This window comes from Cryptomeria japonica, chromosome 6, assembly GCF_030272615.1.
Source record: "Cryptomeria japonica chromosome 6, Sugi_1.0, whole genome shotgun sequence".
NCBI lineage: Eukaryota > Viridiplantae > Streptophyta > Pinopsida > Cupressales > Cupressaceae > Cryptomeria > Cryptomeria japonica.
Window position 1 is genome coordinate 507,279,685 of NC_081410.1, and position 72,089 is coordinate 507,351,773.

Sequence of the window (72,089 nt, forward strand, 5' to 3'; positions counted from 1 at the left end):
TTTGGTCAAAGAATATTTAAGTTTCAGATCTATTGCATTATATCACTGAAGTATTAGGTCAACCGGTAAGGTTTAACATAGCAGCTGCAGATTTGATAAAGTGACTAAACTGGTAAACTTTGAGAGTTGATTCTTAGTTGAAAATAAGTTTGGTGAAAATTTAGTTTATTCTTCAACTACTAATTCACCCCCCCTCTCAGTGGTTGACCGGATCTTTACAGTTTCATCATATTATCACATGTATCAAGTGTATCTTGAGAATGTTTAATAATGAGGATATTTGATATTGTATCTATGGATGTGTACTTAGTTCTATGCTTGTAATGATGTAATTAGTCCATATTGCTATGGTTAATAATGTGGTAATTGGTAATGAAATGTTTATTGGATGTTAAAAGAAATGAATGGTTGAGATTAGGAACATTTGGTATTGGTTCTTTAAAATGAACCTAATGGGGTTAATTGGTAGTTGCATTATTGAAGATTGCTTTTAGGGTAGATAGATTAGAAAAGATCTTACATATGTGCATGGAAGGAATAGTTGATAATATAAGCAGTGTGTATTGGATTGCTTGTAAATTATAAAGTTGTTGCTTATGATTAGTGGTATAAGTAATGACGTTGATTTACCCTAGGGAAGTTAGATGTTATTGATGTAGTTTTGTTTAATTTTGCTTGCGTATCTCATTGGTGCTCATGTTCATATTGGTTTGTTACTACTGATATAATGAATGCTATTGCATATAAGAAGTTATTGTATTGGATGTATTTGTCTAGGTTGTTTTGGTGGGCATTACATTATTCAAAATTATGTGAATGACTAACTTCCACACATATAAGGTCAATTTTAGATACTCTAGGTTTAGTTTCACAAGTGTGACATTGAACCTAAAGTAGGATGAATAATTTATTCATCATGATATGTCTAATTAAAATATGCTAGTTCTAATTAAGTGAATTGTGTTATAAATCTCAAACCCTTTAAATAAAATCCATTAGGCAAAGAAGAGAGGTCTCATAAGTAGTGAAACAGACAAGAACTAAAGACCACTGAACACAACAAAAATACTAAAAACCATACAAAAAATGAGGAATAAAGACCAACCAAAAAGAACCATAGGAAACAACTACTGATTTTCTAAAAGACTAGGGTCCTTCATACCCTACCACTCTAGATTGAGAATATTCAACTTCTCTAGAAAATACAACCACCTAAAAGAAGAAATCTCCTTGGAGGGGGTATCTGAGGAGACCACGACTAAGATTGAGTAGAATGAATCCAAACAGTGAAATTCCTGTTGATTCCATGTCCAAAATGATTCAACATAGGAAAGAGTTGTGAATGGAAACTTTTAAATATATCACTTGGGGTGAAATACGACATCAGAACCACTATCACCACCTTCAATTCCTTGAGCAAATGTAGCCTATAGAAGCCATTCTACAAATTAGTAATTTCTTTCCTTTCAATAAGAAACTCTTAATGTCCCTTGTATAATTTCTTTTGAGTTTCTTAGAAAAAGAACCCCTTCCAAAAAGGAGACAAGTAGCTACAATAATAAGATTAGTAGAAACATTAAAGGATAACCATATGATTTCAACGCTCCCATTTTTCCAAGAAATAGTATACTTGGTGGAAAGACAAGGATTATAGCCAATCATCACTTCTAAATAGGATAAGAAGTTCCCCTTTTCAAAAGTTATCCATAAAACACCATCATTCATTGGGGACTCATAATTGTTGGGCTCCACTTGAATCAAATCACCACCCCTGGTAGGCCAAATCTTAATAGTAAAAGAAACTTTACTCATAACAGACAAATTAGGAAAGTTAGATACAAAAAGTAGAAAAAAATAGACTATACTAATATTTAAAAAAAAACCTATCCAAAAAAAGGAAACGACTTTCCCGAATTAGGATAATGGTTGTAGTGATAGATGAAACAAAATAAAGATACTTGTAAAAAAATGGTAGAGCACATATCAAATATCAACATTAAATCTTTGACCTTTTAGGATCATGATACACACATCAGTAGTGAGGTCATGCATAGAGGTCCACACCTTCAAATTATGCATGAAGGGAGCCAAATTTTCCATCCTATCTACTAATATGTTCCCTTATCAAAGGGTGTGAATTAATTTGTACTAAATGATATTTTGAACATTATAGTGATAATTAGAGATGATATCTCTCATGGGCTAGCATGGAATCCTTACTATTAAGCATCATGATGATGTTACTCAAATTACCTTCAAAAATGATTTTATCAAATTATTTTTCATTCACAAACAAAATATCATGGTATGTAGAACCTACATCAATAAATTTGGAGGACTATACCCCAATATTGATCACATAGGCTAAAATCAACCCGCCTTTATCATCCCTTAGGATACATTTCCTCTCACTCTGAAACCTAGATTCCATTTAAATGAGCCCTCAAAAATTTATTTTATTCAACCAATGTTGCGAGGACCAATGAATAATATTTTTAATAATAGAGGTCAGGGAGAGAAATTTAAGAGGGGTCTCAAAAATATCCCAATTCTTCACAATGTGCATCTTAAGAGGTCAGGCTTCTTGTGTTTAGAAGAAGAAAAGAACTTTATATTATGAATGATGGACAACATTAAGGTATCCAACAAAAAAATATTATCTCTAAAAACTATGTTGTTAGACTCATTCCAAATACTCCAACCCATGTGAATAAAATATTGCCACCAAAGCTCAACAAGAAGAGCTAGAAGAACAAGGGGGTCAATAAATCTATTTATTTATCACTTTAGTACTATCTTATTAGAAAATAATCTTAAAGAATGTTGTTTTAGATTCAACCAAAGTACAAATAATATGAACAAATCATTCATGTACCATGTCAATTGAGAATTCCATACATTTTCTTAACATACCTTTATAGCTTAATTATTAGAGAATATTTCTAGGGGTTTGTTGACAAGGTACCAAACATGGTACTTATATCTTGACACACACCAAATAATTGCACTAGTGTTAGTTCTTTAATAAGACCATGTATCCCATAAAAATCCTAATGATGGGGTCTTTTCAATAACCATCATTATTATATGGAAAAAATCACATTGATAATTCAAATAGCTCAATTATAATATCTTTTGGCAACATTACAATCCACTCGTTGGTCCTCGTAGCTTCTTCCTTTGGTGATATTTTCTCTTCTCACTAGTTTTGGTTGATGTACTTCTGATAGTTTAGGTTCAAGTAGCCCCTCTGTGTCCTTATTTATTCTCCCACTAAATTCCTTTAATTCTTTTTCTTTTCTCCTTGTTCTACCTCTTCTATATTTTCTTATATTATTTTGGGGTTTTTGTGTGCCAGACTAAGGTTCTTTCAATTCTTGGATTTGAATCAATTTTATCCCTTTGGATTTGGTTGCCCTTTTTGTTGTTGGCCTCTTCTCCTTTCTTGTTTCTCTTGGGTATTATCTTCTTTGGTGAATGCTAATACTTGTATGAGGGGGCTTTATTTGCCCTCTTCCTAGTGTCTTCTAGTGCAGATTTTACTAAGTTTTCCTCTTGGGTCCTTTCGTATTGGTTGAAGGATCATGTGTAGTTTTCTTCTGATCTTGGCCTAAGTTTGAGGGATTCTATAAGAATATATAAGGGGCCTTCTAGGTTAATGAAAGGTGCTTCGGATTCTCAATATTTTTCTATTTCTCTTGCTCATGTTGAGTTCATTCTATTTAAGTTAATTGTTGGGGTTTTGCATTTTATTTGCATCATTAAGGAGATCATCATCTCAATCTTTGTTAGTGATGGTTTCTTCTTCTTATCTAATTTTGTTGAGGGGACACCTACTACCCTTTTCCCTATTCTTTTACTATAGATCCTATGGAGGTGGTTCCTATGGTAGGGTTCAATATGTAGGTCCTTTAGAGGTCGGCTTTTCATTTTTCTCAGCTAGTAGTCCGATTGGGGTGAATTGTATGGATTTTATGCTCCTAGTCCTATCAAGGTGAAATTTTTGGAAGGATGATGCTCTTGATTGAATTGAGTTTTTTTTAGAATTAGAGGCTATAGGGTTCCCCACTTTGTTGTGTTGGTGTTTCGTTAGAAGCATATTTATAGTAATAAGTTAGTGTGCAAGGACATTTTGGCTCTGGTTCATTTCCACCGTCCTTCTCTCAATGGGGTAAACCTCAATTTGATTATTTTTCTATCTTAGAATCTATTTATTTTTTAAACTAGTCTACACCTTTCCCTACACTAGCTAGCTTGTTCCAACCTTTCTTTCTAAGTGGTTAGGTTTCTATGGTCTTGATCTACTTCTGTGTGTCTCAAATTTTTCAAAAAACTTGTAATTATTCCTTTTTCTCATGGGATTTCTTGTTATCCCCTTTAGTAGTTATTTTAGTTTTAGCTCAAGGGTTTCACCCTAGAAATTGGTTAAGGGTTCCTTCCTAAACCTGTCTAGTATGAAAATATAAAGTTCTATTTTTTAGATTGGGACCCTATTCCCGTTTGTTGTGTTCTTTTATCAAAAGCCCCTCTTTCAATAAAGAATCTAGACATTTTTTTAGTTTTAGTACTCACTACTTGTGAGATCCCTTTGTGTTGCCTAGTTGGCTATTATGTCCAAGGGTTCAAGCCCTCTCCCTATTTACTTAATCAAAAATTACTAGCAACAACGAGGATGTGAGCTACACATAACTATTTTTATTTTGTACCATTAAAAAAAAGGAAATTTATGTCTACAAAGGTAGTTTATCACTACATGCTAGTTTAAAGTTTTAGATACATTAAAGGGAGTTCAATAGGTGACCTTACAAATTTTGTGATGTAAAGACTCTCCATTAAGCTCCATAAGCTTATAAGTGTTTCCTCTCCAATAATAAAATAAAATCATCAACCAAACAAAACCAATTTATACTAAGATCTCTTATATCTAGATCTTCCCAGTCCTCTTTAGTCATATTTGTAGGTTCCTTTGAGTTGCATACCAATACTGTATATATTCCTTTTTACACTAAAATATCATGCATCTTGAGCTTCCACACCTCAAAGTTTTTTTTCTCAATGAACTTATCCACCTTGAACTTTGCATTCAAAACCTTCACCATTTCATGTTGCAAAAACAAACAACAAACCTAATATAGTTGCTACAAAAATAAATGCTTTAATATCACTTGTTGAGAAAATGTGACCCTAGACAAAACCATATAAATTTGTACCACACATTAATTGAAAATAAAATAAAAATGATAAAATATAATAGTGGAATTGTTGGAAATTGGAGGAATTGATTATGTGTTGCATTAATGTTTTGTTATTGATGGCAACACCAGCTATTTTGGTTGTTTATCGGCTTCTGGTAGGTTCTGGTAGAGTGGTTGGTTTATAATATTGATCCAGTATGCTCCAATATGATTTTGCTTGTGGATTTTGCTTAGATCTGTCATTCATGCTATTCAGATGGGTATCATGATTAGTTGGTTCAAGATTTGATGACTTAGGAGTTATCATCTATTCTAGTAAGCCTTTTGGTCACCGATAAGGGTTCTGCCGACAGATTTTTGCTGAAGATCTTTTGATGCACGTGATAAGTGGTGTTGGTGTGGCTTCTAGATGGCTTTCAAGATGTTGTTGGTTGTCTTGTTCATGTTCATGTTGATCGATGGTGTTAGATTTGGGTCTGTACCTAATTCTATCTTATTCGGATAGGATATGGACTTACTTATGTAACGTGTTGGTGGATGATCCCAATGCGTTACTGGTTGGGTTTGTTGATTTGATTATGTTGTTTCAATCTCAAGCCGACTTGGTTGATCATTAGATTATGGGTTTAAGTTATTAATTTATTATATTATCATTTAGGTGGCCGACCTAATTGTTTAGGTCTCGAGTTGATATAAATATGATGTATGATCTCTTTGTAGATCATTGGGATTCATTGGATTAATGTGGTCATAGGTTATGAGATTATCTATGTGTAAATAAAGTTGTAATCATATGTAGAGGATTTGGTCAATCATAGGTGATTGAATTGGGTTGGTGAAAGAGGTTTAAGACCTCTGATACTGAGCTTAACTGGAATTGTACTTAGGCATAGGAGATGCTATTCTTATGGTTCATTCTTCTTTTGGATTATAGAATGGATTTATTTTGTAGTCAGTGAGGCTCATTTTGTGATGAGAAGTGCGCTCTAGGCTATTGGCCTTCTTGCATGTACAAGCCCCTCTTATTCTAATCACATACTTACTGCAGAAGTATTATCTGACTGTGGGTAGGCTTCCCGTTGTGGTTTTTCCCTTTACTGGGTTTTCCACGTACAAATCTTTGTGTTATCTTTTGTGGATGGTTGGTAAATTTTTTGTGGTTTATATTTGTGCTTAACTGTTATACATATTGTTCCGGTATTTGGTTTATGTATTCCGGTAATAAGGTTTTAATGCTTAAAGTTCTATAATTTGTTGATAACTGATTCATCCCTCCACCCCTCTTAGTTGTTCTCTAGTTATCTGAGATGTCTAACAAGAATAACATCCAATGAGATATAGATTTATGTCGTAAAAGCCTAACAATATGGCCACGAAACAATCATGGGGAAAAGATATAAATGTTCTTATTGTAAAGAAAAATTTGAAATCTTTACACTTCTAGTACTATTACAGAACCAATTTCATTTCAACAACCATCATACACTTGTAGCTTGAGTAGCTCAACTATGTAAATCTTGATGGTTCTTGGTTGGGGGCTAGTTTTAGGCTGGTTGTTGGATGTTATTTTTGTAGGTTTTGTTTTAGGTTGTGGGAGCCTATTTTTAAAACCCATGTTTTTGGCTATGGGTGCCATATTTACCCATGGTTGTCTGGTGCTTTCATGTTCCTTTTGTTAGGACAAATTTTTGGTTGAGAGTCTAGATCCATTCCAAATTTGAGTGTAAATGGTTTTGGGTCCTTTCAAAACTTGTTTTTGCCTTAATAAAAAAAAACCATCAATCACTAAAAAATACTAAATTTATATGTTAATAAAATTACATATTCTCTTAAGGAAATAGTAGTTTCTTAAGATAAGATGAGATAATATTTTTCCTTACATTGTTGTCATATTCCAATGGTTTCAAAAGATCTAATTTAATAGTATTAATGGTCAACACATAAAAAAAAATTACCTTAAAAATAACTCATGATCAAATTCAAATGCATAATATATACACATGTGTATTCATCTTAGTGTGTATATGAAGACATTGACCCATCAACATGAGAAATTTCAAGGTTTACATTATTAAAAATAGAATCATAAATTGGTAAGGAATTCAATAGTTTCCCTATTATTTAAGATAATAAGAAAAAGAGTTAGGATTCTTCTAGTCCAAATTAATGGTGACATGATAAACTCTTGGGAAAAATCCACAAAAGAGACTAGAAATTAAACATGGCCTCAAATATTGCATCTTCAAAATCATTTCCCTTTCTTAGTATGCCTGCTTTTTTTAGTACTCCCATACATAATTTTCATCTAGCCAACATTATTAAATTTTTTACATCAATACTAGGAAAAAGGGGTAATTAAAAGAGGAATGTATGTTGATAGATAGGAAGGAGCTAAGAGTTGAGCAAAAAATGTGTTTTTCTAGAAGTTTTTGGGTGAGAAATCCCTTTGTTAATTGGTGAGACTTGAACTAAGGGTTTAATCATCACTTTTTTCAAAAGAAAACCCTACACAAATATGACAATGCAAATTAGAAATTTAACTTATTCAAGAAGGAAAATATCAAAAATTGAACTTCATAATGGAATATTCATCAAAACATATTCTATGTCAAATGATCCTAGCATGGCCTAAATTAGCAAGCTCTTAAGAATGAACCCATATGTTATAAAAATATGTGTTTTCTACCAATAAGCAAAGCCTTAGTTCATTATTAAAATTCAAATATCATGCCAAGTTTGTAACCATTATACCTTTATTTGAGAGTTATCTTAATGAATGAGAGTTTTGAATATTTAAATTATTCATATGAAACTCAATCAAATTTAATAGCCTATGTTATTTCAATATTTATAAAGAAATATTTTATCTTTATAAAACTACTTCATTTTGTGGATCTAGGTGAAATTCCTTTGATTCCTCCTTTATATCTAGGTTTTATTTTAATAGGTGTTTAAAATGGTTTCGACTATTTATTTTCCCAATGTGTGCATTTAATATTATTTTTTGATTAATTCTCATTTTCCATGGTTGTCGTGGTTAATATGGCTATGGGGTCAAACACCTTTGATATTTTTAAGAATAGGTAAAAAGAGATTATATAACTTACCTTTGACCTAGGTGAACATTCTTTTGCTTCCTCCTTGTTTTTCTATTCGTTTTTTTTTTTATAATTTTCTTTTTGTTTAATATTTTCATTATATCTAGTCTATAGAATGCAATGTTGGTTATTCGGTACTTTTTGGTATGGCTCTTGGCACTCAATCTGTATAGGATGTTTGTTTCTCATGTTATCATCCACAACCAACACATGCATCTTGGGGAGAGAGTGTACAATTTGAAAGGTCCTTATAACTTGTGTTTATTTCTTTTGTGAACTAAATATTTTAATTTATTGTCATACTCCATTTGCACATAAATTTTACTTCTAGTGAGAAAAATAAAAGGTCATAGTTCCTAGAGGGTTCTCTCAAAGTAGAAAATTTGATTTTGAGTCCTCATAAGATTTGACCACCCTTTGTAGTCGTTTGATTTTCCACATTTACACAGCTCCTACAACAATCTCCTTTCACCAGTTGGATCCTACGCTTGTGCTCAAATATGGAGGATGAGAAACTTACTAGCCAAAAAGAATATATAGTTAATAGAAAAAAGGTCCCCCTTTATCCCCTTGTGACTTGTAACAAAATAGTGATTATTTGGTATATTTTGGTATGGTTCTTGGCACTCTATCTATACAAGATGTTTATGTGTTGTGTTTTAATCCTTGACATGTGCATAAGTCCTAGATAGAGAGTCTATGAATTTATTTGGAAGGTCCTCATAACTTGTTTTTTTTTCTTTTGTGAGCTAAATATTTTTATTCTTTTATCATACTCTAGTTGCACACACATTTTCCTTCCAGTGACAAAACACAAAGGTTGTAGTGCCCCGAAGGTTTTCTAAGAGTGGGTAGTTGGAGTCCTCATAGGTTTTGAACACCCTTTGTATTTGGAGTCCTATTTTTAAGGTATTGACATGGACAAAATATAGTTATGTAGAAAATATGGGACACTTGCATTATAGATCTAAATTTACTATTAGGGTGAACCCACAATAGTGTGTTACACTTTTTTGGACAAAGAAATTGCACTAATTTTTCCAAAACATATTTTTTTACCACTTTCAATCAATTCCATGTTTGATTGGACCAAAAAAATCATTTGGTCAAACATATTATTTTAAATAAATTCAAATCAAATATAAAATTATTAAAAAAGGGGTTCGATCGAACCTAGGTTTGATCAAACCCCCTTTTTTAAGGGATTTTTTTAAAATGAACATGGTTGTTAAAAATTTTTATGCTGACCATGTTCGATAGAACATGGGTTCAATTGAACCCCTTTCGATAGAACATATGTTATATCAAACACCCTAACTAGAGGTCTCCCGCCAAGCTCTCCTAGTTTCTGCAGATTTCTGGTCTTCAAATCTCTATTTGAGGGCTCAAATGGAACGATCTTGAAAAACCCAAATGCATGATAGTATTACTCAAAGGTATATTTCCAATGATTATAATTTTAATATATATTGAGTCTATTATGATTTTCTTTTAGATTAAATAAACATAGGTTTCTCACCAAACATCAACTGATATGTTCAATGCTTATGAAAAAAGAGTAAACTAGTGATTTTAAAATTAAAAAAAATCCATGTAATAGGTATTGAAGTCCTCTTTCCAACAACAAAAAAATTAAATTAAGTTTTGATACATACACAACAAGTTACAAACTACCAAATGAACATATGTCCAAATTATAGTTAGCTCAACTTCAAAACTTAATAAAATATGAAATACTATAATGTTATGAAACCAATTGAAAACATTAGATATTGATGTTTCAAAACTAAATTAAAAAGAATCGCATTCATATCTATTTTAGAAAAAAAGTTGTGACTTACCAAATAAGTATCACTCTTTAAAAATGTTGTTTACTCTTAAAAACTAGTTTTCGAAGGAGATAGAAAAATGGATATAAAATGATTCCAAAATTTTTAAAAATATATATATTTATAATCTTCATACAAAATGTCACAAATCACTAGTTCACATCATCTACAAATTCCTTACAGTTTAGCAATAATAGGTGTCTGAATGTGAAGTTTTTTATCAAAATATTTATTTCAGTGTCAAAGTTGGCTAAAATGTGTAAGCCACTATTGTGGGATCACCCATCATTGGTTTTTGTGACTGCAAGATTTATTTTATTTTGAAGTGCGAGTAAATATATTATATGAAACCATGGAAGAAAATAACTATTAATAATATTTTAACTACTGCCTCCATCACCATACACCATCTTCCAAACATATAGAAATTATATCACTATTCAAAATGAGGGGTGTGATAATTCTAATGAAAAAATCCACTTTTGTAGAAATAATAGGAACTTAAATGAACATTTTCATGTTTTTTTTTTTCTTTTCCTGAGAAGACTACATCTATGCTTTTACTAGACTTCACACTTTGGGTTATTTGTTGTAAGAAGAATGGTCATTTGAATAAGCAGGAGAGTAATTTTCACCAAAGAAAGGTCAAGAAATTTTAATTAGACCAATAGGCTAGTCATATAAAGTAACATCCCATCATGATAGAAAGCACCCACTAAATTTGTGGGTACAATTAGACTAACTAGATAGGAATGAAGGGATAAAAGGATAATTTAGTATACCAAGAAGTAGGTCATATGGCATTAACTTGAATAATCTTGGTGGAAATAGAATAAGGAGATCATTGGTTAGAGGATACTATGATGGGGCCCATCAATATGGTGAGAATAAAAATATTAGTTTTAACAACAATAGGGAGAAAAACAATGAAATATACAAGATATGATACATGGACCTCACAATGGAGATGGAAATTGATAACCACTTCATCTCTAGTGTCATACTTACCTAGAGACATATTTCTATTAGTAAAGTACCGAGAAAGGATGTCATTTCACATAGTACTATAATACTATTATATGATATTATATTATGTCACAAAGAGTTTTGTGAAATTACACTAGAGAATGCAACTTTTAGTGGAGATACATAAGGTCAATCAAACTATTACATTAAAGCCATTGTGGTACCCCACAAGAGAAATAAATACTCAACAAAGATATACAAGAGGTTGAATGCTAGAGATAATCTACTAGAACTCAAATTCAATCTCTATTTAAATCTGTTATGATCTAGATATGTATCTTAGTGTTACTATTCACTAAGTTGTCATTACTTTTATATCCAAAGTCATCCTATATACTCTAGTTGGTTAATACTACCGGAACATTCAGTCCATAAGCACTAAAGCAGTCGGTTACAGAAGATAGAAGTCATAGATTCTAGTATACACCGAGCTGTCTACCGAGTAACGTTCTATGTCTACCAAGCAGCAAAGAAGGTATACCGAGTAACCTGAACTGAGTGAAAATGTGTTACCAAATTCATTGAACCTGGACACATGTGTGGAAACGTGTTACAAGATCAAGGAACAAAGAATCATTATCACATAGGAAATTGAACTTCTAGATTGTGTATGATTTTGAGGACATCTATCCTACGAAATAATTTCTAGGGTTATTCATTCGATGAATCTTGTTTGTAAGATCGATGCATGAACAGGATCACAGTCGTAAGAGATCTATTTATATGCAGAATGATTTAAGGATCAATGACGAGAAAAAGAGTATGAGACATGTGTGATAGATAAGTTGAAAAGCAATATCATGAGAAAACACAATGTGTTATGACTATTATGACTGTCAGAAATATTCAGAGGTCACCGAGAAAGATTTCAAAGAACAATTAAGGGATAGAGTAAACAAAAGGGTTTACCAAGTTGATTTATCAATTACCAAGGTATGTTATGAGCAAGGTAATATTATATTGAGTACATAGAATCTGCTATAACATTTCAGATGTAAAGTTGCAGATATTTGTAAAGATTTTATTGAATTATTTTGAGTTGTAATAGAAACATTTAACAGGGTAAAAGACTCTAACAAAGTCTATAAATTGTAAAGCCTTTAACCAGGTGCATCATTTAGTTTAAGTGTTGTAAAATCCTTTAGCAAGGTAGATCCAAAGATCTTGATACTCCTAACAGGGTAAGCTATCAGAAATAGCTAAAACATGTAGCTCTAACCGAAACCTTTATTATTGCAGTAGTGAAGTTGTGGGTGCCATCCCCACCGTAGTTTTGTTCTCTAACCAAGAGTTTCTACGTAACCAAAATATATGTGTTATGGAGTGAAATATGTATGAATGTCATTTCTATGTTTTAGCTTTATATTATGTTTCAGCAATATTCAGTTTATGTTTAACAGTAAAGTTATTATATAAGAAAATTTTAAAGTACTGATTCACCCCTCCCCTCTCAGTACATTAGCTTTCCTGATTGGACCTAACAATTGGTATCAGAGCTTCAATCTTGGAAAAGGGTTTAACAGCCTAAAGAAAAAGATCTTATCAATGGAAGGCTATAAACAATCTCGGAGAATTGTGTATCTGCAAGAAGAGTTGGATCATGCTAATCAAGTGATTGTAGAAATGCAAAGACAAATGCAAAAATCATTGAAAATCAGAAGAAGGTTGTCTGATGATCTATAGGACTCACAAGAGCTAGTGGAACAAATTGAGACATCATCTGAGAATAGTATATCTGAAGAGAAGAGATGATTGGAGAATTGAAAGAAAAGAACAAAGCACTGATTGAACAGCTAAAAGCAATGAAAAGAGAACATGAGCATTTCAGCACATAGATGACTAAAAATCTAGATGCATTGAGAATAGCTGAGGATAAGATAAGAGATACAAAAAGAGAAAAACATCAACTTGAAGTATTAGTGACTGAAAAGAATGATGAAATCACAAGGATGACTGGAATTCAACACAATATGTCTGATCAATTGGGTTATGCACATCATGAAGCAAATCTGAAGGATAATGAGAATCAAGCATTGAAACTTGAATTATCAAGATTGACTGATGAAGTTGAAGCAGAGAAGAAAGCCAAAGAATCACTGATGAAAAGTTATGAAGCATCAAGGATGTTGGATGAGCAACTGAATATAAGAAGACCCAACAAAGATGCAGGACTCGGTTACAAAGGAAAGAACTCTATTGAGAAAGGAATCTTCATCACCGAGAGAGGAGAATCATCAAAGCAAGTTGGAAACAAGAAGAACATCAAAGGAAAGAAACCTATTTGCAACTACTGTGGAAATCAAGGTCATACTACCAACATGTGCCAAATTAGAAAAGATAAGCAACCGAATGTCACTAGGTCTGATGGTTATTGTTACAATTGCAATAAGTATGGTCACACATCTAATCAATGTAGGACAAAGTCTGTTAGCAATTATTAGAAGGCAAAATTCAAGGGGTTTTGCAAAACCTACAATAGATATGGACATAGTACTGAGAAGTGTTGGTTTAAGCAGAAGAACTATATGTGGTCTGCACACCGAGCAAATACTGGAAGCTACCAAACTCACACAGATCCTAACCGATAATATGCTGCAGTACCATGGGATTACAATACAAGGATATGGTATGAATGCTATGGAAGATATGGACATATAAGTGCCAACTGCTTTATAAGGTTTGGAATGAACAACCGAAGATCATGGAGAAATCCTGGTATGGCATGTTTTCATTGTCACAAAGTTGGACACTTGGCTAGAGATTATAGAGATCAACTCAGAGGAGATACTAAGGTAATAAGAAGCAAATTATAGATGATTTGAAAAAAGAAGGAAAATGGATCAACTAATGAAGAAAGCACCTTACCTATCGAGTTAGGTGCATCTACTTTGAATTAATCGGTAAAGGTATGAAGGGACATCAAAGTTAGATCTTAACAGTTCCTATTTTATCATGTACTTAATTCCAAAATCTGCATAGCTAAGATGCATTAGCAAGTTTGAAATTCTATCTAGTCATCTGGAGCACCAAAGTAATCAGTAAATGCAAGAGACCTGTCTAGTCGGTAAATGCAGGAAATTTGTCTAATCGGTAAAAGGCAAAAAGGAAGGCAATCGGTTTAGTGGAACTGAGTGCATTTAATGTTTTTTGACCTAACCGCACGGAGCCCGACAAGGTAAAATGTGTACTTAAGGCACTTTGCGCGGTCATTTTACACTTACCTAGTTTTCAGAGAGCAGAGCTAAGCGATTCAAAGGTGATCAAACACCTCTCGAGTGAACTTCAAGGTATTTACACATCGATCTCAAGCATTTTTTAGAGCTAGTTAACTAGGAAATATCAGTGTGATTATCTATTTTATATTTACTAAGTGAAAGCATTTTGTTGGTTAAGTTTCAAACCCTAATATTTTTTCGTTAGTAGATATCCTGAGTTTGTAATGGCTCCAAAGATTCAAAAATCCACTGTTGTTGAAACCATTGAGAAGCCCTCATTGAAATATTCCCTACCTCCCAAAGTAGCATCTGAACCGGATGATAAAATGACATTTTCACTCATTCCGGATAGGGTTATGCTAGTTGAGGATGTTAGATTTTTCACCAAATGTTGTGTTGAGGAACTAGGTCATACCAAGATCAAGGACATGTATGATGAACTTTCCACCGATGGGAACCTGGAAAGCAAATTTGAGCATATCAAAGTCAAGGGATTGACCGAAGCCCTAGCCTATCCCCGTGTCTTCAAACCCCAATGGGTCAAGTTTGTTCTGAGCAGAGTTCATGATGATTTCATGTGGTTAGAGGAGAAACCATTCAAAATCACCAAGGAAATCATTCACTTGATAACCGGATACCCTATATACGACCATGCCTGAGCTCAGAAGATGATATCATAGAAAGAATTGATCACTTTAACCAGAGTTGAATCTGATTGCAGAGGTCTGAAATTGAACAATGTGATAGATGTTGAACTAAAGTTTGCAATTAGAGTCATAGGTTATTGTTTCTTTCAATCGGCAAGGGAAAACAGTGTACCATGTGTAGTTGTTGATTTAGCATATAAAATTGTGAAGAAGGGAATGAAGATTGATCTTTGTGAAGTGTTGTTGAAGAATCTGTTTGAAAATCTAAACACCATAAGAAAGCTGAAGAAGAACAACTCGACTAACACACTGAAGTTTGGATCACTCTTGGTATGCATGTTTTTCTATTTTCAGAAATTCTTTCCATCTGTCGGTAACGTAGTTTGGGAGCTACACCGACCAATCACCCATCAAATAAATGACTTCATCAAACAACTAGGTGATAACTTTAATGAGATATGGATGATTACTTCAGCAAGTTTCAGGAAAGGATGCATAATAGGTACCAGATCCCACCTCAGCTTGTGGAGAAATATAAGGATGATATATGTTTTGAAGTAGACACCGACTACTATTATGTTAATGCAGTAGAACCAAGGACTCAATCTCTACCATCCATGGGCTATGAAATGGATTTTGACATTTCACAACAGCAGATAGATGCCTTTCTTGCACTTCCAAGGCATGCTATAGAAATCAGGTACGAAACCTATGAAGAGGTTAAAGAAAAAGTTAAGATGAGCATTGTAGTACCTAAGGCTACAAGGAGAGCAACTAAAATGATTAAAGTGTTAACTGAGAAATTTGGAGAAGGTTGTTCCTCCACTCCTATCAAGAGTGAACTACTTGCAATTGAGGAAGAATCTGAAGCTCATGAAGTTGATGTTACTTTGAGCACCAAATTGCCAAAAGGCAAAATTTTGAAAAGGAAGAAACAAGACTCATCACAGGTATCACCGACTCCTCCAGAAAAGCGACCTAAAACTAGATCATCTGCGGTGTCACCGAGTAAGAAGCAGAAAAATGTTGCAATGCCTAAGGTCACAAGGACTTATAAGAAAACGCCTCGGAAACTCATTTTGAGCAAAGAGTCAAGTGACACAGAGTCTAAAGATGTAAGCAAATTTCAGATTGTCAAAAGTACAAAGGAAGATGTACACAATGTTGAAAATTTTTGTACAAAATTGAAACAATATGGTGGATTTGGAGCTTTTAGATATGTGAAATATGATTCCAGAAATGAAGATGAAAAGAGACAAATAGAAGAAGCAGTAGTATGTACACTACTTAAATTCCGAATAGTCCCATTGGAAGTGACTGATTTCCTTCCTAAACATTGTATTCACATATTGACACCAAGTGGCAATATGCTATGGACTCGGAGAAACAGGTTAGAGAAAGACTTTTGGTACATCTCTTTCCAGACATGTCGGTAGATGAAATTAAAGAACATTTAAAGACCTCACAGACAAACTTTCAAGTAAAGAAGAGAGCATTGAAAATGATGAACGGTCTTTATCTTGAAGTCGAGAATGAAACTAAGGAAAAATGGCAAGAAATATTTTGACTCAAGAATGATGAACCTCATGCTGAACCTCAAAGTGAAGTCGAAATAGTTGACATCACCGAACAAGATCTTGCTGAAACTATTCAATTAGAGGAGGATGTCATGGCTATTGAGGATCAGGGACAAGAAATGATAGAAGGCAAAGCCTATGCCAAACTGGTATCCAGTGAATCAGTTTTGGAACAAGTCAAGTCATATCCTCCGATCACTCAACAAGTCCCAACCGAGCATCCTAAGGATACTGATCAAGGGAAAGGGGGTCAATAGTCTACCAAAGGAGAATCTACTTCTCAGACCGCTAGGGAACAGACTTCTCAAGCACCTGCAAGCACAGAAACTGTTACCACCGAGACCCCAAGCACATAAGCACTGAAGGACACAACAGAGGCTACAGGAACTGACAAAAGTGTTTCCTTTACCGAGCAACCTACCGAGGATGATGAAGCCTCCAAAGCCATTGTACTAGTTCAACTGATGAAAGCCTCATCATCTAGAGACAAGAAAATGAAGAAACATAGTTTCAAGATAAATCTATCTAAGCCCATTGTGCTGCCAAATATTGACATCTCTAAACTGAAAGGGAAAGCACTCATTGAATTCAAAGAGCTATGCAAAGCTAAAGCTAAATAGGAAAGACATATGGCTATTCAGAAAAAGAACCGTGTACTTCAGAAGGTTAAGGCATTATTGTCGGACATGCTACCTGAAGCTACCATGAATAAAGATGCTGCCATCCATATGCAACTGGATGAACTCCTCACTCAATTAGAAGCATCACGAGTAGATGCATCTGAATACCTCAGCAAGCTGAAGGATAAAGAGCTAACTGCAAAAATGGTTGAAGAAGTGCAGAAAGAAATTGCTGTAGGTAAAGTTAAATTTGTTGGATTCATAATTGAGTTGTCCCCTTAACTTAAGCATATTCTTTATTTATTTCAAAATCTCTATACATTCTCTTTATTCATTAAGGATATCAAAAATAAAACCGAAGTCATTGAACAAGAGATCACTGATCTCTCCAATACATTGACTACCAAGCCAAATTCTATTCAGAATTTCTACACCAAATTGCAAACTCTTATGGCTCAACAGTTGGAACTTCGAAATGAAGAGCACAAGATCAGGATGGATATAGTGACTCTTCAGAGATTATTCATTCCTCATCTTTCATCTGTTCAAGAGAAGATCAATCGAGCCACTCATTTATCCACTCAACCAGAGGGAAGCACACTAGATGGTCTGATCTCACTCCTAGCTGACATTTCAGCTCAGAATTCATTAATGGCAAGTGTCAAGGATGCACTTATCACCACTCTCACCGATGCCAGTACCAAGTACAAATCCATTTCTGACCAGTTGCCTCCAATGAATGGTAACTAGTTTTGATGTTTGTCAAAAAGGGGGAGTATAGTATCAAAGTATCAAATGGGGAGTGTAGTATACAGGGGAAGTATACCGAGCAGAACAAAGTATCCAAATGCACAATTGAATTTAACAGGGGAGCAGTAAACACCGAGCAGTGATCAAAGAGCAAAGAACAAGTGCAGTAAACACAGAACATTGATCACCAAGCATGCAAAATCAGAATTATGTACAGTATATTGATAAGGGGAGTATACCTAAGCATACTATTTATTGACTATTGTATATACTGTTAGTTTAGTCAAATTTTGTAAGTATATAGATTTTGAGTTATGACTTTGTAAGGAGTTTTGTCAAACATTTCAAAACTAATGTCAAAAAGGGAGATTGTTACTATTCACTAAGTTGTCATTAGTTTTATATCCAAAGTCATTCTATATACTCTAGTTGGTTAATACTACTGGAACATTCAGTCCATAAGCACTAAAGCAGTCGGTTATAGAAGATAGAAGTCACAGAGTCTAGTATACACCGAGCTGTCTACCGAGGAATGTTCTATGTCTACCGAGCAGCAAAGAAGGTATACCGAGTAACTTAAACCAAGTGAAAACATGTTACCAGATTCATTGAACCTGGACACATGTGTGGAAACATGTTACAAGATCGAGGAACAAAGAATCGTTATCACATAGGAAATTGCACTTCTAGATTGTGTATGATTTTGAGGACATCTATCCTATGAAATAATTTCTAGGGTTATTCATTAGATGAATCTTGTTTGTAAGATCGATGCATGAGCAAGATCACAGTCCTAAGAGATCTATTTATATGCAGAATGATTTAAGGATCAAAGACGAGAAAAAGAGTATGAGACATGTGTGATAGATAAGTTGAAAAAAAATATCATGAGAAAGCACAATGTGTTATGACTATTATGACTATCATAAATATTCAGAGGTCACCGAGAAATATTTCAAAGAACAGTTAAGGGACAAAGTAAACAGAAGGGCTTACCGAGTTGATTTATCAATTATCAAGGTATGCTATGAGCAAGGTAATATTATATTGAGAACATAGAATCTGCTATAACATTTCAGATGTAAAGTTGTAGATATTTGTAAATATTTTGTTGAATTATTTTGAGTTGTAATAGAAACCTTTAATAGGGTAAAAGACTCTAACAAAGTCTGTAAATTGTAAAGCCTTTAACCAAGTGCAGCATTTAGTTTAAGTGTTGTAAAATCCTTTAGCAAGGTAGATCTAAATATCTTGATACTCCTAACAGGGTAAGCTATCAGAAATAGCTAAAACATGTAGCTCTAACCGAGCAACCTTTATTATTGTAGTAGTGAAGTTGTGGGTGCCATCCCCACCGCAGTTTTTTTCTCTAACCAAGAGTTTCTACGTAACCAAAATATATATGTTATGGAGTGAAATATGTATGAATGTCATTTCTATGTTTTAGCTTTATATTATGTTTCAGCAATAGTCAGTTTATGCTTAACAGTAAAGCTATTATATAAGAAAATTTTTAAAGTACTGATTCACCCCTCCCCTCTCAGTACATTAGCTTTCCTAATTGGACCTAACACTTAGTTAGTCTATTTATTTTTCACATGGGTTCTATATTATTATAAAATAATTTTGAAGAATGTTGTTTGAGATTTAACTAGAGTATAAATAATAAGAATATAAAATTTATGTATCATGTCAATTGCGAGTATTATACATTTTCTTAGCATACCTTTACAGCTAGATTATTTGAGTGCATTGTTATGGGTTTGTTGACAAGGTACCTAACATGGACATTAGATCTAAACACACAACAAATGCATGCACTAGTGTTATCTTTTTAGTAAGACCAAGTATCCCATAAATATACCAATAATAGATATTTTATATAACCATCATTATATAGAATAAATCATATTTAGAATTCAAATAATTTAGATTATAAATTATCTTTTGACAACATTAATAGCCATAACTAGGATGCAAGCTACAGATAACCATTTCCTTTTCTACGAAAAAAAGAAAGAACTGTATGCCCACTAGGTACTTGGTTACTATATGCTAGAAGAATTTCACATGCATCAAAGGGAATTGATGAGGTGGCCTTACAAATTTTGTGATGTAAAGACTCTTCATTCTACTGTCTAAGCTTATAGTTGTTTCCTCTCTAATAATATTAAAATAAAATCATCAACCAAACAAAACCAAGTTATATTAAGAGCTCTTATATCTAGATCTCCCTAGTTCTCATTAGTCATATTTGTAGGTTCGTTTGACTTCCACACCAATGCCTTAAATATTCATTTTTGGACTAAAAAATCATGTATCTTGAGCTTCCAAAACTCAAATTTATTCTTCTCATTTAACTTTCCCACCTTGAACTTTGTATTCCAAACGTTCACCATTTCATGTTGTAAAAACAAACAACAAATCCTAACAAAGTTTCTGCAAAAAGAAATGCTTTAATATCAGTTGTCTAACCATACAAAATCATATAAATTTGTAGCATAGGTTAATTTAAAATAGAAAAGAGATGATAAAATAAAAAAATATTATAACATCCAATGAGATAAATATTTATGTGGTAAAAGCCTAACAATATGCCAAGAAAATGTCCATGGAGAAAAAATATCAACGTTCTTATTGTAAAGAATAATTTAAATCTTCACACTGCTAATACTATTACACAACTAATTTGATTTTAGACATACAAAGATATGTATAATATATTTCAAAATTTAAATACCACCATCAAACAATAAAAGAAACTAGATTTTTTTGTTAAGGAAATTATAGAATATCTCTTAAGGAAAAAGTAGTTATTTAAGATGAGATGAGATAACAATTTTTCATTACTTTGTTGTCATATTCTAATATTTTCAAAATATCTAATTTAACACTATTACTGGTCAACGCATGACAAAACATAACCTTGGAAATTACTCATGTTCAATTTCAAATGCATTATATATACACATGTGTATGCATCTCAGTGTGTCTATGAACATTAGGATTCATCTCAACAAGATATTTCAAGGTTTACATAATAAAAACTAAAATCTCAAATTGACAAAGAATTCAATATTTTCCATATTAAAAAAGGTAATAAGAGAAAGAACTAGGATGCTTGTCAAATATTGGCATGATCAAATATTTGTTTCTTCATTTAAGCATTTCGCTTCCTTAATATGCTTGGGGTTTTGATACTCCCATACATAATTTTTATCTAGCGAACCCTAATAAAGCTTTTACATCTATCTTAGGAAAAAGGGGGTAATTAGACAAGGAATTCATGTTGATATCTAGGAAGTAGCTAAGAGTGGACCAAAAAAATGTTTTTCTAGAATTTTTTGGGTGAGCGGTCCCTTTGTTAACTATTGAGACTTGAATTAGGGTTTTAATGACCGCTTTTTCCAAAACAAAAGTTTATACAAATATGACAAAGAAAATTGGAAATTTCACTTATTCAAGAATGACAAGATCAAAATTTGAACTTCATAATGGAATATTGGTCAAAAATATATTCTATGTCATATGATGCTAGCTTTGCCTAAATTAGTGATTTGTTCTCAACGAACTGAGATGTCATATAATTATTTATTTCACATCACAAAAAATATGATTTTTGTAGAAAACAACCAAGCCTTACTTCATTGTTGAAATTCAAATATCATGCCATGGTTGTAATCATTATACCTTTATTTGAGAGTTATTTTTAAAAATGAGTGTTTGGAACAAAGAGATCTTTTATCTTCATAAAACTACTTCAAATCAAACAAGATTTTTTTGAATTATTTAGCAACATGTTAGAACATGAAGTTCTTATGAGAAGTAAGTGGTTCCTGAATATATCATTAAGGTTCAACTAGTTATATTATGTCATGTCAACTTTTTTATAATTTCTATTAGTAAACACACCATATTAACTTGCATATATTTGACTTCTTATAATCTCAATCTTAGCTAAATAAATATGAATAATTTTATTTTAAGATAAAATTAAACACATAGATCAATTGTAGCATCACATTATTGTTTCTAAGACTTTAACCTATGATTTTTTAATACTCCTTAATGCTAGAAGCTTTTACCATGGTTAAACTACCAACAAATACTTTGACCATGCAATGTGAATCGTGTGGCATTCTCTCTTCACATTCGTAGCAACCCATTGAAAAAGACTTGATGCGTGTTGCATGCTTAGTTTGAACATCCATTCATAGGGTAAAGGATCTAGATGTCACTAATGTACCAATAACTACTATGTTCTTGCCCACCTAACCCTTCAGTTGCTATCTATAATAATAATAGCCATCCACTTCTACACCAAGCAGTTAAAATTTGAATATTTATTTGGAGGAGATGTGAAACATTATTGGTAACTATAGTGCATGTATTCTAGTGTATTTATGCATAAGTATTTGTAAAATAATTTATTTGAGGAATATGTATTAGATCATTTGTTAGAAAAAACTAGGACATACTTTTGTGCACATGAAGAATCTTTTTACATTCTTTGTACCACGACAAAAACCAAAACAATAAACTTTTAAAATACATTCGAAAAAATTAAAAAAAATATATATAAATCTGATATACCAATTAAAAACCGAAGATTAAGATGCGTGGCTACTTGAGCCTTTCCCTATAACCCATGTGTTCCAAGGAAACACTATGACCTTAAAGAGCAGTAAGCGATTTTTTGGTTTCAGGAAAACATCAATTTATGAGCTCAGTTGACTCGGGGGCTCTTCACACGTGAGCCTTTTATTTTTCCTTAACAATGAACTTAGCCTCATGAGAAGTTTGGGTGTGTGACATATCAAGTGGAATCCTACCAATTTGTTAATTTTGCGAATAATGGTAGGATTTGATTTATGCACATTGGAATATGGCAGAACAAACTATGATCAATGTATGAGATTCCTTGTTTAAATTGTGTAGTGATTTGAAAGTAGGGAAAAAGGCCAAATGCATTAGTCAGAAGAATAAAATTGTGAATTTGAGCTCACTGACATTAGAAAGCAAGGTATCCCGTTCAATTTTATAGGAGCAAGGCAGCTTCATTCTGGAGCAAGGCAAGATATCTGAGAGGGTTTTGAGGTATGAGTTTTAGATTAGTAGGTGATTTTGGAAACAACAAAAAGTAAGATATCTAGAGTTGCAGCATTCAGAGCCAAGCCTTATAGCGTGGTGATAACTTGGTTCCTTCCAGAAAGGACAAATAAAAACTGGTTTTTTTCAATCACATTAGTTTTTTATGTTTTGTTTTATGTATTTTTGTAAGCTTTTGGGCCTTCTGTGATAAGTGAATCCAAGTATTTGAATTTCCAATACGATTTTGGCTTGTGGGTGTTTGTGACTTGACTCTTTCTGGTATTCACAGTGATTGGTTTGTACGTTTTGTTGAGCACGTCTGTTTTCTTTTGTTTTGAGTGATTCACATGGTTGATTTTGTGGGTTTCATTGAACATGGAGAAACAATCATTTATATTGAGTGATTTTCATGTTTTATCTCTTTGTGGGTTTCATTGAACATGTAGAGACAATACAGACAATAATATAAATTCTCATTGTATTTTCATTTTGAAATCTCTAAATCACCTATGACAGCTTTGGTAGCATTAGAAGTCCTTAAATTTTAATTTTAAATTATAACAGATAATAATACCAAATGCATTACAGGAGTGCAACATGAATCTGATAATAAAACTACATATGTAATAGCCATGCCAAAACACCTATCAGATGACAATCTATTAATTAGGATATTCAGTTGTCAGCCTCCATGAAGGGCGGACAGACAGTGGATTTTTTCTGGGAACAGTTAATCCAAACTCTTTATCCACATCCACCTCGCCCTCCACAGTCCAGTCAAAGCAATGAAGCAGCTGAGCAAGTGCCAACTTAACAACAGAAACACCCATTGAAATTGCAGGGCATCGTCTTCTTCCTGTTCCGAACGGCAGCAAATCGAAGTCCTGACCAGATGAACTGCTCGGGCTTGAACAGATGAGCGTCTTTCGAAACAGCCTCGTCCAACAGTCACGGCTTCATACACAAACCAATCAATGGAAACCCACAGACCAATGCAATTATACACAGAGTGGGGTCATGTACCTATCGTCTAAGGCAGGTGAAAATCACATGAATATTACAATCTATATTAATATTACTATTAAATACTGCATAAGATCATTATTAGGCTCCGTATTTTAAGCACATCCCCATGCATACCACCAAGAACAAGGATGTTACTGCCTATAACTTAATAATGTTACAAATGCGGTCGTCGTTGCATCAAAAGATCGACCTGTTCATGCCCAATACAACTACTAGACTTATAGAATCCACAAGGAGGCGGTTAAGCCATGTCACAATCCCGCCATGTCACAATCCCAAACACTGTGATGCACAACACAAGGAGACCAAGGGCACACACTTTACAACAATCTCATCTCTGATACCACTTGTTACAAGTGCGGTTGTCGTTGCACCTTACAAGTGCGGTTGTCGTTGCACCAAAAGATCAACTGTTAATTCTCGATACAACCACTAGACTTATACAATCCATAGGAGGCGGTTAAGCCATGTCACAAACCTGAGCGTTGCACTGCACAACACAAGGAGACAAGGGCACTCACCTTGCAACAATAACAACTCTGATCTAATCTGATCCAGGGTGATCTCCCTAAATGCTTTTGATTCTTTTCCTTTATATCTCTTAATGTGAGGGAGAGGTCACACCTCTTCATCATGTATTCCCTTTGGCAAGAGACACTCCCTTTCACCATTAGCACCCTTTGAAAGGATGCAACTCTTCATTATTTCTACCCTTTGAAAGGGACACAACCTTTCACAATCAAATATGTGCTTCTTATTTAAATCAGATTTGCACTTTTGATTCTAAAATTATCCCTCCTTCAAATGAGTTCTCTTCTCCCTTTTATATATCTCATATTTGGTGGGAGTCACAACTTATCATTTCATTCCTTTTGACCAATCATTAACTTTAATCAAATTGTAATTATATTTAATCATATTTTTTATATTTTAATTTATTTTTTATTTTAATTCTTTTGTATTTTAATTTTATTATTATTATTTATTATTAAATTAAATTTCAAAGTGGGGATATTATAGTCCACCTCACCCAAAATTGCTTGTCCTTGAAAGCAATGATCATGGAGTTTTAAAAATGACTTCCAATGTGAAATGGCTTTGTAAACACACATGGAATAAACATGCAAGAAACATATCAGGCATGAACCGAACATAGAGCATACATAGAAAAATACATAGCATATACATGGATATATGCAAACATGGAGCATATACACAAATACATGTATTGTTAGATTCCTTCTTATTGACTAGAATGATTCATCAATTCATGTTTACCCTATAGGTTTGCAAGATCAAATCTCTGATACATAATGTAATTCTTCTTTTCACTAAATGTAAATAACTTTAAAAGCAAGGTAATTAATTTACTATTTACTATAAAGTTCTAATGTAATATTTAATGCATTTCAAAAGTAAATTATTTAATGTCATAATAAATGAATTACTCACAAATTTATATTGACTAAACATTTAAACTATAGCAATACAACATTCACTAACAAACATATTAATGTGTGGAATTTTAGAAATATTAATATGCATCAATGGTCAAATGATAGAACTTTAATAACATTAATATGTAGTAATAAATAATGAACCATGAAAACATCAATATCTGCAAATATACATATAAATATATGAATTTGTGAAATTTGGAAAGGCCTTCTATTGGCACACAAAGGGTGAGTTATAGGTCCTAGCTTTCCATGACAAGGAAGCACTCCAGGAGGACAAGTTCCTACACAACCTCACATGCCTTCATGACACAAAATAAAACACAACTCTGACCAAGATACTCCTGGATGTACGTTGTACCCTGAGTTGGACACACATTGTGTGCCCCTTCTCTAAGGCCAAATGCTAGCCATAGACCTTTGCAATTCCCTCTTTTGTGCTCTCCTTAATTATTCCTCCTTTTTTTTTCATGTAGCCTTCCCTATTAAATAACAAGGTTACATGATGTCACAGTGGTGGTTACAAAAGTCACAGTCCTTCATAACAATAATAATGATCATAATTACATTTATTTAATACTCTTTATTACAATATAATTTTATGGAAAAAATATTGTAACAATATTAGTTGGGCAAAATAATCCCTTAGGGGAAGCCCACGAGTAGTCATTATAGATCCTAAATGGTGCATCAAATTTTGTTGATTTTTTTTGTTGTTGTCTCTATATATGACTTACCTACTTATAGCTATTGTCCTGGGTGGTAACAAAAAACATTATGGGATATGTTATACACACAAGGGTCAAAAAGTGGTAATTTTAAAGTGTCACCAAAAACATGACCCCTTCTATGCCATTACCCGTTCCGTTAGATAACCACAAAAAAATATAAATATACCTAATTACTAATTTAAAAAAATACCTACTTTTCAATGTTCTAAAATGTGTGAGGTCGCTCATCTATAAACATTAAGTTTCAATAGGGAGGGCCATTAAATTTTGGCATTTGATGTTTTTGTTCACCATCCACCACATGCATATTTCAAATGGCGTCAGTGAAAGGACACTTTTGTGCCTCTTACTTCATTTTTTATGGACAACAACTAGCTCCATTTTCACCATGATTGTTGTCCACCCTCCTCTTCAATCATTACACGTTGTCTCTACCCTCATCTCCATATTATCTCGCGGAAGTAGGTTCTAGGTAACAACAACATGTCACTCCTCCTTGCAGTTTGTTGTCAATAATAAATGGTTTGTTGCCATTCCTCCTTGTAGTTTGTTGTCTTTCTTCATCATTTATTTGTATGGTGTAGAGGGTTTCATTTTATACTATGGAATTATTACATCAACTATGAAATAAATATAACATAGTGTTTTTTTTTTGAATCCCTGGTTTATAATCATGAAATTTTATGGCTATATGATTGTTGTCTCATTTTTTGTCTTCTTTCAAGATTACACTTCGTGGATGCTCTTTACATTTCAGGAAATGTCAACCTATCACTTCTCCTTACATTTGTAGACAATGATATGATTTAATCTATATTATTCCACTTATCTTGTCAATTTTGCATCATTGTACAGGTGTTGTGTATGGTTTTATTATATTGTGAAATAATTTTAGTGTTTGTGAGATATTTATTATCTTTTTGGGTATAGGATTATTGTTCCTATTTTTAGTTTAAACATTAGATAAGGGAATGTTTTTTGTATTCTATCATAAAAAAGATAGTTCATTTTGCTTCCACAAACATGGGTTTGAATGTTGGTTGGACTCTATTTTTCTAAATTAAATAGGGACAGGGGTGTTGCAAGTCAAGTTCCAAATTGAAGAATTCAATTCAATTCTTTGGTTTTTTTAGGTAATATATTTGTTTCTTTTAATTTGTAAGTTGTTTGTGGTATAATTTTGCAAGCCATTATAGTTTTAGTGTGCTCGGTTGAGCAAACTCTATTATCTAATTCTATAATGTAATAAATGGCTATTTTTTAATGTAGTATATTTCCTACCAAGTGTGATCAATTTGTTGGCATTATGATGCATTTTGTGTGACCGGTTAAATGGTTGTCTTTGTTGGCAACATCAACTTCTAAGTCTCTACAGTCCACAGGTAAAGGAGTAAAGGGTAACCGGTGAAGAACAATAGTCCTTATTCCTATTGGCAGTGAGTAGACCAATATACAGGGGTTAACTGGCTAAGTAGAAAGTAGTCCTTAGTCCTATCGGTAGTGAGTAAACCAGTATACAGGGGTTAACCCACTAAGTAGAAAGTAGACCGGTATACAGGAGGTAACCGACTAGGCAGAACTGGACCAGTACATAGGCAACAACCGGCATCACAGGAGTCTCAACCGACAGACTTAGAAACATCTAGTTGAACCGACGGTCTTCCCTTTTCAATCGGCAAGATTTTTGGCATGAACAGTTGTCTTGACCGATATTCCCAGAATGATTTTTGGAGAGCAATTTGAGGCGTAATAACAAATTTTTGAATCTGATTTTTGGAGGAAAAGTTGGCGCCAGAACCAAATGCTAATATATTCACATCTTTCATTCTAATTGTGTGTGTTGTCAATGTGAATGTTAACAGGGTGAACAAAGTAGAGTGCAATAGAAAGAGGTATTAATTAGTGAAGCCAACACCAATCAGAAGAACAAAGCATGCAAAGTGGATCTATGAGACAGAGGTAGTGTCATCAATCAGATCAATTGTCTTTGTTGCCTTCGAATAATTGCAGCATTGTAAATCCCTTAACAAGGTGAACCTTAACCGGTTCTTCATGTAAAATCTCTTAACAAAGTCACTTCTAATATGAAGTTGTAAAATCCTCTAGCAAGGTGAAATTCAATAGGTTCTAAGGTATTCTTAACCGGATACCAGTCACTTCTAATAGGGTGATGTTCTTAGAAAGAATTGTTTGTAAGCTCTTAACAAGGCACTCTTTTTCATTGCAGTAAAAGAGATTGTGGGTTATCCCCACTGTGATTTTCTCCCTCTAACTGAGGGTTTCCACGTATAATTGCTAGTGTTATGTGATTCTTATTTGTGCATGAAAATCTCTTTTCTTCATTGTTCTCTACTTTAATGATAAATGAAATGTTTTAAATTATTAGGATAGTTGCAGACCGGCTAGCTTGAAAGTTTGAATTGTGTATAAACTGTTTTGACTGATTCACCCCCCTCTCAGTCACCAGTTAATGCTAACAATTGGTATCAGAGCCTAGGTCCTCTGAAGAAAACTTTGACAACTTGAGGAAATAGATCACGGAGGAATACCGATATCAGAATCAAATTGATGAAGCTAATGAAATGATTGCTCAGCTGAAAGAAAGACTGAGAAAATCACTTGCTAAAAGGAAGGAACTAGCTCTACAACTAAATGAGAGTTAGGATATCATAAATAAACTCTCTAAACAAAGTGGATCTAAAGAAGCAAAGGAAGCAATCTCAGAACTGATGAAAAATAACAAGAAGTTCACTCAAAAAATTGCATATCTAAAAATAGACTATGAAAGTCAGGCCCTGAGAATGACTGAAATACTAGAAGTGAAAAGGATAGCAGATAAAAGAAAAAGAGATGCGGAAGAAGTTTTGTCAAAATTTGAAAAAGCGAAAAGGCTTGTTGAAGAATCCCTAAGAGAAAATGATACAATAATCATTGAAAATGATGAAGAAGTCTAAATTCTCACTCAGGAGAATGAAGCCATGCATGAGCATCTGCATGACAAAGCAAAGGAAAAGGAGAAGATGAAGAAAGAGATTGAACAACTCAAAAATGAGTTGAAAGCTGCAAATGAGAGAAATGAAAAGTTGATAAAATTTAATGAAATATCTAAGAAGATAGATGAACAATTAAAATCTTAGAGGAGAACAAAGGAGACAAGTGGTCTTGGTTACTCTGGTATAGGTCCTATGGAAACTGGAGAATCATCTAAATCCAAAAGGATGAAGGATGATAAAAGGAAAAAATTGGGAATGAAAGGTATGTAATGCAGAGGAAGGGTGTGGGAAATGAGTTTGAATGAGCCCTTAATATTTATAAGGTAAATACAAGGTTCAAAACCCTTAGGCCTACTAGCACCCAAATGACTTAGACAGGTTAAATGCAAACCAGCACTTCTCCAAATGATTCTAAAGGTATGGGAGGTGTCCTTAAGTCTAAAATGAAAGGATTAACCAAGTTTTTCCCTTATGTGTGGTTGTTACTAGCCAAACCCCAAATTCTACCTTGTAGCCTATTTGCCCCTATTAGCCCTATAGCAATGGAATTTAATTGTTTCCACTCAAATTTTCGAAAGAAATAAACAAATAAATAATATATTCTCGTACCTTTTTGGCTCTACTTTGACATATCAAAAACTTACAAGAGGTTATTTTGGAAAGTATATGCTGTCCTGCAACTGTGTATTGCTTTGAGACCCCAAAAATGGTAAATTTACAAAGAAGGTATGTGATTTCTTAACTCCTTGACTCCCAAAGTTTCAACAATCATCAAATATGGTGCAAGACCAATGAATATTCAATTGGTTTCAAGGTTTGACCTCCCTAGGTGCAAGATCCCTAATTTAGTCTTCGTCAAACACTTAAAAGTAGGGTTTCGCACACATCCCTCTTCCAAACACTATTTCACCAAACTGATGATGGATTCACCTTGTCTTGGACATACCTTAACACTTCAAGCCATAAAATATACCCCTCATTAATTCATATTTGCTACTGCTACTCCTTAGCAAGCAATTTCAATGCATTTTCACTACTTTTCCACCAAAACTACCTAGTCGTTGCCTTTCAAATATTCAAATTTGTCAACTTTGTAAAAGTGACATTATTGTATTGTAACCTACTAATCACTAATCATTATTGACTCCAAATAACCTATCAAACTTTCTTAAGACTTAAAAACATTCCTTTTGACCCTAATACATCTTTTTGGTCCTAGGGTCCTTACCAGGACCCTTAGGACATTTAAACATTACATTATCAAAATCATGGAATAATGTCATTATTGGTTTCAACACATCCCATATAACTTGTTTGTCCTCATAGGCTTCATTCTAAAGTTTTGATGTCTTCAAGTGTTCTTTGGTGCTCCTAGGTGCTCCTACACCAGTATGAAGTTCTCTAAATCTTCTTGCAAATGTTGTGATAAATTGTGTCATAAGTCTGATGTTTGTAGAAATCAACTGGTCAGTCAAAAGAAGTCTTTCACCTTTGAGTGTTATTTCTATAACTGTCACAAGTATGGACACACTGCTCATGAGTGTAGATCTCGATCTAGCAGCATGTCTAGTACAAGAAGCTTTAATAGACATTACTTTACATGCAATAAATATGGACACAAAGCTGAAGAATGCATGTTCAAGATAAATTCATCAAGATAACCATCCAAACCGGTTAACCCTAGTAGAAAGAGTAATTAGTTCAATGCCACTTGGTCCACTTGTGGCAATTTTGATCATGGTGCAACAAATTGTAGAATGAGAATGGGTCAGAGAAATAATGCAGGACCATGGAAGACAATTGGTATGGCATATTTCAATTTCCATAAGATTGGTCACTAAGCCAGAGAATGCAGGAGTCGATCCTATAATCGGTCTGAACACAGGAACCAGTTTGGCAAGAAGAAAGGGCCAGATGACTTGAAAGGAAAGAAGATAGTTGAAGAGGTGAGGAATGAAATGAAAAATACTTGGACTAAGAAGAAATAACGAAAAGAAGGAGAGAATCATTTTGAAACTAAGTCATCATCCACCAGTGATGAGAGTTCCTCTTCAAACTAAGCATACCAATGCTCAAGGGGAACACATATGGTAAGATCATTATTGAATCCCTTCAACCAATATGAGGTTATGTCTATCTGCATATTTTAGATGCATAAAAAGTTTTTTTAAAGCTCTTATTTAGTAAATGTTTTGACGGTTAGTGTAAATGTTGTTTGTGTATCGATATCGGTAACAAGCAACTGATAATAAGTAAATCGGTGTACCTTAAGTTGTAAATTTTCAAAATTGTACAAACTAGCTGTTCTATTGAAACACCGATAAACCTTAACGAATAAATAAAGAAATGACAATACATTTCATTTACCTTTATTTCTTGTGAACATTCTTGAGCTCTTGTGCAACCTAGGGTGATCGAAATCTTGCTAGTGCTATTTGTGTGAAGTGATCAAGTAGTGTGATAGTGGTGATTGGCAACCCTAGAGGAGAAGGTATTCAAACCCTATCTTTGAAAAATTTGTTTGAAGTTCATCATGGTAGATTATGTGTCGACTCTTGTGTTGGTTGAAGCAATTAAAGAACCACAACCCGAGTTCAAGTTGCATCCTATGAAGGATGGAGAGATCGACATGAATGGTGCTCTATCATCTGTGCCCTCCAGTGTATTACTGGTTGAAGATATTCACTCCTTCATCCATTGCAAGATTGAAGAACTTGGAGATAAATTCATTTGAAATGAATTCAAAGGTTTATGTGATCATGATCTGTTGAAGGCAAAAAATTTACATCTGAAGACCAAGGGTTTGTCTAATATTGTTGATTTTCCGAATCAATTTCATGTTGATTGGGTCAGGTATGTGCTAAGAAGAGTGCATGATCAATTTCTATGGTTGGAAGCTGAAACACCAATTAAAATCACAAAGGATGTGATCCAAAGAGTAACAGGGTTTAGTGCAATTAGTGAAGAACTAACCCTAAGGACAATATCAACCAGTGAATTCACTTGGTTAAATCAATCCCAATGTGATAGGAGAGCAATGGCAATCACTCACATTGAGGGCACAAAAGTGAAGTTTTCTTCTGTAGTGATGCGATACAAGATTTAACAATCAAGCCACATGAACAATGTGGCAAGCGGTGCTATCCATGCAGCTTATCGAATAATCATGGAGGATGCTACATATGATATATGTGAGACAATCATAATTCAGTTCCTGGTGAACATGGATCAAATTAAGGACAAGAAACAGTCATTCAATTATGGTTCATTACTGGTATGTATATTCTTCTATGTGCAAAATTTATTTCCAGATAAGGGCAATGCAGTGTGGTCTGAAGATAAACTTATCATGGTTCAGATAGGTGAAATGATTAGATATTTAGGTGATAAGTTTGGAGAAAAAATGTGGGGTTATTTTAAACAATTCCAAACTAGAATGCATAAAAGAGAGAGAATCCCAACTGATATAGTTAAAAAATACAAGGACACCATTTATTTTCTTTTTGATACTGATTGTTGCATTATTCAAGTTGTTTAACCTAGAACCTTTTGGGTACCCGCTATGGGTTATGAGGTCGAGGAAGACATTACTAAAGTATATGCAAACATGTTACTGTCTAAACTGGTAGACAAAAAAGCAAAGAGATTTGGAACTTGTGAGGAGGCAAGCTCCAAAATCAAAAGGGAACTAAAGGAGCCTATCATACAAAAGAGAGTAAGGAAAATGATTGACACATTAGACAAGAAGTATGGAGGTGAAGCATCTGGTGCCACTACTTCCATTAGTACAAGTGAACAAATAGGGGCCAAATCAAACAAAGATGAAGAACAAATGGGAGAAAAGAAGAAAATGTCAAAGGCATTTAACCTAAGGGTACTGCATCCAGCAAGCCAACAACATACACAAAAGTAAAGGACTCAGATACTCCCACATCTTCCCCAGGTAAAGGTGGACTGGTACGAGTGACATATGCAAGAAACAAAAAGAGTGAAGGGACAGTTGACACAGAGGCTAAAAAGAAGCCCAAGAATGGTGTAGTGGACTGTAGCAAATTATTGTCTTTGGTTGTGTAGTTTCATGTTCGTAATAAAGATGAGTCCAAGGGACCATTAATGATATGTATAGATCCACTTGTGTGGTCAAGGAACTTCTAGGTGCCAATATGAACCTAAGTTCACTTAGTCCACTTGGATTTGCATTGATTCTTAGTACCTTGTGTCATAGGATAGCCTAAGACATTTTTTTTTGTTGTTTGAAGTGTTCTACATCTCACCAAATGCCTAAGAGATGGTTAGCTTAGTTTAGAGTCTTAATAATCAAAATTGGAAAAGTTTCTCTTGACAACAAAATGTGTTATGACAACTTTTGGTCCGGGAGGTTGCAACTTGAAAACCAATAGTCTTAACTATTGAAAAATCAGTTAACCTAGTTGGAATAGATGTATTTAGCCCCAATCAACCTCTAGTCACTTGGTTGGTGATTTGATGTACGGATTGACCACTTTTGTGAAGGAATTAAACAGATTTTATGAGCATTTGTGAGTGGTACAGGGTTGTACGGATTGGTGGATCAAATCAAGTGTCATGTTTCCATAGTGCTCTAAGTTTATGTTCATTTACACTTGGTTTGACTTCATTTTGTTTTGATTTGAGTGAGATATTGCCATTTTGTAGTCACTAGTTTGGAAACCTTGACTTTCCTGGGTTTGAAGACATTTTTGGCTCTAACTTGCAATCCCCTTGTAGGATGCCTATGGACTTCTAGGGTTTGCAAGTTCAGAGTATGTACTAATAGATTCCAAAGTTACAAGCTTGACTCAGGAGATCTAAGGGTCCAATGAATTGACCCTAGGTTGAATATCTCCATGTATTCAACCAGATTTGTGAGGGTTGGTAGGGAAGATGCAAAGAAAAACCTATAAGGCTTGGTGAGTGAGTTATTTGTGGTGAAGTAATTTGGTCAAGACTTCCTAACCAGGTTTTGCAAACCTAGGTACCCATCTTTGCTCCTTTCCAAGTGCTCCACACCTAATTTGGCCAATTAGGTCTGTGAGCCTTATGTTGGATCAAGGGTGCAGGAGTAGATTGGAGACCTATTCATTTGGGATTGGATACAACTTGATAGAGGGTATTGGAAACCATAAATTGTTTTCTAAGTCCTTTGGAAGAAAATTAAGTTACTGCCCTAAAACCGGTTTCAAAATCCTAATTAGGAATTAGGCCTAATAGTGCATTTTGGTATTGTGTGAGTTGGAGGAACCAAAAAATTGTTGAATCTTGGTCCTTGTATGTCTCTTTAATTTTTCCAAGTGTTGATTGGAGTCAAGGAGTTGAGTTGGGTTCATTTCTCAATTTGTGCCTTGTTTAGAGACTTGGTCCCTAAAACTCATTTTGTGATAACACTGTCTGACCCATAGGGATTGGGTGAAGTCTTGTGAGGGCTTGAAGGGTGATTGGAAGTGAGTCCTTATACCCATAGGAGGTGTGGATAAGGTTGGCCAAGTTGGAGGATCCACCTTGTAAGTCTTATAGACTTGGGTCCCATTCTAACACTTCTTGTAGTGCACTCTGCATCAAGTTGTATCAGAGCACATAAGCTCTTGGGAAGAGGAAAATGTCAGAGCATAATGGCATTCAATAAGGGGAGATACCCCTAAGGGTAACCAATGTAGAGTTAGTCAAGCTTGTGAGGGAGCAATATGCCAAACACAAGAAGATGGAGAAAGAGATAGCCAAGTTGAAGAACTTGCAGACAAGTGGACTTGGTGATGAAGATTTTGGCTCAGAGGATGAAGAAACCCCACCCCTTGCAAGGATGGGGATGCCATATGATTAGAGATCAATCCTTGAAGCTTTGGAAAGGGTTGGTAGGAGAGACAACAAACCTAATTTACCAATGTTTGTTGGAAAAATGGACTATGAGGAATGTATGGACTGGATAGAGGCCCTGGAAAATCATTTTGAATGCGATGGCATTCCTGCACACCTGAGGGTCAAGATTACCAAGTAAAAAATGAAAGGCCTGACATTGAGTTGGTGGAATCATGTGCAGTATGAGAGGGTAGAGAAGTCAAAGGATCCAATAACATCATGGAAGAAGATGTTGAGGGTGGTCAAACAACAGTTTGTACCTATGAATTATGAAGTGACCCTACATAAAAGGTTGCAGAACTTGAAACAAAGAGACCTTGATGTTAGTTCTTACACTGATGAGTTCCATAAGATCACTATGAAGGCTAAGCTGTGTGAAAATTAAAGCCAAAAGATTGCAAGATATTTGAATGCGCTCAAGTACAACATATAGGATGAACTAAGCCTGTTGAATCCCCAAAATGTGCATCAGTGCTCTCAAATGGATATGAAGATTGAAGAGATATTTAGGAGAAAAGGAGAACAGAACAAAGGAAGAGGGAATAACTTCAGAGGAAGAGGAAGGTTCGAAGGAAGGGGGTCATCACCAAGGCCTCAAGGAGAACCAAATCAACAAGAACCTGACAAAGAAGCCAATGTGAGGAACAATATCAAAGGAGGTGGAGGAAACAATAGAGGAAGGACATGACGTAGGACACACATGTGTTCACTAGAAGATGCTTCTCTTGCAACCAAGTTGGTCACCAATCCTTTAGGTGTCCAAGCAAGGCAGGTGCAAGAACAAGTACCCAAGGAGGTGACAGAAGGGTACAACTTGCTCAGGAAGAGGATTACCAAAGCATGACATCATACCACACAAGAACTTCTAGACTTGTAGAACTAGAACAAGGAGAGTGCATCATGTTTAATAGAACACTCTTGAAGGTGCCACTTCATAAGGAGCCCCCACAAAGGAAGAAACTATTCAGGACACACTGCAAGGTAAATGGTAAAGTTTGTAAAGTTATTGTTGACTTTAGTTCCACAGAGAACTTAGTTTCAGTTGAGATGATAAATGAGCTTGGTTTGAAAAGGATACCCCATCCAAACCCCTATATGGTGTCTTCACTAAGTAAGGATCAGCAGACCCTAGTATATGAACAATGTTGGTTAGATTTCCAAATAGGGGAATACAAGAATAAGGTTTTGTGTGAAGTTGTTGATATGGATGCATGCCATCTCCTTTTAAGGAGACCTTGACAATATAATGTTGATTCTCAACATGAAGGGAAGAGGAATGTCTACACCTTAACTAAGAATGGAGAGAATTTTACCATGACACCCTTACCAGATGGTGATAAGGATAGGACTTTGTCAAATAATATGATGCTAGTAGGGGAGAAGGAGTTCTTGAAAGTCCTTAAGGAGAAGGATACACCATGTTTTGCCATCATTGTGAAGACAAAAACAGAGATCAAAAAAGAGCCTAAGCCATTGAGGAGTGTTGGTCCAAAAGATGTGCAAGAATTTTTGAGTAGGTATGAATGAATAGTAGAAAATGAGAGTACAGACACCTTACCACCAATGAGGGAGATCAATCATTATATAGACCTCATCCTTGGCTCTACTTTACCTAATAAAGCTACTTACAAACTGACCCCTGAATAAAATGCAGAGGTTGCAAGATAGATTCAAAGCCTATTGGAGAAAGGTTTCATAAGGAAGAGCATCAGCCCTTGTGTTGTCCCAATAGTGCTAACCCCTAAAAAGGAGGGTGCATGGAGGTTATGTACTAACTCTAGAGCCATTAATGGGATAACCATTAGATATAGGTTTCCTATGCCAAGAATGGAGGATCTCATGGATTGCCTAGGGAATGCAAGGTACTATTCAAAGATTGACTTGAAAAGTGGATACCATCATAATAGGATCAGAGAGGGAGATGAGTGGAAGACTGCCTTCAAGACAAATGAAGGGTTGTTTGAATGGGTTGTGATGCCCTTTGGCCTCTCCAATGCTCCTAGCACATTTATGAGGTTAATGAATGAAGTTCTTAAACCTTTCATAAATCATTTCATTGTAGTCTATCTAGATGATATTTTGGTCTTTATCAAGGATAAGGAGGAACATTTGAGGCATCTTGAAATGGTACTAAAGAAACTTCATGAATAACGGTTAAAGGTCAATTTGGACAAGTGTGTGTTTTTGCAGGAAGAGCTGATATTTATTTGGTTTGTCATCTCCAAGGGCAATCTAAAGATGGAACCCTCCAAAGTTGAAGCCATATTAAATTGGCCTACTCCAAAATCTGTCGATGACGTAAAAATTTTTCATGGACTTTATAGTTTCTATAGAAAGTTTATAGACAATTTCAGTGGAATTGGTGCACTTATGATTGGCACTATCAAGGGAGGAAGGAAGTATCAATTTGTTTGGACTGATGATGCAAATAGGTCCTTTGAATACTTGAAAACAAGGGTAGCACAACAACCTATCGTAATACTTCCTGATTTCCACAAAGTCTTCACTATAGAATGTGATGCTTGTAAGAGGAATATTGGTGGTGTTTTAAGTCAAGAGGGTAGGCTTGTGGCCTTTTTCAGTGAAAAAATTAATGAAGCAAAGCATAAATACTCTACTTATGATCTAGAAATGTATGAAATAGTTCAATCCCTTAAGAAGTGGAGGCATTACTTATTACCTAAGGAGTTTGTTGTTTATACTGACAACCAAGCCTTGATTTTTTTGAACAGGTAGGAGAAATTGAACCACAGACACATCAAATGGATGGAGTACCTACAAGAATTCACCTTTTCTATCAAACACAAGAAAGGTGTGGCCAACAAGGTAGCTTATGCCTTGAGTAGGAGGAATCTAGCCATTCAAGAAGTTCAGCTGGAAAGTGTAGGTGTCTCAGCCTTGAAAGGCATGTATTCCAATGATGAAAATTTCCAAGAGGCTTAACAAGTTATTTTGGAACTAGGATAGAGGTATCATACTGATTTTGTAGAATATATCATCCAAGAAGGTCTATTCTTCAAAGGTAGCCAACTATGTATTCCTCAGTGTTCAATGAGGGAGAATCTTGTGAGAGAAAAAAATTGTGGAAGCTTATCTAGTCACTTTGGTCTTGATAAGGCCTTGGAGTTAGTGAGAAGGTTCTACTTTTGGCCAAGCATGTAATAGGATGTCAGAAAGTTTGTAGAAAGTTGTTTGATCTGTTGTTCTCGATTTCTGATTTTCTTATCTCTTCTACAAGAATTTTCAAGCCTCTGTCGCATAGGGGGAGAAAAACAAGAAAATAGAAGTCTAAGACAACATACAACAAGATCTATACAAAAACCTTCTACACTTCAAGATTATATCAAGCTTAGGTAGGTATACCTTTTGTGAATACTTTTCACAATTATGATAGAAAATTGACAGAAAACCAGTGCCAACTTTTGCAAAACCTATCACCTTATACATAACCGAACATAAAGGAAAAATTCATATTCATTTTCAATTGATCTCTAAGAACATCATAAAACTCAATAAGCTATATTAGTGCCTTATTCGGGCTTCAGAGTCACCTAGAACCAAATAAGAATTCTCAGTATGAAACTCACAAACACATCATTACATTGACTTCATAAAATCTATACATGCCTTACATATATAAACTTTCACCTTATACTAGACCTGACCATCAAATTCAAGTAGAATTATTGATTACCAATAAGAAGAGTTAAGTGTATTTAATTTCCTTTCATGAGAAAAAAACCTAAAACATTCTTGCAAATTTCCTTGGAACTCATTCAATTAAACAATCCTAAATTATCTAATCAAATGAATAAATCAATCACACATACAAGAAGACAAACATGAGTCAAGGCTCAAAATGTTCTGATTTGTATATTAGTGTCCTTCATTAAAATATTACATAACTCAAAATGATTTCCAGAATATCAGAAAACCCTAGATATATTTTGATAGAGTTTCTTTACAAATTCTTGTGATGATTTCCTCAATAGTCCTGCTATCCATTTATAGAAATATGGATGCAACAAGCTTCAAACTTTCCTAGGAAATCATGTTATAACCATAATTCCCTCTCAAAAGAGGGTTACAATTCTTGCTAAAAGAAATAGGAAGAAAAACCAATTAGTTAACCAGCTAGATAGAGGCCAAAAGACTTCTCAATATTCACAGGTCGAGTGCTAGTTGTCTTTAATTCCTCAAAAATATGATTATCCTAAAACAAGCAGTTATAAGAGCTAACCACTTCCAACCTTCCCGAGGTTCGTTACAATGCTGCAACATTAATTGATTATTCTTGAGCTTCTGCTTCTGTCATCACATACTTATCCTTCCATTCTTTGAACACATCATCACTAGGCCAAGAGAATCTGACAATTTTCTTTTTCAACTTATTTAATCTTTTCCAAGTGTTCCTTAACTGCTTAACTTATGTCTCCAAAAACCCATAATGTGACTTCATATTTTCAATTTATTCAATTGTTCAAATGAATAAAGATGTATCATCTGAATTGATGACATCATTTATCTATTTTGACAATTTATGGCCTAACTCACCAAGCCATACTTCTTCATCTTTTAACTTGCATGTGCTAGAAAAACCTCCAAGAAATAATTCAAACTTTTGGTTAGCATACTCCTTCCTATACAGGTTTTCTTTTCTCTCTAGACTAGCTCTTTCCTCTACCAACCTGGACATACCTTTCACAAACTCACAAGTGGATGTAATAGTGGCATCAACATCTATCTCTTCATGGGATGAACACATAAATTCCAAGTCTGCTTCCCTAGCCATCAATTTATTTTAAATTTGCTCCAGAATAGCCTTGTCCTCCTTTAAATCAGTCAACATGCTCAAAAATCTTTTCATATATATATACACAATAGAAGCCCCTATTGTGTCAGCAAATTTCAAAATTGTCCCCCTGACCTTCTCCTCATATTTACTTGCAAACATTGCCTCAGTAGATTGGAAACTTATAGTCATAGGGGAAAGGGAAAATTCAATGATTGGAATAGTAGATGGAGGCCTGGCTGGAGAGGAGGAAATCATCAGGGTAGAAGATTCACATTTATGATATTGCCCTGCTATTTGATTCTTCGATTTTACAATTGTACTATCCTTTTGAGCTATTTCAATTTTGGCTTCATTATAGGCTTTTAAAATTAACTCCAACTTTAACTGGAGATCAGCCTTTTCCTTGGCCTCTTTCTTAGCTACAACCATATTTTTATTTTGCAGATTCCAAAATTGTACTAGCAGTCTCCACCACCCCTGTGTCCTTCACTCTTTTCACAATCATGCATCCAAGATAGCTAGACTCTGAGGAGTCTTTCCTCTTTTTCCTCTCCTCCCTTCTTAGTGACCACATGACTAAAGTAGCATGATCAATACTATAGGTCACTCCCTCTAGGGGCTTTGTTTCCTTACTGCTTCAAGCACTAATGCATCTGCTATGTCCCATTCAGAGAGAATCAAGACTCCAGCTTCTACAATAAACTTCCTTCCTTGCTTTGGGGTAATAGTCCCAAATTCCATGAACATTTCTTGGTTTATATCTACCTCAACTATAGATGTATCTTTGTGAGGACATTCATTTTTCCTTTTCTCACATCTTGCCATAAACTAGTCTATATTTTTTCTCCAAACAAAGTGCCAAAAGGACCCTGTTTTGACAAAACTATCATCTACTGGAAACTCCTCATTGGCCTGCTTAATGATGGGGTCCAGTTCTTTACCTATAAATTCCTCTATAGCTAAGTCCATTTGGGCACTTGCTGGTTCTACAAGCATTCCTTCTTACAACTCCTCATAAGTAAGAGCAATTTCCCCAAGACTTCCTAATTGCAACAGTTGCTCTGCTGCTACATGTTCATCTCCTACATGTGTTGAGGATTGGGAAGGAGAAGAAAAGGGCTCATCTGTCTCCACTTTTGCCCCTATTTTCTACATTTTAGGGGAATCTGGAATCTCAACCACATATTCTAATGCCCTTTTTCCTTTTCAATTAGAAGGCTCCATCCTTAATGGCATTAGTACACTGTACGTTGATCTTTTTTGCACTATATATTTTCCCAGAGAGATCATCTTGGTATAGGAAGGGTTGGCTAAAACTAGTTTGGCCTTTTCAGGATTGGCTTTCATCACAACCTTCTTCTTGTCCTTCATGGTTTTCATTAAATCTTCAAAATAATCTACCAAAAACTTAATCTTTTCCTAAAAAGGATGAAAACTAACCAGAGGATCATAACCGCTGTCAAAATAGTGAATGAAATCCAAAGTTTTCTTAAAGGGTATCCATTTTTCCTTCCTAACTTCTTGTTCAGCTAAATTGAACTCATTCCTTATTAAATCCTCAGGGAAGTGAAACTGGTGTGCTTTACCTTTACATATGGCCCTCTTCTTAAACATACCATTAAAGATATCCTTAGGATCAACAAACCTTACCACCACAGTAGACAACCTGTATGGCTGAAAGAAATCATAAAATTGTGTCCAACCACCTTTGGTGATTACAAACTGATGTGCTACGGTAACAGTTGGGAAAATTGTTCCTTTCCCTCTATTTATCAATTCTACTTCTTGCAAACCTCCAATTTTCCTCAAGATCTCAGCAATTCCTATCTTCAATGGGACTTGATAGGGGAGCAAATATGGAGTTCCTCTAAAACCATAAACTCTGAATACAATAGAGACAGGGTACAAATATATATCACGCTAGTTGTGCACAATTTTTGATGTCTTGAGAAAATTCTTTAGGCCTAAGGAACTCAAGGAGAGTTTTAGGAATCCTAGGGTTCTATGGGAATAAGAGGATTCTAAGCCTAGATTCAAAACATCTATCAAACTTTAAGTAACTTGCATCTTCTCTATCCCAAGACATAATTGTGCTCCATAATTGAACAGGCATCTCCTCTCCATCCTTTTCCTTGAGCACGTCCATTTCATTAGAAAAATATTCAGCACCTTTGAATAAAAACATGTGCATAAGGAGAGAATATCATACAAAAGGACTATCCACCTTAGCATTCTTTATCCCTATCAACCCCTCATGAATGAAATCAATGAGATAAGGTGCAAAATCAAAAGTCACTACTAGAGATGAGTTCAAAATATGTGCTATCATGAGCATATAGTGGGTTGACATAGTAATTTCCGCATCTTCACCAAGAATCTGACATAAGTACCAATACATTCCTTTAGCCCTCAAAGTAAATAGGTTTAATGAGACGAGTTCCATGGTGCTCGGGCCTACTACTGTTGGTCCTCCTATTTTAGCAAAGAATTCTTTCAAGTCGCCATTTCTAAGGTGATCTCTTTGTGCCTCGTAGACCTTTGCCAGCATTTCAAAATTGATAGACTCCAAATAATTTGATGCCTCACTGAGTCTGAAAACTCGCCTGAACTCATTATCATTTATTTTCATTAAAAACCCACCATTTACATTCTTCAAAGTCCTGGTGTCGGGATCATAATTACTTGCAATTTGGGTTAGCAGGTCCACATCCATGTAAACCCCAACGACTATAAGCTTCCCAACATCTGATTCCCTTATGCTATTCATTGGAGCAAGGGAATTTATCTGGCTAAACCCCACTTTGAAAAGTCCCAAGCCTGCCATTCCTATCTGGGGATCCCTCAACCAATTCCCTTTATCATATAAACCATCACCAATTCCCAGGCAGGAAGATTTAGGCACTAATTCTTTTATTTTAGCTGAAGTATTAGTGGACCTAGTCAATTGCTCAAGAAAATCATCACAAATGGCTCTCTCCTTATAACCAACCTTCCCCCTGAATTCTCTTCGCGGTGCCATCTCAAAATTATACTTATTTCAATGGAATTTCGAACAGATTATTTTGAGAAATCAAATACCCAATGATACCAACCAAACTGTAATTGTCAACAATTTCTAAAACTTACCTGTTCCCTGAGAAAATTTTCTCTGTGCACTGGTTCCTCTGCAAGATTCCTTGAATGCAAGCTAAAACTTCAACTCATGTAAGGATTATTACAGCAACTGAGCATTGATTAAAATCAATTAAGCCACATGCTTTGACAATTAATTCATAAATTGAATTTGATTAAAAGGCTCCAATAGAGAACAAAATTTCTCTAAGTGTTCTGCCTTTTCGCTATTTCGTGAAGGGTAACCATCGGTCACCTTCTCATTGTGAAACAATGTGTATCGTCAAATCATGCAAAACTTACACATTCTTTACCTTACTTGAGTCATCCTTGCTTAAAATAAGCCCCACCACCTTTTCGATGTTTCGCGAAGGGTAGCCATCGTGCACCTTCGCATTGTGAAACAACGCACAACATCTGATCATCAACTAACTGCTTGACCTTTATTATCCACTGTAACTGTTTGTCTTTACAATTGAGTGTAACCGCCACCGCTAGTGGTTTTTTGTTATTTTGTGAAGGGTAACCACCAGGCACCTTTGCATTGTGAAACAATGCATGACGTATGATCGAGAACTAGATGCTCGGCCTTTAGCTACTTTAGCCTTCAAAGTGGGTCCTTTGTGCAAATTTACTTGTCTGCAAACTTCCGATAAATATCTCCATGTGTCAGTCACTTATTAGCTCAATAAATTTCTTGGGCTCCACCTTCTAACCACCACGTGTCTTATCGAACCATGGATTTCATCAACAGTGCCACTTTATCAAATGGACCAACTGAAAATACATTTGGAGCCATGCGTCTTGTTGACAGATCACCCTCCGCATCATCCGCATATCCAATTGTCTTGCCACCTAATCTACCACGTAACAACCAACTCCTTTTTTCTACTTCGTGAAAGATAACTCTCATGCTTCTTTACATTGCAAAATAGTGCTTATCGCCTGAACATCTGGGAGATGCTCGGTCTTTAGCTTGCCCTTTTCATACGTACCTTTTTCGCTACTTCGCGAATGGTAACCATATTGCACCTTCACATTGCAAAACAATGTGCATCATTGGATGAACCACAAGATGCTCGGCCTTTACCTCAGAAACCACTTACTTGCTTGGGCCCAACACCTTTTCACTGCTTCACGAAGGGTAACTCTCATGCTTCTTTGCATTGTGAAACAACGTGCATCATTGGATCAACTGGAAATTTCATGAGCGTTACAAAACCCGACAGACAAATAGTAAGCAAAATAAAGCTTAGGAAAAGTGGGATAAGACAAATAAAATGTTATAACCCACCTAGGCAAAGACCTTAAAAAGGGACCCCGTTCCTAACGACGGACCGACCCTTCCACTTAAGTGGAAAACTTAAATGAGGAAACATAAGCACAAGGCTTACAAGATGATAAATGAATTTGCAAAACCCTAAACCCTTAGAAAAATAACCGTCAAAGGCAAATGAAACACTAAAACCTTGCAGATTTTAGCGAATTGAAAAGAGAAAATCCCAATACTCAAAATAATGACAACAACGGCTCGGATTGGGGAAGGTTGGATGCGAGACCAACACAAGAACATAGATAAACTCTAGAGAGTAGACCAAGAACAAGCCTTAAAGAAAAAACAGAAGCAAACCTAATATGTACAACCCACAACCTACTGTGCATGGACTTAAATGAAAATTAAGAGAAGTAATACTTTAGGAATTGTCCATGCACTAGAAATTTGTGTACCTCACCATTCATTCTTTTCAAGAAGTATGAATCCTTTCTGTTGATATCACAGACAATAGAAGGACCTAGCCATAGTGATTTGATTTTTTTATACTTACCCTTATCTTTTCCTCTTGCATTTCATTGAAGAACCCTGTCACCAATTTGAAATTTCCTTAATGTTGTTCTCTTGTTAGAAAGATTCTTGGATTGTAATTGGAGCTTCAAGTTTCTTTTATGAGCCATGGTTCTGATTTCTTCCATTTCCACCATCTGAACCATTCTATCTTCCATGGATCCTGATAATTCCAATTCCTCATCTTGTAAAAATTTATATACAGGGAGAAGATTATTAACTGGCACCCTAGTTTGTGTTCCATAAACTAGTTCAAACAGTGACACACCAATTTCTTTCTTCACAGTAATCATGTCTGCCCATAAGGCCAACTTGAGTTTCTGATCCCAAGACCTTTTATTCTGCTCAAGAATTTTCTTGATAATATTCAAAAGGCTTTTATTGTTGGATTATGCTTGGCCATTACCTTTTGGATGGTATGATGAAGAATATGACATGATAATTCCATGGATAGCACAAAATTAAGTGAATTCCTCTGATCTAAAACTCATAGCATTGTCCATTATTAGTTTTATAGGCACACCAAACTGTGTTATCACATTATCCATCAGAAACTCAATGACAACGTTACTGGTTGCCCTTCTAATAGGTATAGCCTCAATCCATTTAGTGAAATAATCAGTGGCCACCACATCTATCTATGACCCCTGCCTAACTTCTCTACTATCTCCCTAATAAAGTCAATGCCCCACTAGACAAAAAGGGCTTCCATTATAACTGGGTTAAGGGGAAAAGCTCCTTCATATTTTAACTTGGAAGAAAACTTTTGGCATGGATCACACTTCTGAACATGCTCATGGGCATCTTTAAACAAAGTAGGTCAATAGTAATCAGCCTTGACTATTTTACCAACTGTGGTCTTGGCTGACTAATTCCCTCCACATACTCCATTGTGAATTTATGTCAGCATCCTTTGAGCTTGGGAATTGTCTAAACACATCGACAATTCCCCATCTCTATTTCTCCAATATAAATCCCCTTTAATAAGGATATATTTTTGAGACTTTAGTTTCAATGTCCTATGATTTTTAGTCATTCCCTCTTGGTATGTTGCATCTCTTAGAAAATGCACTACTTCTGAGTACCAAGGTTGTGTCTCAATACTAGTAACTAGGACTTCCTCGATTTCAACATTGTTAACATCAACATCAATTCAATTTGACTCAGCCATCAATTTGGAAAGGCTTAGTCCTCTCCCTAGTTTGGTGATCTTAATCTCCAAGTCAAACTCTTGTATTCTAGTTATCCACCTACATCTCTTACTAGTGACTTCGAACTGAGATAAAATGTCTATAACAGCCGCATGAGTGACATAAGAACCTATTTCTGCATTTACAAGATATGGCCTAAAGGCTTTCATAGCCTTGACTAGAGCATATGCTTCCTTTTCCATGACCTCATATTTCAACTCAGCAGCCTATAATGATTTACTATACAAAGCAATTGGATAATCATATCCCTTATCATCTTTCCGAAGCATAACTATTGCTACTGTATGATAAGAAGCAAAGGAGAATAATGAGAAAGGCTTACTATAATCCGAGGATTTCAACACGGGTACCTTCTGAATAACCTTCTTAACTTTGTCAAAAGCTTGTGCAACTTCTTCATTCCAAGAAAACTTTTCATCCTTCTTTAGTAATTTGACAATATGTTTCACGATTTTAGCAAAGTTGGCAATAAATCTTCTAACCAAATTTACCTTGCCCAAAAAAGACTGAATTCCTTTGACATTCTTTGGCTCAAGTACATTATTTATAGCCTCAATCCTCTCAGGATATATTCAAACTCCTTCTTTGGAGACAAGATGCCCAAGTAATTTCCCTTTAGTGACTGAAAAATGACATTTCTTTGGGTTTAATGACACACCAAACTACCATTATGATGTTAATAAATTCTTTAAAAGCCACATCCATCGCTCTTTGAAAGGTAGCTCCAGCATTCTTTAGGCCAAATGGCATTCTCACATAAACATATGTCCCCCAAGGGGTGGTAAAGGCAGTCTTAAATTATTTGGACTCTTTCACTAATACTTGATTGTATCTTGAGAACCCATCCATGTTGGACACCCATGAAGAATGTCTTATAGGCTTAATAATCCCCCCTTCTCTCATTTTTGTTAACTCTTGTTGCATCTTGGTCTCCAAAAGGGGGTTGATAGGTCTTTGCTTCTATCAAAAAGGCTTAGCATCTGGATGCAGAGGAATTTCATGTTGAAATAGATCTTGTCTGTACACCTTCAGGTCCTCATAAGACCAAGTAAAAACATTTTTATACTTCCTTAATAATTTAATGAGGTTGGGTTTAATGTGAGGAGCCAAGTTCTTCCTAATATATACCAAGTTAGGGGATGATTCTATCCCTAAGTTCACTTCTTCCAACTCCTCTAATCTAGTGGTTGACTTTTGATGCAAATGACTGTCATTATAACTAAAAATACCTTCCAACTTAACCAGTCCTTTAGGTATTTCATTGGTTTCTAGTTGAACTATGTCATTCCCAAATGGAGTCTCCCAGTCATCTGCCACCTCTACCAATGCATTACAGTTGATCTTTTGTCCATCATACTCATCAATGCATTGTAAAAATCTTAGTATGTCATCATCATCTTCAAATACCTCCCAGTTATACACATTATCTAGAATAGTAGGTCTGGCTTTAATCTCAACTGTAGATACACCAGTCAATGTTACATCATCATTCCTCAATGCAACATTAGCTAAGAAGTATGCCATGATATTTTTAGATCTTTCAATCCAGACAATAGAAATGCATTAAAATACTCAATTACATCCCACACAACATATTTTTACCTTTTCAAATGGTCATGTTTTATGCATATCTTGACCTTATCTGGCAAACTACCAGTTATGAATCCCCAAATACTTTTAACAACTGAATGCCATGTTTCTTAGCAATTTCCAACCCCAATAATCATATTGAGCTATGTTGTTTGTACATTTGAAAGCCAATAGAAAAGAATACTTGAAAGTGATACCTGATGGAGATACAAAAAGAACTCCTTCTCTAGATCCTTCTTTCGAGAAAGCTCCACCAGAGTAGATATGCCACAAGCCTTCTTGTTGAGATTCCAATTCATTGACAATGGGATCAGTATTTTTCAATTGAGGTTGAATTGGCTGTACTCTAAAATTGTCAAGGTCCACATCAATCATACAATTCAACATATCAGGGTCTATCTTCTCAATTACCCTAGGAGCACATGGTTCTCTATATAACTTAACCTGGCTTCCATTTATTGGGATTGTTGCATATGAAAGATCTAATTGCATGTTTCCTCCAACTGTTGTAGCCCATTGTCTGGATAATAGCATGCCATAATGGGGTTTTGTGTCAGTTACTATGACATCCATATTATAAGTTGCTTCAGAAAATGCTGCTATCTTTACCTCTACATGCCTCATTGTACCTACCACAGGTTCTTCTCTATTGTCCATGGCATAGCATTTTCCATACATGGTACTCATTGATAATCCCAATTCTTTCATGACACCATATGGCATCACATTTGCAGCAACACCATAGTTTATCATATAGTTTTTAATTAGCCTATTATTGACTAATAAGGTTACATAAAACGGATCAACCTGGGAAGGTTATTGAGTAATTGTTGTTCCAACATATATCTTTGGAGTCTGCTACTCCTCATCCTTTTCATCCTTCTCGGTATTTATAGGTGAAAATGCATTATTATCTAATATATTAGAAAATAATTAAAGAGCAACTTCTCTGTGCTCTTTTATTTTCAACAGATGTACCAATGGAACTATAACTTTCATTTAGGTTAAAGCCTGAGTCATATCAAATGTGGAGTTAAAGATTGACTCAGTATGTGTTTTAACCTTTTCTGTTTTTGGCTGGCTTGCCTTTTTAGCTGCAACAGTCCCTTGTAAAGTGCCAGTAGTACTATTATCTCCATTCTTTGCCACATCTTTGGATCTGTCTTCTTTTGCAGGGTCATCTTTGGGTAAAGTGTTATTGCCTACCATCCTTTTCTGAGACACTTCTTTCATGAACATAGAAGTAGGCTCCCCATAATCTCTATCCCTTTTGTTGCTTCTCAAATTGTAGTTATGTTTGGCTTTGGCTATAGCAGCCTTAGTGAGATTTTTGACCTCTTCTTCACTAGGCCTTCTGAGATGAACTTCTTCATCCTCGATTGTCACCACATTCAAAGTGGGGTGCCAGTCAATTGTTAGCTGACCTTGATAACCTTCATTGTCACTTAGTACATCATACCCGCTAGCTTCACTTTTTGAGGACTCATCATCACTTTCAACAATGGTTTCAAACATATTGACAATAGGCCTATCCTCATTCTGATATCTCAACTCACCATCACCCTTCATAGATTCATTTAACGCCTAGGCCACAACACACTAATAAGGAGAATGTGGCCCATCACAAGTTGTACACTAGGGAGTATTTTCCATATTATGCACATTCCCACCTTTCAAGGGGTCAGGTGTAGCTTGGTTGTGTGTTTTCTTGGGCTTATCTTGGACAGGTTTACCATCCTTTCAAGTGGTATTATATGGCATGTCATGTAGTCTAGGAGGCCTATCTTGCCAATTGTAGTGAGGTTTGTCATTTTTACTCACTTTGGTAGTAAGATCTTTCATGGCAATCATAAGCTTTTCAATTTTATCCTCTTCCTTAGGAGCTTTATTTTGTTGAGGATTTGGCTCTTGCCACAGTCTACCATTATTCCTCCTTCCCACTTTCCCAAATGCTTTCCTATTACTATCTACATTTATAGCAATTCTAAAAGCATCTCTTAAACTATGTGGGTTTTTATCCTTGAGGATGTAAGCCATTTTAGGATCAAAAGTATTATAGTAAGTAAACACACATTTTCATCTAATCTCATTACTTGAAATAACCTATGCATTGCCTTCTAAAACCTTGCATTGAAGTATGTGACAACTTCATTATCATATTTCCTGATGTTGTTGAGTTTATTTAGCATAAAACTCACATTGGTTTTATCACCATATTGCTCTTGGAAGCAGTTTTTAAATTCTTCCCAAGAACTAATGCTATTTATAGGTAAGCCTCTATACCAATCCCTTGCATCATCCACCATAGACTGTACAAACAATTTCATTATGAAATCTTCGTTGGCAATCTCATAATCATTTATCATGTCACCGAAAGATTTTAAATGATCCTCTACACTTATGGCATTATTGCCAGCAAAATTCTGAAGCATGTCCCCTAGTTCAATAGGAACATGGTTTGGATATCTCGAGATTCCCTCAAAGAAAAGTTGTCTATACAACTCTAGATTGATGGGCCTCCTCTAGAACTAGTTTCCATTAGGATTATTACCCATGTTCATTCTCATATTAAAACCATGAGTTAGAGGAACTTGGTTATTTTGATTGGTAATAGGAACTTGACTAGCTGGAATAATACTCACAGTTAAGGTTGACTGAATTTTGACTGCAGGATGTGAGACATGCTGAGGTGGTGGCTTATTTAGGTTTGTTGAAGGAAAAATGATGGGAGGGGCCTTTAAGTAATCAATTTTTCTTTTGACTTCTTTATTAATTGCTTCTAATTCAGCTCTCTCCAATTCCCTTTGCAATTCTTCCTTTTCTTTCCTCATTCTTTCTATCTCTATCTCATGTGCACACAACCAATGCGAGATTTCTTTTTTAGTCTTAGACCCAGACCCAGTTTCCATGCACTTTTGTTTTCCTTTGTCAATGCTAATTCTAGTAGGTTGTGGGTCACTATGGACTTCTCAACTAGTTTTCACAACAATTTTATGTGCAGGGTTGGTCTTTGTTGTCAGGTTTTCCCTGATGACCGGACCTTCCTCCTCACTCTTGGTTTTCTCTTGGGTGAACAATTCAAGATCAGTGATCTATCTTAACAACCTATCTCTCTCAATCAATTTAGCCTTAATTTAATTTTCTTTATTTATTTCCTTTTGTGCTCTTAGAGAGATCAATTGGTGAACTCTTCTATTAAGAGCCTCAATTTCTTGGGATACTTCATCTGGATCTGGGAAGATTTCCTTTGAATCTGACATATTAACTTGATCAATATCAATCAAACTAATATTCCCATCTACAATCCTTGGTACAGAATCCATCTTAACATTAGAAATATTTCTATCCTTCCCAGATATAGTTGCATGAGATATTCTCTTATTCAAAACCTGGACATCTTCATTATTACCAAACAAACCAACATGAAAACCCAAGATTTCTTGCTCAGATTCATGGGAAAAAGAATTTGAAATTTCATATATGGGTCTTCCAGAAGACTTGCCCATGTGACTGCTTTTTTGTATCTAGGTAGCATTAGATGGTTCATGTGCAACTGATCTTTTTTGGCCTTTTCAGGCCCACTCAGGCAATCCCTCTTGCAACATCTCTTGAGGATTTCTCCTCATGTATGACCTGGTGTTTTTTCCTCTCTACATTGTACGTGTTTCCTTAGAATAACTTATGCTTATTCAAGAGAACTGGTTATTATATGTCCAAGTTGCCACCCAAAAATGGGAAAATAAGAAATTATTAAGCTCAACAAATCATTCATAGAAGACAATAGAACATGAGGAATCCTCAGAGAAAATAACAAAACATAGGGATAAAACGACCTGCTACAAGGACCAAATACACACAGATCTTAACAAAGTTTCAGTCAATACAAGCATTGATCTGCAATATAGATTTACACTGACTCTCCCCAGTAGAGTTGCCATTTTTGTTGTTCTCAATTTCTCATTTTGTTATCTTCTCTACAATAATTTTCAAGCCTCTGACGCATATGGAGAGAAAAAAAAGAAAATAGAAGTCTAAGACAACATACAACAAGATTTATACAAAAACCTTGTACACTTCAAGCTTATATCAAGCTTAGGTGGGTATACCTTTTGTGAATACTTTTCACAATTATGACAGAAAATTCATAGAAAACTAGTGCCAACTTCTGTAAACCCTATCACCTTATACATAACTGAACATAAAGGAAAGATAAATATTAATTTTCAATTCATCTCCAAGAAGGCCATAAAACTCAACAAGCTATATCAGTGACTTATCTAGTCTTCAGAGCCACCTAGAACCAAATAAGAATTCTCAATAGGAAACTCACAAACACATCATTACATTGACTTCATAAAATCTATGCATGCCTTACATATATAAACTTTCACCTTATACTAGACCCACCCATCAAATTCAAGTAGAATTATTGATTACCAATGAGAAGAGTTAAGTGTATTTAATTTCCATCCTTGAGAGAACAACCTAAAACATTTTCGTAAATTGCCTTGCAACTCATTCAATTAAACTCCTAAATTATCTAATCAAACTAGTAAATCAATCACACATACGAGAAAACAAAAATGAGTCAGGGCTCAAAATGTTCTGATTTGTATATTAATGTCCTTCATCAAAATCTTACATAACTCAAAATGATTTCCAGAACATCAGAAAACCCTAAATATATTTTGCCAGAGTTTCTTTACAAATTCTTGTGATGATTTCCTCAATAGTCCTGTATCCATTTATAGAAATATGGATGCAACAAGCTTCAGACTTTCCTAGAAAATTATGTTATAACCATAATTCCCTCTCAAAAGAGGGTTACAATTATTGCTAAAAGAAACATGAAGAAAAACAAATTAGTTAACCAGCTGGATAGAGGTCAAAAGACTTCTCAATATTCACAGGTCGAGTGCCAGGTGTCTTTAATTCCTCAAAAATCTGATTAGCCTGAAACAAGTAGTTACAAGAGCTAACCACTTCCAACCTTCCCGGGGTTCATTACAATGCTGCAGCATCAATTGATTATTCTTGAGCTTCTGCTTCTTGCATCAAATACTTATCCTTCCATTCTTTGAACACGTCATCACTAGGCCAAGAGAAGATGACAATTTTCTTCTTCAATTTATTTAATCTTTTCCAAGTGTTCCTTAACTGCTTAACTTCTATCCCCAAAAAGCCATAATGTGACTTCATCTTTTCAATTTCTTCAATCGTTCGAATGAATAAAGATGTATCATCTGAATTGATGACATCATTTATCCATTGTGACAATTTATGGCCTAACTCGCCAGGCCATACTTCTTCATCTTTTAACTTTCTTGTGCTATCAAAACCTCTAGGAAATAATTCAAACTTCTTGTTAGTATACTCCTTCCTATAAGGTTTTCTTTTCTCTCTAGACCATCTCTTCCCTCTACCAACCTGGACATACCTTTCACCAACTCACAAGTGGATTTAATAGTGGCATCAGCATCTACCTCTTCATGGGATGAATACATAAGTTCCAAGTCCGCTTCCCTAGCCACCCATTTATTTTAAATTGGATCCAGAATAGCCTTGTCCTCCTTTAAATCAATCAACATGCTCAGAACTCTTTTCATATATATATACACAATAGAAACCCCTATTGTGTCAGCAAATTTTAAAATTGTCCCCCTAACCTTCTCCTCATATTTACTTCCAAACATTGCCTGAGCCTGCTTCAATTTTTCCATTTCATCCTGGATAGTCATAGTAGATTGGAAACTTGTAGTCATAGGGGAAAGGGGAAATTCAATGATTGTAATAGTAGATGGAGGCTAGCTGGAGAGGAGGCAATCATCAGGGTAGAAGATTCACCTTTCTGACATTGCCCTACTATTTGATTCTTCAATTTTACAATTGTACTATCATTTTGAGCTATTTCAATTTTTTCTTCATTATAGGCTTTTAAGATTAACTCCAACTTCACCTGGAGATCAGCCTTTTCCTTGGCCTCTTTCTCAGCTATGGCCATATTGAATTTTGCGGATTCCAAAATCATACTAAAAGCCTCCACCACCCATGTGTCCTTCACTCTTTTCACAATCATGCCTCTAAGATAGCTGGACTCTAAGGAGTCTTTCCTCTTTTTTCTCTCCTCCCTCCTTAGTGACCACATGACTAAAGCAGCATGATCATTACTATAGGTCACTCCCTCCAGGGGCTTTGTTTCCTTCCTTACTGCTTCAAGCATGAATGCATCTACTATGTCCCATTCAGGGAGAATCAAGACTCTAGCTTCTGCAATCAACTTCCTTCCTTGCTCTGGGGTAATAGTCTCAAATTATGTCAATATTTCTTTCTTTACATCTGCCTCAACTACATATGTATCTTTGTGAGGACATTCATTTTTCCTTTTCTCACATCTTGCCTTAAACTGGTCTATATTTTTTCTCCAAGCAAACGACAAAAAGGACCCTATTTTGACAACACTATCATTTGCCAAAAACTCCTCACTAGCCTACCTAATGACAGGGTTGAGTTCCTTACCTATAAATTCCTCTATATTTAAGTCCATTTGGGCACTTGTTGGTTATTCAGGCATTCCTTCTTGCAACTCATCATAAGTGAGAGCAATTTCCCCAAGACTTCCTACTTGCAACAGTTTCTCTGCTGCTACATGTTCATCTCCTACATGTGTTGGGGATTGGGAAGGAGAATACAAGGGCTCATATGTCTCCACTACTACCCCTATTTTCTACCTTTTAGGGGAATCTGGAATCTCAACCACATCTTCTAATGCCCTTTTTCCTTTTGAAGTAGAAGGCTCCTCCCTTATCGACATTAGTACACTTTACTTTGATCTTTTCTGCACTATATATTTTCTTGGAGAGATCATCTTGGTATAGGAAAGGTTGGCTAAAACTAGTTTGGCCTTTTCAGGATTGGCTTTCGTCATAGCCTCCTTCTTCTCCTTCATGGTTTGTATTAAATCCTCAAAATAATCTACCAAAAACTTAATCTTTTCCTAAAAAGAATGAAAACTAACCAGAGGATCATAGTTGTTGTCAAAATAGTGAATGAAATCCAAACTTTTCTTAAAGGCTATCCATTTTTCCTTCCTAACTTCTTGCTCAGCTAAATTGAACTCATTCCTTATTAAATCCTCAGGGAAATGAAACTGGTGTGCTTTAACTTTACATATGGCCCTCTTCTTAGACATACAATTAAAGTAATCCTCTCACTTAGCAAACCTTGCCACTATAGTAGACAACCTGTATGGCTAAAAGAAATCATCAAAATGTGTCCAACCCCCTTTGGTGATTACAAACTGATGTGCTACGGTAACGGTTGGGAAAATTGTTCCTTTGCCTCTATTTGTCAATTTTGCTTCTTGCAAACCTCCAATTTGCCTCAAGATCTCAGCAATTCGTATCTTCAATGGGACTTGATAGGGGAGCAAATATGGAGTTCCTCTAAAACCATAAACTCTGAACGTAGTAGAGATAGGGTACAAATATATATCACCCCAGTTGTGTACAATTTTGATGTCTTCAACAAATTCTTTAGGCCTAAGGAACTTAACAAGAGTTTTAGGAATCCTAGGGTTCTGTGGGCACAAGAGGATTCTAAGCGTAGATGCAATACATCTATCAAACTTTAAATAACTTAGATATTCTCTATCCCAAGATAGAATTGTGCTCCATAATTGAACAAGCATCTCCTCTCCATCCTTTTCCTTGAGCAGGTCCATTTCATTAGAAAAATATTCAGCACCTTTGAATAAAAACATGTGCGTAAGGAGAGAATACCATCGAAAAGGTCTGTCCACTTTAGCATTCTTTATTCCTATCAACCCCTCATGAATGGCATCAGTGAGATAAGGTGCAAAATCAAAAGTCACTGCTAGAGATGGGTTCAAAATCTATGCTATCATGAGCATATAGTGGGTTGGCATAGTAATTTCCACATCTTCACCAAGAATTTGACATAAGGACCAATACATTCCTTTAACCATCAAAGTAAATAGGTTTAATGAGACGGGTTAAATGGTGGTTGTGCCTACTACTGTCAGTCCTCCTATTTTACTAAAGAATTCTATTAAGGGGCAATTTCGAAGGTGATATCTCTGTACCTCATAGACCTTCGCCAACATTTCAAAATTGATGGACTCTAGATAATTTGATGCCCCACTGAGTCTAGAAACTCTCCTGAATTTGTCATCATTTATTTCAATTAAAGACCCATCATTTACATTCTTCATAGTCCTAGTGTTGGGATCATAATTATTTGCAATTTGGGTTAGCAGGTCCACATCCATTAAAACCCCAGGGAATGTAAGCTTCCCAACATCTAATTCCCAAATGCTATTCATTGAAGAAATCAAATTTCTCTGGCTAAACCCCACTTTGAAAAGTCCCAAGCCTGCCATTACTATCTGGGGATCCCTCAACCAATTCCCTTTATCATATAAACCATCACCAATTCTCAGGCGGTAAGATTTAGGCACTAATTCTTTTATTTTAGCTGAAGTATTAGTGGACCTAGTCAATTGCTTGAGAAAATCATCACAAATGGCTCTCTCCTCATAACCAACCTTCCCCCTGAATTCTCTTCGCGGTGCCATCTCAAAATTATACTTATTTCAATGGAATTTCAAATAGATTATTTAACAAATCAAACACCCAATGATACCTACCAAATTGTAATTGTACACAATTTCAAAAACTTACTTGTTGCCTAAGAAAATTCGCTTTGTGCACTGGTTCCTCTACAAGATTCCTTGAATGCAAGCCAAAACTTCAACTCATGTAAGGATTATTACAGCAACTGAGCATTGATTAGAATCAATTAAGCCACATGCTTTGGCCATTAATTCATAAATCAAATTCGAATAAAAGGCTCCAACGAGCAACAAAATTTCTCTAAGTGTTCTGCCTTTTTGCTATTTCGTGAAGGATAACCATTGGGTACCTTTGCATTGCGAAACATTGTGTATCGTCAGATCATGCAAAACTTGCACATTCTTTACCTTACCTAAGTCATCCTCACTTAAAATGGGCCCCACTACCTTTTCATTGTTTCGCGAAGGGTAACCATCATGCACCTTCGCATTGCGAAAGAGCACGCATCGTCTGATCATCAACTAACTGCTTGACCTTTATTATCCACCGTAACTTTTTGTCTTTACAATCGAGTGTAACTACCACCGCTAGTGGTTTTTTGTTGTTTCACGGAGGGTAACCATCAGGCACCTTCGCATTGTGAAACAACGTGTGGCGTACAATCAAGAAGTAGATGCTCAGCCTTTAGCTGCTTTAGCCTTCAAAGTGGGCCCTTTGTGCAAATTTACTTGTCTGCAAACTTCCAGCAAATATCTCCATGTGTCCATCACTTATTAGCTCAATAAATTTGTCAGGCTCCACCTTCTAATCACCACATGTCTTACTGAACCATGGATTTCATCAATGCTACCACTTTATCAAACAGACCAACTGAAAATGTATTCGGAGCCATGTGTCTTGTTGAAAAATTACCCTCTGTGTCATCCACATATCCAGTTGTCTTGCTACCTAATCTTCCACGTAATAGCCAGCTCCTTTTCGTTGCTTCGTGAAAGATAACTCTCATGCTTTTTTGCATTGCAAAATAGCACCCATCATCCGATCATCTAAGAGATGCTCAGTCTTTAGCTTGCCCTTCCCATACATACCCTTTTCACTACTTCGCGAAGGGTAACCATCTTGCACCTTCGCATTGCGAAACAACATGGATTGGTGGATCAACCACAAGATGCTCGACCTTTACCTCGGGAACCGCTTACTTTCTCAAGCCCAACACCTTTTCGTTGCTTCGTGAAGGGTAACTCTCATGCTTCTTTGCATTGCAAAATAGCATGCATCATTGGATCAACTGGAACTTGCACGAGTGTTACAAAACCCGGTAGACAAATAGTAAGTGAAATAAAGCTTAGGAAAAGGGGTATAAGACAAATAAAATGTTACAACCCGCCCAGACAAAGACCTTAAAAAGGGGCCCCCTTCCTAACGACAGACTGACCCTTCCACTTAAGTGGAAAAAGGTAATGACGAAACATAAACGCAAGGCTTACAAGATGAAAAATGAATTTGATAAACCCTAAACCCTTAGAAAAATAACCCTCAGAGGACAATGAAACACTAAAACCTTGTAGATTTTAGCAAATTGAAAATAGAAAATCTAAATACTCAAAATAATGACAATATGATCTGTCAAAGGGCCAAAGGAACAAGCTCCAATGTAGGATTGTATACACCATTGCCCATCCCTACCAAACCTTGGGATTCCGTCAGCATGGACTTTATTTTGGTTCTCCCAAGGACCAAATTAGGCTATGACAGTGTGGTTGTAGATAGGTTCTTCAAAATGGCACATTACCTACCTTGCAAAATAACTCATGATGTCTCAAGCATTGTAGGACTATTCTTCAAGGAGATTGTGAGACTCCATGGGTTGCCTCTCACCATTATTTTATACAAAGATCCCAAGTTTGTGGGACACTTTTGGCGAACATTGTGGAAAAGACTTGGAAAAAACCTTGCTATGTCTTCTACATACCATCCACAATCATATGGGGAGACTGAGGTCATCAATAGATCACTGGGAAACCTTCTCAGATTTCTCACCAAGGAGTATGATGCCATGTGGGACACTGTTTTACCCCAAGTAGAGTTATCCTATAGTGACTCTATCAATAGGAGCACAGGACTTAGTCCTTTTCAGATTGTTTATGGCTGTCACCCAAGGGGTGTGTTTGAACTCAAAGATGCAGAAATAATTGGCCAGAGGAGTGCCCTTGCTGATGATTTTGCAAAGGTAATGAGGGATATCCATCAACAAGTCAGGGAGAGATTGCAACATAGTTTGGATAAATACAAACAGGCAGCAGATGTTAAGAGAAGATCAATCCACTTCAAGGTAGGGGACATGGTCATGGTCCATCTTAAGAAGGAGAGAATCCCTAAAGGGAAGTGTACCAATCTCCACATGAAGAAGATTAGTCCCTTTCAGATCCTCAAATAGTGTGGACCTAATGCATACAAAATTGACTTACCACTTGATATTGGTCTTTCTCCCATTTTCAATGTATCAGACATTTATGCTTATAAACCTTCTAGTTCTATTGATGCTTGTGATATAGGTCCTTTTGATTCTTTGTCCTCATATTTTCTCAAGGATCTTCCCAAAAAGGCTCCACCTAGCATTGAATGCATATTGGAAAAGAGAATCAGTAAGAAGACCCGGAGACACATCTACTATGACTATTTGGTCAAGTGACAGAATAAACCCTTAGAGGAGGCCACTTGGATGTTTGTTGCAGAGATTGAGAAGAGTAGGGTATGCTTGGCAGATATCCCCACTCAAGGGACTTGAGTTCCTTTTTGTCAGAGGAGTATGGTGTAGGGAACTCTAGCAAATTGTTGTCTTTGGTTGTGTACTTTCATGTTTGTAATAAAGACGATTCCAAGGGACCATCAATGATATGTATGGATCCACTTGTGTGGTCAAGGAACTTCTAGGAACTCCAATATGAACCTAAGTTCACTTAGTCCACTTGGATTTGCATTGATTCTTAGTACCTTGTGTCATAGGATAGCCTAAGGCATGTTTTGTTATTGTTTGAAGTGTTTTCCATCTCACCAAATGTGTAAGAGATGGTTAGCCTAGTTTAGAGTTTTAATAATCAAAATTGGAAAAGTTGCTCTTGACAACAAAATGTGGTATGACAACTTTTGGTCTAGGAGGTTGCAACTCGAAAACCAATGGTCTTTACTATTCAAAAATCAGTTAAACCAATTGGAATAGATGTATTTAGCCCCAATCAACCTCCAATCACTTGGTTGGTGATTTGATGTATGGATTGACCAGTTTTGTGAAGGAATTAAACAGATTTTTTGAGCATTTGTGTGTGGTACGGAGTTGTACGGATTGGTGGATCAAATCAAGTGTCATGTTTGCATAGTGCTCTGAGTTTATGTTCATTTACACTTGGTCTGACTTCATTTTGTTTTGATTTGAGTGAGATATTGCAATTTTGTTGTCACTGGTTTGTAAACCTTGACTTTTCAGGGTTTCAAGACATTTTTGGCTCTAACTTGCAATCCCCTTGTAGGATGCCCATGGCCTTCTAGGTTTTACAAGTTCAGAGTATGTACTAATAGATTCCAAAGTTACAATCTCAGCTCAAGAGATCTAAGGGTCCAATTAACTGACCCTGGGTTGAATATCTGTATGTATTCAACTAGATTTGTGAGGGTTAGTAGGGAAGATGCAAAGAAAAAACCATAAGTCTTGGTGAGTGAGTGATTTGTCATGAAGTAAGTTGGTCAAGACTTCCCAAGTAGGTTTTGCAAATGTAGGTACCCATCTTTTCTCTTTTCCAAGTGTTCCACAACTAATTTGGCCAATTAGGTCTGTTAGCCTTATGTTGGATCAGGGGTGCAGGAGTAGGTTGGAGACCTATCCTTTTGGGATTGGATACAACTTGATAAATGGTACCTAAAACCCTAAATTGTTTTCCAAGTCCTTTGGAAGAATATTATGTTACTGCCCTAAAACCGGTTTCAAAGTCCTAATTAGGAATTAGGCCTAATAGTGCATTTTGGTATTGTGTGAGTTGGAGGAACCAAAAAAGTGTTGAACCTTGGCTTGTATGTCTCTTGAAGATTTCCAAGTGTTGATTGGAGTCAAGGAGTGGAGTTGGGGTCATTTCTCAATTTTAGCCTTGTTTAGAGACTTGGTCCCTAAAACTCATTTTGTGATCACACTGTCTGACCCATACGGATTGGGTAAAGTCTTGTGAGGGCTTGAAGGGTGATTAGAAGTGAGTCCTTATACCCAATCTAATGTGGAAATAAAAGAAGTCAAAAGAAGTGGTAGAAATGTAATTCCAAGTGTTGATGAATTGGTCCATGGGATCAAAGAGTATGAAGGTCTATTTGGTCTTGGGAGAAAATATCCTCTCTGCAATGAGGAGGACAAAAGAAAAATTGAAGAATCACTTATCTGGAACTTGCATAAGTTCTACAAAAATCCTAGTGAGCTATATGTTTTAATTCCATCAGACTTGGAAAATTAAATTGAAGGGAGATGGAAAATAGCCCTAGCAATTAAGAAAGAGAACATGATAAAAGCACTCATGAAAGTGAAACATGATTTAGATTTCAATAAAGCTTCAATAGTGGCAGAAACAAGTGTTCAATGCTTCAAAATAAGGAACATGATAGGGAGACTAGCTAGAGGAGATGTCCAAGGTGTGCATGATGAGGGTGTTGCCTTATGGAAAACAATTTTGAGCTAGCAAAAGGAAGTTGAGGAGGAAATAGAAAAATAAGTAAAACAAGGACAAGATATAGCTGCTCATGAAAAGGCAAAAGGAAAAGAAAAGGATACCACCAATGAATTTGATGTTTTTACAATTGATGATATCATAGGTAATGTTGTGTCAGATATTTCTAATCTAACAAAGGGTGTAGAACAACCGGTAAAGGGAACCACTCAAACTACGCATCTCGGTGAAGATGAACTCATCATTGAAGATATACCTTATAAGGATAAACCTCATATAACTTCAGTAACAATAAATCCTACTGACAATGAACCTCTTTTGTTAGAAAAAGGTGCAGAGGAAGAAAACTCAAAAGTGATAAACTCATCAATGCTATCTATTGATGAAGCAGAAAAGAAGGAAGATGTGAAGAAGGAAATAGAAGAAAAGAAAATAGAAAGTAAGAAAACAATTGAGGACACTCCTTCAGTGAAGAGGAAATTAGAGCTAGATAAAGAAAAGGAAGAGGAAACAGAGGAGGAAGAAGAGGAAGACTCAATAATAGATATTAAGAAGCCGACCCACAAACAATTAATGAAAGTTTCAGAAAAATTGAAACTTCAAGGTGAAAAGGAAAAAATTAGAGCAAAGAAAAAGAAGACCAAAATTCTTAATACTACAAAGACTATTTTGTCTGATCTCATTCCTAACATTGTTGTTGATGACAATGCGCCCATCATTGATCAATTAGGCACTCTTGTCAAAGAAATCAGTTTAGAGGCAACTAATCTAGAGAAGGTTGCAGTTAGACAATATGAAACAAGGAGAGGTGAAAAAATAATGGAACAAATATAAGTTGGAAAATTTTCTCTCTCCAATAGAACTGAAGAGGTCAAATCTATACTAAAGGAAGTTGGCAAATTATTGGTCAAATAATCAAGATTCACTGATTTAATCAAAGATCTTGAAGATAAAAGAGCTTAGACTCAAAGGGAAATCCAAGATCTGATAGGTTATTTTGATCCTCTTACAAGCTCTGCAATGACCTTTAGTGGAAAGGTCAAACAGTTAACTCATGAAATCAAAAAGTTGAAAGAAGAAGAAGACAAACAAGCTCTTAACTTGTTAGAGCTATATTGTTACCTTGCACCGATCATTAATTTCATGCAAACGAATGCCAAAAAAGCAGAAAGCCTCATAAGTGCACCTGATTGTAAGAAAGTAGATGATATGGAGGATTTTGTTACAATTTTGCATGTACAATTCAACACCATGAAATAGGTGAAGCCTTCATCGAAATCCTCTTTGCAAGCTGCTAAGGAAAATTTCAAAGACATTTTTTATTTACTTTCATGAATTCTTTTGTATATTATTTTCCATTGATGTCAAAAGGGGGAGATTGTATATATACATGAGGTAGATGAAATAGGGATCAGAACTAGCACAGACATGACTATTTTGTAGCAAAGTCATTGAACCTTTTCTATAGTGTTTGACATCAATTCCAAAGGGGGATTTTGTTGGCATTATGATGCATTTTGTATGACTAGTGAAATGGTTGTCATTGTTGGCAACACCAACTTCTAAGTCTCTACTGTCCATAGGTAAAGGAGTAAAGGGTAACTAGTGAAGAACAATAGTCCTTATTCCTATTGGCAATGAGTAGACTGTTATACAGGGGTTAACCGGCTAAGTAGAAATTAGTCCTTACTCCTATCGATAGTGAGTAGACCAGTATACACGGGTTAACCAGCTAAGTAAAAAGTAGACTGGTATACAGGAGGTAACCAATTAGCTAGAATTAGACTAGTACTACATAGGTGACAACTAGCATCACAGGAGTCTCAACCGACAGACTTAGAAACATCTAGTTGAATCGACAATCTTCTCTTTTCAACCGGCAAGATTTTGGCATGAATGGTTGTCTTGACCGCTATTCCTAGAATGATTTTTGGAGTGAAATTTGAGGCACGATAACATATTTTTGAATCTAATTTTTGGAGGGAAAGCTAGTGCCAAATTCAAAGGCTAATATATTCACATCTTTCATTCTAATTGTGTGTGTTGTCAATGTGAATAATATATGTGTGAATGTTAACATGGCAAACAAAGTAGAGTGCAATAGATAGAGGTATGAATCAATGAAGCTGACACCGATCACAAGAACAAAGCACGCAAAGTGGATCTATGAGATAGAGGTAGAGTCATCAGATAGATCCATCATCTTTGCTGCCTTCTAACAATTGCAACATCATAAATCCCTTAACAGGATGAACCTTAATCGGTTCTTCATGTAAAATCTCTTAACAAAGTCACTTCTAATATGAAGTTGTAAAATCCTCTAGCAAGGTGAACTTTAACAGGTTCTAAGGTATTCTTAACTAGATACCAGTCACTTCTAACAGGGTGATGTTCTTAGAAAGAACTGGTTCTAAGCTCTTAATAGGGCAGTCTTTTTCACTGCAGTAAAACAAATTGTGGGTTATCCCCACCGTGGTTTTCTCCCTCTAACTGAGGGTTTCCACGTATAATTGCTAGTGTTATGTAATGCTTATTTGTGCATGCAAATCTCTTTTATTTGATGTTCTATGTTTTCATGATAAATGAAATGTTTTAAATTAAATAGGATAGTTGCAGATCGGCTAGTTTAAAAGTTTGAATTGTGTATAAATTATTTTGACTGATTCACCCCCCCTCTCAGTCACTAGTTAATACTAACACAATTGAATTCTATCAATTATTTCTATAATGTAAGATATGCCTATCTTTCATTTTGGGGTATTTTTTAATCAATAATGTCAATTAACCAAAGTTTCATTCTTTAATTTTTCCCTTTTTTTAAGATTTGTCTAGATACTAGTATGTAATCTATTCTAATTTGAAGATGAAAGGGATCATTATAGGTCAAGTTGCCAATTCAATGAATTTCAATCAATTATTCTATCATATAAAATATTGCAAATGTGATAGTGATGATTATGATTGGTTGTCACTGATGTCAATACTTGGTTTTGCAGTTAGTGATCCAGAAGATGCATTGCTAGAGTCTTTGGTGCTCTGGAAGATGTGTTACAATTGATATTTAGTGCAGATTGATTAAGTTGATGGTGATCCATATTTCTCTATTTATCAGATATGGTGTTGATTGATTGTATTCATGAGTATACTGGTCCCATTCTTATTCTTGTTGTATTGGGTAGTGCTATTTTGGGTCTGGATTAAGTCCAAAATTTGAGGATGAGTAACGGTATTTGTGTAGTGTGTAAGTCATGATTTGGGTCCAAAATTTATAATGGATGTACTGTCTACCCCAACTATAATGACAATAATAATACCTCTAATTGAAATCTCAATCCGAAGTTTGGACATTCATATGGTAGAGTTTACTATTTTCATGGCTGGTGTTCATTTAGTTGTCAATCCAGGAATGTAAAACTTGAAATGGGTCTGCAATATATATGTACTAAGCTCCTTAAATGATTATTCTGCATTACTGTAGTGACTAACATTATGTACGAAGGAAAGGAAGGAATGGAAATCATAAAAGGCTACATGAAAGTTTCACAAAACACTGCTGAAATGATCTAATGAAAATAATAGAAATCACACCATTCTGTCTTGGCTGCAGGAACAGTCAACGGATCTATTTCCAGTGGTTGCGGGAACAATCTAGTCATGAACTTCTACTGCAACTAAGTGAAAACTAACTTCAATAATCATAAACATAGGATCACTCACCAAGTGGGCCCCCTTGGATGAGTGATATCAAACTCTCAGCAAAGAACTATTAATAGATCAAAATAACATATTCTTATTCATTTCTTCCTAAAAGATGATTACATATTCTAAAAGAGAAAATTCATAATACTTGACAAAAACTCTACTCAATCCCTTTCCATTATGTCTAACTCTCAGAAAAGAAGGAAGAGCTTATTATAAAGAAAAGATCAACTACAATGGACAACTCAAGTTACGCCCAGAAGAAGAGGCGGATAATTGTCAGATGAAGAAGATAACTGAGAGCTTGGCTGCAGGAACTGTGGATCTAAAACCGAACCACAGTCTTTGCACACCAAAGAAGTATTTTGCGAATTTACTATGCACCAAAGTTAAACTCCCATGGTGAAGTACAACTGCTCCGATTATGCCATACATTGCGCTTGCTTGAATCTCCTTCAGTTTGATCTCCAGCTATCTGAACGTGATTCTCCAGTCCTTAGGCGCAAAAGAAGATCCTCCACCGCAGCATCAATTATTATCTGCACTAAAATAGAAACAATATACAAGGACATGCATATGTATCTTACTTAACTAATACATTCATTAACTCATATATGAAATCATCCTAAATAATCCGCATATCATAGGGACAAATCATTTGGTTGCAGGAATAAATTGGCATGGCTGCAGGAATTAACCGACAAAGTTCAAACATGATTTCTTAAGTTCGGTTTTAAAACATGGATTACATATAGTCAATTCACAATACTTTACTATCACAATGCAACCCAAAAGATACCAAAAACCTAAGAGTCCTGATACAAAACATGTCAAAACATCAACTTATCATGCCCCACAACTTTAAGGGTTTGCTACTCCTGTAGCAAAAGGAAAATTTCTGATTTTTGCTGAAACTTTGAAATCACCAATAGTGTCCTGTCTGGTTCCCTTGGAAGGAAAATTCCAATAAAATCCTTTCTTTTTCTCCAACCTAGACCATCTAGTTGTTTCTTCCATAGCTACATCATAATTCTAAACTGTTGGTTGGCATGCCAAAAGTGGCCACATAAGGATAGGAGGCTAAAAGATTAATGGCAACCAATTATTGGATTTCTCCCTACCTAGTTGTATGTACTTGGAGGCTCTCTGTATAGCTCCATGAAAATTTTGTAATGAGTAGGGTTCTCCTAGTTTTAAATGATTTGGTAGATGATTCTAGCATTGAGTTAGCCCTTCTAGTGCAGTTGTCCTATGGGTCTGAACCAATTGCTCATATGCTTGATAGACTTCCTCTCTCATTGGAAGTACTATCTTACTAACATCATCTCTTATTAGCAACTTTTGCCAATCATAATATAGAACCTTGGGTGCTTCTGATTCCCTCCTTAATGGCAATGGACAGTCAAGTTCCAATTTTTCAAACTCCCTAGCTTGTAGTCCTATAATCATCTCATTTTGGATCCAAGATATTAGAGCTCTGAGATGGATATCCCCAATGTACAACAAAGGATTCCATTCTCTGTATTGGGGTACGACATAGTTATGTAAATATAATTCACATAACAAATTCCTTACAACATGTGGGGAGTTTTGATAAGCATGATAGAATTCCTCAGGTGTTTCCAAGGATGGATTAAGGTCCCTTACAATGTGGTTTAATCTGAAATTCAGATACCGTTCTTTCAAATGCACTACATAAATTCCTGGGGGAGCCCTACACTACATTATCTCAGGAACCATACCATAAATCTCTTCTACCTTAGCCTCCAATTCTTTAATTCTATTATCTTTTTTCTCAATCTCTTTTTGCTTCTTATTAATTATCCCTTAATTTTGGTGGCAGAACTTATTATTCACTTGCGTGAAATAATAATCATCATAAGTAATGTCAGTTAGGAAATCAATTCAGGATATCAAATAACTGATAATAAATCTTATTGGGAAAAAGGACCATCAAGTACCCCCCCCCCAACTTAACCTAGCATGTGTCCACATAGGCTGACGAGATTTCGGGTTTGGAGTGGATTAAAATAGGATTAAAATCATATTGAACTAATAAATGCATAATTAAAATAGAGTACAATATACACGTATCTGCAATTGAGCAAAAATGAAGTGACAAGTAAGAAAGTGGGATGGAATGTAGTGGATGGAACTTTATGTATGGAGAACAATATTACCATACAAATATTTTATTATGATACAGTAAATAAGTTCACTGCAGAGGCTACAGGAACATCACCTTTATCAACATGCTCAAATGCAACAGGAAGCTCATGAATTGATACCAAATCATTGGTAGTTGCTGCAAGAACCTTGCCATTTGCTGCAGGAACTTGTATTTCATTTTGAGGAGCAAACTACTGTAGGAACTCTTCTTTAGTAGCTGGCTTGTGATAAAGTCGTAGTCTGTGTCCATTCACTAAGAGTTTAAATCGAACAGGATCTATTGTGGACAAGCGAACTGCTCCATTTTGAAAAACTTCTTCTACCTCATAAGGACCTAACCACCTTGTTTGGAGTTTTCTTGTAGCATCCTTATATCAGGAATCATACAGGAGTGCCCAATCACCAACTTTGAATTTCTTTTCACTAATATATTTATCATGCCATCTAGCTCTTTGGTTTTGAATCAATTCTGTCTGTTGAATAACTATCTTTCTCCATTCATCAAGAGCATTTAACTGATGAATGCATTCCTTCTGTGCTTTAGACAATGCCATATTCAATTGTAGAGTTGTTCTCAAGGTTTTATGCTCAAATTCAATAGGCATCATTGTTGTTTTGCCATAAACCATCTCAAAAGGTGTGAATCCAATTGGTGTTTTCCATGTCGTTCTATATGCCCAAATTGCCTCTGAAAGTCGATTAGACCAATCTTTCTTGTGGATTGACACTGTTTTGGTAAGAATAGCCTCAAGCCCTCTATTGGTAACTTCTACTTGGCCATTAGACTGTGGATGATATGGGTAGATTTCCTGTGTCTTATATTGTATTCATTGACCAAAGCTTTTATCAATGTTGATGTAAATTGAGGTCCCTGATCTAAGACAATTTTCCTTGGTACTCCATACCTTGTAAATATTTCCTCATAGAGAAACTCAGCTACCTTATTATCTCTTGCATGTTGCATAGCTCTAGCTTCTACCCATTTTGTCACATAGTCTGTACATACCAAGATATAAGATTTGCCATTAGAAGGTGGATCAATGGGGCCAACAAAATCTAATTCCCACTTGTCAAATGGTGTAACAGATATTTGAGGATATAATGGCATCTCATCAAATTTTGTAGGTCTGCCCATTCGCTGACATCTATCACACTTCCTTGTGTACTGAGGTTCATCCTTGTGTAGTGTAGGCCAATAGTAACAAGTATTGGGTATTTTCAGTGTTGTCCTTTTGGCAGAAAAATGAGCTCCACATGGCTCATCATGACATGCATGCAAGATGTCATATGTTTCATCCTCTCTGACACATCTTCATATGACTTGATCAGGTCCAGTATAAAATAGACAATCAGCAATCCATGAAAAGTTAAAACTTTTTTCGACTAGCAACCTTCTTTTCTTAGGAGAAAAAGAAATTGGCATCTTGGCTGCAGTTAAATAATTGGCAATATCAGCATACCAAAGAGTATGAGCCTGTATGAGAAACAAATGCTCATCTGGAAAAGTGTCATCTATCATTGTAGAGTCCTCCTACAATTGAAGACGTGAAAGATAATCTGCAACAACACTAGACTTCCCTGGCTTATCAACAATTGTGATATCAAATTCCTACATCAACAATAACCAGCGAGCCAGTCTACTGGTGACTGATGGCTTATTCATGAGATATCTAATTGCAATATGATCTGTATGCACAAATATGGGATACCCTATAATATAGTGTCTAAACTTGTTAAGGGCATATATGATAGCTAGCATTTCCTTTTCAGTAACTGTATAATTCAATTCAGATCCTTGCAAATTCTTGCTGATATAATATATTGCATTTTCCAACTTGTCAACTTTTTGTCCCAGCACTACTCCTATAGCATAATTAGATGCATCAATATGGATTTGGAATGGTAGAGACCAATTAGGTCCTTTTAGAACTAGTGCTTGAGTCAAAGCATGCTTAAGCTTTAAAAAAGCTTCATTGCATGCTGAGGTCCATTTAAATTCTACATCTTTAATAAGCAATGTATATAAGGGACTTGCAATTTTGCTAAAATCTTTGATAAACCTTCTGTAGTATCCAGCATGGCCAAGAAAACATCTCACATCTTTCTGCTTCACAGGGTCATTAATATGCTGAATAACCTCAATCTTTGCTGGATCCACTTGTATGCCTTGTACAAATATATGATGACCAAGGACTATTCCTTCTTCCATCATAATGAAACACTTCTCACTGTTTAGAGACAAGTAGTCTTCACACCGCTGCAAAAATTTCTTCAAATTACCTAATGCTTGGTCAAATTCAGAACCATAGGTTGTAAAGTCATCCATGTAAATTTCCATAATATCTTGTGAAATATCAGAAAAAATACTGATCACTGCCCTTTGAAAAGTGGCTAGAGCATTACACAACCCAAAAGGAAGAACAAAATATGCTTAAGTGCCCCATGGGCAAGTAAATGTTGTTTTCCCCTGATCCTCGGGAGCTATTTGTATCTAATTATAGCCACTAAATCCATTCAGGAATGAAAAATATCTCTTACCAGCAAGAGAATCCAATACCTGATCCACAAATGGCAATGGAAAATGATCCTTCCTTGTGGCTAAGTTCAAGGCTCTATAATCAACACATACTCTCCATTTGCCTCCCTTTTTAGGAACTATCACCAAAGGTGATACCCATTGACTATCAGAGATAGGATAGATAGACCTAGCTTTCAACAATTTCTGCAATTCTTTTTTAACTATCTCCTTCAAGGAAGGATTGACTCTTCTTTGAGGTTGTCTGAGGGGGCAACAATCATCCTTTATGTAAATGCGATGAGTACAAACTGTTGGATCAATTCCATTCATATCCTTGTAATCCCATGCAAAGGCATTTCTATGGAGTTTTAGCAAGTCCACTTGGCTATCCTTCTGAGTATCTGCTATATTCTTATTGATGTTCAAATATTTATTCAATTCAACCTCTATCTTGATAGTAAGATCAATCTGATTTATATTAGAAATATGAGAATATGACAATTCCTGCGGCAACAAGGTATGCAAGATATCAGTGGCTACAAGAAAGTCCAACCCTGCAATATTCGGAACCAATTCCTGCAATTCTTGGTCTTTTATTAATTCATTTTTTAAGACCTTATAAGGGATTGACTCTTCATCATATAACGACATGAGTGGCACTCAATTAATCATCATAAGGTGATTAATAGAGTCAATTTCTTTAGATTCCTCTCCCAAAATAGGCCAAACAGTCTGCTGCTGCTCAAGCTAAGGTTGTGCAGGGGAATACAAGGCTAATATTTTTGTGGAACTGCCATTTGAAATAGTCATGTCTCTTGATCTACACCCAATATATGCATCAGTTGTGGCAAGCCATGGTCTTCCCAAAATGACTGGATATCCCCCCAATGTTGCTTTTGGAGATAAAATCATAAAGTTTGTAGGATATTCCCAGGAATCTAGAATAACTACTATATCTTCTATAATACCATCAAGTCTTACTGCAAAGCCATTAGCAAGTTGGAGAACTATGGGTGTGTCCCTTAAAATATCTATCTCTAGATGTTTCATTACTTCCCTTGTCATTACATTAATGGCTACCCCTAGATCAACTAAAACATTTTTTATTTGACTGCCATTAATGACTATACTCACAACAGGACTACCTAGATCAGAATACTTTGGAATATAAATTTTTCCTAACATAATATCGGCCAATTGACCCATAACATGAACTATTTGTGGATCCTTTTTCTTCCTGCCAGGTTTCTTTAGGCATGTTTCTCTCAATGCTTTACCATATATTGGAACATCCTTTATTGCTTGCAACAATGGAATTTTAACACAAATATGTTTCAGTTGATCAAGAATATCAAAGCTTTGTTGTTGTTCAGTGGAAACTTCTTTGTCTTTTAGTCTATGGGGAAATGGTGGTAATATTTGATTCTGAGGTATTACATCTTTAGGATCAGAGATTGGTTGTTCTTCTTGTACCTTAGTAATAACTGGTTGAGAGGGATTAGGTAGAGTTGTACCAAATCAAAGGTGAATATCATCTAGTGATAAAGAATAGGCTGGGTATTGATTAGCATTAGCTGAATAAGCTTGTTGTTGTTGCTGATATTTGATATTTGGATTAGGCAATGATTGAGTAGGCAGCTATGTTGGCTTAGGAGGTGGCATTAAAGTAGGAGGTTGTGGCTACTAAGTAGGGGGCTGATATCCAGAAGATTGAGATGACCATGATGGGTTTCCCCTCCATTGAGAGGTAGGTTGCCAATTCCCTTGAAACTGGTTCCCTGCACTGTGAGGTGGATACCAATTTCATTGTGGCTACTGCCACTGGGGGATTTGATTAGAAAATTGTTGTCCTTGGACTTGTGATCCATACCAATGTGGATAATTACCAAAATTTTGAGAATACTATGGTTGCCATTGGTTATTTGGTGCATAAGAATTACCACTATAACCAGAAAAGGAAAGTGGATCAGGTGGCATACCTTGCCTTTGAAAATTTGGTCTTCTTTGAGAAACATAGAAGACCTGTTCGTCCTCACCTTGAATTGGTTTGAAATCAGGTACTTCAACATTTTCAACCATCTTACATTTGCAATCTTTCTTCCGTTGCTTACAATGAGGACCAAATTCTGCAAGAAATGCATCAACTTCCTCATGCTTCTTCTTAGATGCCAATGTATCCAACTGAGTAGCCATATTGTTTATAATGTCCTCCTTGAAATCTTTTAACAAATGGCTAAGTTCCAATCTAGTAACTCTAGTTCCAGATGATGATGATGGTGCTCCTAGCTTAAATCTCCTATTCTTCTTAGAAGTAGATCTGGAATACTTCTTGCAAATTTGTCATATTTCAGCCCAAGTAGATTGTGTAATGTCACCTCCCCCCATTAGATCTAAGGAATCGGTGCATTCATCATTGATACCCTCAAGAATATCAATTTGAGGGAATCTTCATTCAGAGTACTATGCTTGGACTTCTTGACACTAAACAAAAACCTTTCCAGATAATTGTCAAGGCTCTCATCTTCAGTTTGTGTCATTCTAAAGATATCATCCCCATGACGATTAGTGCCTCTACAATAATCTTTGCATTTTGCAAGAAACAACCATTTCATCTCATCCCATGTATTGATTATGCTACTACCCAAGCTCAAAAACCATCTCAAGGATGACTCCTTCAAAGTGGCTAGAAAAATTTTGAGTCTATGGGCATCTGTAGTATAATAAAAACTCCTA